Source organism: Erythrolamprus reginae, chromosome 7 (genome assembly GCF_031021105.1).
Source record: "Erythrolamprus reginae isolate rEryReg1 chromosome 7, rEryReg1.hap1, whole genome shotgun sequence".
Lineage (NCBI taxonomy): Eukaryota > Metazoa > Chordata > Lepidosauria > Squamata > Dipsadidae > Erythrolamprus > Erythrolamprus reginae.
Window position 1 is genome coordinate 84731531 of NC_091956.1, and position 72089 is coordinate 84803619.

At 42.5% G+C, this 72089-nt stretch overlaps 2 protein-coding genes across 4 annotated transcripts in view; both read left to right on the forward strand.

The window, feature by feature from the left end:
• Positions 1–23520: 23520 nt before the first annotated feature.
• Positions 23521–53845, forward strand: GPRIN3 (GPRIN family member 3). Its single transcript, XM_070758045.1, has 2 exons — positions 23521–23969; positions 45166–53845. The coding sequence occupies exon 2, from the start codon at positions 45260–45262 to the stop codon at positions 47573–47575; it is 2316 nt and encodes a 771-aa protein (XP_070614146.1). The 5' UTR covers positions 23521–23969; positions 45166–45259; the 3' UTR covers positions 47576–53845.
• An 8231-nt stretch (positions 53846–62076) lies between these two features.
• The window catches only part of FAM13A (family with sequence similarity 13 member A), a 127552-nt gene continuing 117539 nt past the window's right edge, over positions 62077–72089 (forward strand). Inside the window, exons 1-3 of one of the 3 annotated variants that reach the window (XM_070758049.1) lie at positions 62077–62270; positions 65981–66173; positions 70154–70363. In XM_070758049.1, coding sequence (XP_070614150.1) covers positions 62244–62270; positions 65981–66173; positions 70154–70363 — 430 coding nt within the window. In that variant the 5' untranslated portion in view covers positions 62077–62243. Of the gene's footprint in view, positions 62271–65651; positions 66174–70153; positions 70364–72089 lie in introns of all 3 variants that reach the window. The other 2 variants (XM_070758048.1, XM_070758047.1) reach the window with 2 other exon arrangements.

The window sequence follows — 72089 nt, forward strand, 5'->3', positions numbered from 1 at the left end:
CCACCCACCCCAGCTTTCAACACACATATTCCCCCTGGTGATGGTGATTGTGCTCTTATTAATAATAATAATAAATAATAATAGCAACAGAATTGGAAGGGACCTTGGAGGTCTTCTAGTCCAATCCTACACTACTTCAGACAGATGGTTATCCAACATCTTCTTAAAAGCTTCCAGTGTTGGAGCATTCACAACTTCTGGAGGCAACTTCTGTTCCACAGATTAATTGTTCTAACTGTCAGGAAATTTCTCCTTAGTTCTAAGTTACTTCTCTCCTTGTTTAGTTTCCACTCATTGCTTCTTGTTCTACCTTCAAGTGCTTTGGAGAATAGCCTGGCTCCTTCTTCTTTGTGGCAACCCTTGATATATTGGAACACTGCTATCATGTCGGGCGGTAGGAAAAGCAAGTAGGATGCTTGACTGCATAGCTAGAGGTATAGCATGCAGGAAGAGGGAGATTGTAATCCCCCTATATAGAGCGTTGGTGAGACCCCATTTGGAATCCTGTGTTCAGTTCTGGAGACCTCACCTACAAAAAGATATTGACAAAATTGAACGGGTCCAAAGACGGGCTACAAGAATGGTGGAAGGTCTTAAGCATAAAACGTATCAGGAAAGACTTAATGAACTCAATCTGTAGAGTCTGGAGGACAGAAGGAAAAGGGGGGACATGATCGAAACATTTAAATATGTCAAAGAGTTAAATAAGGTTCAGGAGGGAAGTGTTTTTAATAGGAAAGTGAACACAAGAACAAGGGGGCACAATGTGAAGTTAGTTGGGGGAAAGATCAAAAGCAACATGAGAAAATATTATTTGACTGAAAGAGTAGTAGATCCTTGGAACAAACTTCCAGCAGACGTGGTCGGTAAATCCACAGTCACTGAATTTAAACATGCCTGGGATAAACAAATAAGATAAAATACAGGAAATAGTATAAGGGCAGACTAGATGGACCAGGAGGTCTTTTTCTGCCGGCAATCTTCTATGTTCTCCCCTGGTCCGTCTCCTCATCAAACTAGCCAATTAGTCAGCCAGACGGTCAGCTGCTAAGTATCACTCCGAGATGAACTTCGGAAGGGTTGTTTTGTTAGGTGCTTTTAAAAGTTGCCAATGGTTTGTATGATTATACTCTCACATATTTTTCAAAGCACTTTTCCATAATTATTTCCAAATCGCTGCTCCACTGGAGAATATGGTTACATGCAGCCCGCTTTTGAATAGCTTTTAGCTTTCAATGACTGGGGAAAGGTAGTATTCTAATAAATCCTATTGCAAACAAACCAACAAACATATTGAAAAGAATTTTAAGGGGAAAGGCTCATGCTTTTTTTAAAACAGTGGAAGTGATGTGCCGGTGCCTGGAGGCTATTAGGGTCTGGATGGGTGTCAACAGACTCAAACTCAACACTGATAAGACGGAGTGCCTGTGGGTCTTGCCTCCCAAGGACAATTCCATCTGTCCGTCCATCACCCTGGGGGGGGAATTATTGACCCCCTCGGAGAGGGTCTGCAACTTGGGTGTCCTCCTCGATCCACAGCTCACATTAGAGAAACATTTTTCAGCTGTGGCGAGGGGGGCGTTTGCCCAGGTTCGCCTGGTGCACCAGTTGCGACCCTACTTGGACCGGGACTCACTGCTCACAGTCACTCATGCCCTCATTACCTTGAGGCTCGACTACTGTAATGCTCTATACATGGGGCTACCTTTGAAGAGTGTTCGGAAACTTCAGATCGTGCAGAATGCAGCTGCGAGAACAATCATGGGCTTCCCTAAGTATGCCCATGTTACACCAACACTCCGCAGTCTGCATTGGTTGCCGATCAGTTTCCGGTCACAATTCAAAGTGTTGGTTATGACCTATAAAGCCCTTCATGGCATCGGGCCAGAATATCTCCAAGACCGCCTTCTGCTACACGAATCCCAGCGGCCGGTTAGGTCCCACAGAGTTGGTCTTCTCCGGGTCCCGTCGACTAAATCATGTCGTTTGGCAGGACCCAGGGGCCCAGCAGCGCAAAAATGGTCGCTTTGTTGGCAACGGAAGTCCGGAGGTGGGGTTTCCCAGCGAGGGGAGCCTCAGCGAAATCGCAGCATCACAAAAACACGGAAGTCTGGAGATGGGTTTTCCCATGGAGGGGAGCCTCAGGGGAATCCCAGCAGCGCAAAAACGGGTGCTTCAGCTGGCAAAAGGGGTGAGATTTGGGCTTGCACGCATTAATCGCTTTTCCATTGATTCCTATGGGAAACATTGTTTCGTCTTACAAACTTTTCACCTTACAAACCTCGTCCCGGAACCAATTAAGTTCATAAGACGAGGTATCACTGTATGAATCACAACCACCCAGGTATTCCTTAATTTGGAAGTGGGAATAGAAAACAACTCCCAAGATTATCAGAATACTTTGCAGCTTTGAATGAGCAATGAGCAACCAACTGTTGGGTATAGCTTCCTCTTTCTCTGTCATGAAGGTTTTAATCTAGTCAAGCCAACAACTATAATCTATGTCATCCAAGTCGAACTGGAGAGTCAACCTAAATTGTAATCTGTCAAGAGGCCCACTTGGGAAAGCTTTGCAGAGATTTACAAGTGATAGTGCGTGGTTTCTGCTTAATTGTACGTGTTGTGTGTCTCTTTCGTAGTTCTGTCTATACGGAACCGCACTACCACACATACATGTTTTAATCTAATCTTGGAAATGAAAACTGGAATAATTTATGATGCTGTTGTTTAGATAGTGATGATTATAGAAATTAAGTTAATCTCAAAAGGGAGGAAAATGTGGTTATGCTGTTTCCACTTGTTCTCTTTTTTCGCTTAACCTTCGCTCCTTCTAAATTCAAGGGATGCATGAACAGCGTGTGTGGCTTATCAATGAAATAATCTAGTATTTTTCAGAGTATAAAACACACCTTTTTCCTCCCTTAAAAGAGGATGATAATTTGGGTGGATCTTACATTCTGAATGTAGCTTTTTTCCCCAGCTCTAACTATCTGCTAAAGATCTTCCCAGTTCTTACCTTGCAGGCTTTTTAATTGTTTCTCCCTGCAAAGAATGTTTTCCAAGCCCTAAGTCTTTGCAGGGTTTTTTCCATTGCTCTACTTGCTCCGAATAAGTTTCTTTCCAGCCCTAACCAGGTGCTAACAATGTTCCCAGCAATTACCTTGCAGGTTCTTTCATTGTTACTCTCTCCAAAGAATGTTTTCCAAGCCCTAAGTCTTTGCAGGGTTTTTTCCATTGCTCTACTTGCTCCGAATAAGTTTCTTTCCAGCCCTAACCAGGTGCTAACAATGTTCCCAGCTCTTACCGGCTTGCAAGCTCTTTCATTGTTACTCTCTGCAAAGAAGAATGTTTTCCAAGCCCTAAATCTTTGCAGGGGTTTTTTCCATTGCTCTACTTGCTCCGAATGTTTCTTTCCAGGTGCTAATAATGTCCCCAGCTCCTACTGGCTTGCAAGCTCTTTATTACTCCCTCCCAAAAAAGTTTTTTTAAGCCCTAACCAGGGAATAAAATAAGGTGTTGATGCTGACCAGACCAAGGACGCTAGCCAGATGAATACCTGTTAAGCGGATTCTTTTCCCTATTTTCCTCCCCAAAAACTAGGAGCGTCTCATATTTCGGTGCGTCTTATACTTTGAAAAATACAGTAGTTGTCTGTAAAATAGGATAGCTGCTTACTCAATTTTCAGGGCTATTCACACTTCATTTATTTAAAAAATCACAGCAATAGGGCGATTTTTTAAAAAAATGCAACTATCGTTTAAAAACTGTACTATGAAGTCAGCAAAAGGTATAACCAAAATATTGGGCCAATAGTGAACTACTGTTGTTACTTTAAGGATAATTGCAAGAATATGCTAAAATGGGTTTATCTCTTCCACTCTAAACAATAACAATATTGTTGGCTTTAGCCTTGAACTAAATAGCCTTTAGTTCAAGGCTAAAGGCAACAAGCAAACAACAGCAATTATTTCCCAGAATTTTCTCAGCCCAGATCATTTGAGCTGTGTAAGTACTGTATATATCACACCTCTTCTTTCCAGCTTCTATTTCTGTATATATAAGCAACCATGTGGCAATGTGAAAAGGGACATCTGGTGACAACCACAAGAGTGTCAGATACTTTTAAAAGAAAAATATAGTACAGAGGTGTCAAACTCAAGGCCCATGTATCCAGATCCAGCCCATTGAGTACTGAAGATTTGGGCCTGCAGGGCCATCCTGGAAACAGTAAAGGACCCACGGTGCCTCTGTTGGTGAAAACAGAGCTCAGGAGGGCTGTATGCACCACCCACAGGCTCCATTTTCACTGGCAGAGGGCTAGCAAAACAAACTAGAAAGAACAAAACAGGAGAAATGTTTCCCTACTTGCATTTGAGCAGCCAAGAAGGGACAGGGAAGGAGGAATGTTGGGGTCTGGAGGCTGTTGGGGTCTGGATGGGTGTCAAGAGACTCAAACTAAATTGTGACAAGACGGAGTGGCTATGGGTCTTGCCTCCCAAGGACAATTCCATCTGTCCGTTCATTACCCTGGGGAGGGAATTATTGACCCCCCCAGAGAGGGTCCGCAACTTGGGCGTCCTCCTCGATCCACAGCTCACATTAGAGAACCATCTTTCACCTTGGCGAGGGGGGGCGTTTGCCCAGGTTCGCCTGGTGCACCAGTTGCGGCCCTATTTGGACCGGGACTCACTGCTCACAGTCACTCATGCCCTCATCACCTTGAGTCTCGACTACTGTAACGCTCTCTACATGGGGCTACCTTTGAAAAGTGTTCGGAAACTCCAGATCGTGCAGAATGCAGCTGCGAGAGCAGTCATGGGCTTTCCCAGAAATGCCCATTTTTCATCAACACTCCACGGCCTGCACTGGTTGCCGATCAGTTTCCGGTCACAATTCAAAGTGTTGGTTATGACCTATAAAGCCCTTCATGGCATCGGACCAGAATATCTCCGGGACTGCCTTCTGCCCACAAATCCCAGCGACCGATTAGGTCCCACAGAGTGGGCCTTCTCTGGGTCCCGTCAACTAAACAATTCCATCTGGTGGGACCCAGAAGAGCCTTCTCTATGGCAGCCCTGGCCTTCTGGAATCAACTCCCCCCAGAGATTAGGACTTCCCCCCCTCCTTGCCTTTCGAAAGCTCCTGAAAACCCACCTATGTCGCCAGGTATGGGGAAACTGATATATATAATTGTTTTTATAATAAGGGTTTTAAATTGTTTTTTAATATTAGATTTGTACATTGTGAATTGTTGTTGTGAGCTGCTCTGAATCCTCAGAGAGGGGCGGCATACAAATCTAATAAATTATTATTATTATTATTATCATTATCATTATTAATTATTAAAGGGAAAGAGGTAAAATGAAGAAAAGGAACTGAAGATAGGGAGAAAGCAAGGAAGAAAAAAGAAGGGAGAATGAAAAGGGAAGGAAAAAGAAGAAAAGGAAGGAAGGAGGGAAGGAGGGAAGGAAATATTCGATAGTTAAGCAGCCCAACTGGACACTACTATTAGCGCTCTATTCAATCTTTTTATAGACTTTTTAATCTACTTATCTCTTTTAGCATCTTACCACTAAATCTGCTTGCCAGATTGCAAACTAGTTATTTACTCAGCTTCCTTTAAGCTTCTTTTAATAAATCTAATGCAAGGCCTTGGGACAGGTCTAAGGAATGGCACTTCCTTTTGACCTTCAGAGCCTCTCTTGACGGTGGGGTTTCCTGTGATCTTGGGGAGGGAAACCTAGCTGGTGCAATTCGAGTTACACCTTTCATTATCAAAACCAAATCAAGACAACTTCAGATACATATCCACGGAAGCCCACTTATTTCGATGCTCTCCCGCCCTTCTGAACTGTGGATCAGGAGCATCAAGTTTGATTTCATTAACATAGAAACAGAAACATAGAAGTCTGACGGCAGAAAAAGACCTCGTGGTCCATCTAGTCTGCCCTTACACTATTTCCTGTATTTTATCTTAGGGTGGATCTATGTTTATCCCATGCATGTTTAAATTCAGTTACTGTGGATTTACCAACCACGTCTGCTGGAAGTTTGTTCCAAGGATCTACTACTCTTTCAGTAAAATAATATTTTCTCATGTTGCTTTTGATCTTTCCCCCAACTAACTTCAGATTGTGTCCCCTTGTTCTTGTGTTCACTTTCCTATTAAAAACACTTCCCTCCTGGACCTTATTTAATCCTTTCACATATTTAAATGTTTCGATCATGTCCCCCCTTTTCCTTCTGTCCTCCAGACTATACAGATGAAGTCCATGAAGTCTTTCCTGATACGTTTTATGCTTAAGACCTTCCACCATTTTTGTAGCCCGTCTTTTTATCCGTTCAATTTTGTCAATATCTTTTTGTAGGTGATGTCTCCAGAACTGGACACAGTATTCCACAGCGCTCTATATAGCGGGATCACAATCTCCCTCTTCCTGCTTGTTATACCTCTAACTATGCAGCCAAGCATCCTACTTGCTTTTCCTACCGCCTGACTGCACTGCTCACCCATTTTGAGACTGTCAGAAATCACTACCCCTAAATCCTTCTCCTCTGAAGTTTTTGCTAACACAGAACTGCCAATACAATACTCAGATTGAGGATTCCTTTTCCCTAAGTGCATTATTTTACATTTGGAAACATTAAACTGCAGTTTCCATTGCTTTGACCATTTATCTAGTAAAGCTAAATCATTTACCATATTACAGACGCCTCCAGGAATATCAACCCTATTGCACACTTTAGAGTCATCGGCAACCCTATTGCAACCCTATTGCCCACTTTAGAGTCATCATCATTGAGAGCTGCATCAGGGTTGTGTTTGACCCTGGGGAGGGGCGCTGAAATGGGCGTGGCCAGCTCAATGTCATTCATCTCAGGGGTGCCTGTGGCAGCCTAAGCACTCTGCCAGCAAAAACGGAGCTTAGGAGGGTTGTGTGCAGCCTTCCTAAGCTCTGTTTTCAGCCGTGATGGCCTCCTGCAACCTCCCACCAGTGAAAATGGAGCTCACGAGGGCACCATGGGTCGGTCCTTTGCTGCCACCAGTACACCCGATCCAAGCCAAACTGGTAGCATTTCATCCCTGGGCTAACCTCGCCTTTCTTATTCAAGCTCTCTAGTGCTAACTTTACTAAATCGGCCTAGCACGCTCTCTCTTGTGACAGTAGACACTCTGGCTGTGGTTACAGGCATATGCTTTGTCTTTTTTAGGACAAACCATTTTTTAACCATTTTTTAACCATTGCATAGCTAGAGGTATAACAAGCAGGAAGAGGGAGATTGTGATCCCCTTATATAGAGCGCTGGTGAGACCACATTTGGAATAATACTGTGTCCAGTTCTGGAGACCTCACCTACAAAAAGATATTGACAAAATTGAATGGGTCCAAAGACGGGCTACAAGAATGGTGGAAGGTCTTAAGCATAAAACCTATCAGGAAAGACTTCATGAACTCAATCTGTATAGTCTGGAGGACAGAAGGGAAAGGGGGGACATGATTGAAACATTTAAATATGTTAAAGGGTTAAATAAGGTTCAGGAGGGAAGTGTTTTTAATAGGAAAGTGAACACAAGAACAAGGGGACACAATCTGGAGTTAGTTGGGGAAAAGATCAAAAGCAACATGAGGAAATATTATTTCACTGAAAGAGTAGTAGATCCTTGGAACAAACTTCCAGCAGACGTGGTTAGTAAATCCACAGTAACTGAATTTAAACATGCCTGGGATAAACATATATCCATCCTAAGATAAAATACAGGAAATAGTATAAGGGCAGACTAGATGGACCATGAGGTCTTTTTCTGCCGTCAGTCTTCTATGTTTCTATGTTTTTAATGAGCTGAAAAAAATCCGAAAAAAAGCTCCATCAAGGACATCTCCCCGTGATCACAACAGTTGCTCCCAAAGGCTCCTTCCTTTATCCCACCCCATTTGTATGCAGCACGCCACAAACGCAATCAAATCGGAATGAGACCCACACAACAAAGTGTGAGTGCGCACCCAATCGACACGCTACTCGGGGTGGGAAGCAGCCAATCGGAAGCCCGTGCTGGTGTTTCTAAAATAAGCTATGAAACAGGAGCACAGAACAGACGGGGGAGCTGAGCTCCATAAATCAAATTTCCCTGCAGTGATGGAACCACGATGCCATGGAATCGAGGCAAGCGACATTCCCTCATGAATCTGTTCACATGTCTTCAGCTCGGTGTTGCAACGTCTCAAGGCACAGACTTTCCCTAAAGCAGATGCTCCAGTGAGCAGGGTCTGTGAGAAGAAGACAGCAGATGGCGTATTAACTCCGGGCTCTCCTGGGCCGCTTTGGCCTCTTACTTTAACATTCACTGTAACTCAGGAAATATTTAGGGAACATTCCTGATCCTGGGGCTTCTTAGATCTTATCCAGGAATGAGCAATCTTGAGTAGCTGAAGACCTCGACTTGTTTATTCTTTGAGGGTGTGTTTGTGTTGGGTGGGGAGCAGCCAATAGCAGGAAAGTCAGTGGGGCTGCAAAATCTATGATTTTCACATTGTCTATCTATCTATCTATCTATCTATCTATCTATCTATCTATCTATCTATTTTCTTATCTTCCTACCTATCTTCCTATCTATATATCTATCTATCGATCGATCAATCGATCGATTTATCTATCTATCTACAGTAACTATCTATCTATCTATCTATCTACAATATCTATCTATCTATCTATTTTCCTATCTTCCTACCTATCTTCCTATCTATATATCTATCGATCGATCGATCAATTTATCTCTCTATCTACAGTAACTATCTATCTATCTATCTACAATATCTATCTATTTTCCTATCTTCCTACCTATCTTCCTATCTATATATCTATCGATTGATCGATCGATTTATCTATCTACAGTAACTATCTATCTATCTATCTATCTATCTTTCTATCTATCTACAATATCTATCTATCTATCTATCTTCCTATCTTCCTACCTATCTTCCTATCTATATATCGATCGATTGATCGATCGATTTATCTATCTATCTACAGTATCTACCTATCTATCTATCTATCTATCTATCTATCTATCTACAGTATCTAGCTATTTATCTATCTACAGTATCTACCTATCTATCTACCTATCTATCTATCTGATGAAAAATAAGTCGAACATTATCTAAAACTAAAACATTATCTAAAACTAAAACCCTATTTTAAAAAGTTATTTAAAAAGGCAGTCACAGTCATACACATCCACACCATTCATAGAGTTGGCCATCAAGGATGTAAATTTATAGCCCACAGGCCTGTCGGCAAAGCCAGGTCTTTGTGGCATTAAGAAAGGCCAGCAGATTGGGAGCAGTACGGACATCGGGCGGAGGTTGGTTCCATAGAGCCGAGGCAGCCACAAAGAAGGCCCTCACCCATGGTCCCGCCAACCTGCTTTGCTCAGTCGATGGGACCCAGAGGAGGCCAACTTTGTGAGCTCTTATTGGTCTCTGGGAGGTATGCGGCAGGAGGTGGCCCCATGGATAGTCTGGCCCTGAGCCATATAGAGCTCTATAGGTAATAACCAACACCTTGAATTATACTACAGTGGTACCTCTACTTAAGAACTTAAGTTCTGTGACCAGGTTCTTAAGTAGAACTATAGAACAAATGTAGAACAGTAGAAGCAATTTTCCCCATAGGAATCAATGTAAAAATAAATAATGCATGCAAACCCATTAGGAAAGAAATAAAAGCTTGGAATTTGGGTGGGAGGAGGAGGAAGAGGAGGAGGAGGAGGACAGTCGCTGCTGAAGGAAGAAGATGAGGGGAGGGCAATCAAAAAAATCCAAAACATTAAGGCTTTTTTTAAAAAGAGGGGCTCCGAGGCGGTGAGGAGGAGCACGTGCCTCCCATACAGCCAACGCGAGGCTGCCTCCCATACACTGCGCCAGAGAGAGAAACCCAGGTGGGTGAGAGGGGGGAACTGTTATTGTTATTTATTTTAGTTATTTATTAGATTTGTATGCCGCCCCTGTCTAGAGAGCCGCTCCGAGTCTCCAGAGAGGGGCAGCATACAAATCTAATAAATTATTATTATTATTATTATTGTTGTTGTTGTTGTTGTTGTTGTTGTTGTTGTTGTTATGGTTATGGTTATGATGATGATTATTATGGGGGATTTGAGACACTTTTCCCCCAGGCTTATTATAATTTATGTTTGGTATGTATGTGCTGTTTGGTTTTTAATTATGATAGGGTCTTTAGTTTTTTTTAATATTATATTTGTGCCAGTATAATATTGTTTTTATCGTTGTTGTGAACCACCCCGAGTCTTCGGAGAGGGGCGGCATACAAATCTAATAAATTATTATTATTAATTATTATTATTATTATTATTATTATTATCATCATCATCATTATTATTATCTACTATGTGTGCACCTTCATTTCACCACCCGTGTGATAAAAGGAAAAGCTAAGATTATTGGGAGCGCTTATATTAATGACGTGAAAGGCCAAAGGTGTAATGTGGCATGTGGAAGGAACATGTACTGAGCTCGAGGGACATGAGGGCAACGCATGATCATAGGGAGGGCAAATAAATATATTGTTTGCCATTTCAGCATGATTCAGCGGAGTGGCTGCTTACACAAGGATCAGCATCTTCTAAGATGTGATGGGAGAGGAATATTACGACATCTCCTGGAGATTTATTCTGTTTATTCGGCTGAGGCTTCGCTTTATTCGAGGATTGAATGGTGAGCTATGAATAGGATCATTCTAAAGGTGTTGTCTTTCTTTTGATATACATATCGTACTCATACAAGAGGCCTGTTGGTATAATGACTGCAATATTTCTTTTAGCAAAGTCACTGGTGAAATAGCAAAACAATGGATCTGAATTATTATTTTTTTAAATATACTGCTAAAAAAAAAATAAAGGGAACACTCAAAGAACACATCCTAGATCTGAATGAATGAAATATTCTCATTGAATACTCTGTTCTGTACAAAGTTCAATGTGACCAACAGCAGGTGAAATTGATTGTCAATCGGTGTTGCTTCCTAAGTGGACAGTTTGATTTCACAGAAGTTTGATTTACTTGGAGTTATATTGTGTGGTTTACGTGTTCCCTTTAATTTTGTTGAGCAGTGTGTTAGGGAAAAATTAACAAGAGTTCTGCCATTTTCCCATTCTATCCCAAACAGGAAAAATTTCTTCTCCTTCTTAGTCAAATTCAGGGGGGCTAAAGAAACAAAGAAACAGCCTGGGATAAATGAAAAAAACAGAACACCTTCCCTGCTGTTTTCATATTTGAGTTATATCATAGCATCAAATTCTCACAAGATTATTTTATTTTATTTATTCATTTGTCCAATACACAAATACATAGGAAGAAAGATAGACATGTGATAATATAAATGAGGGTGAAAGTGAACTTAGAGGAGAGGATATATGAAAGGAAGAGAATATATAAGATAGGTGAGAGAAAGGAAAGACAATTGGACAGGGGACGAAAGGCACACCAGTGCACTTATGTACGCCCCTTACTGGCCTCTTAGGAACCTGGAGAGGTCAATCGTGGAGAGTCTAAGGGAGAAATGTTGGGGGTTAGGGGTTGACACAATTGAGTCCGGCAATGAGTTCCACGCTTCGATAAATCGATTGTTGAAATCATATTTTTTACAGTCAAGTTTGGAGCGGTTCGTATTAAGTTTGAATCTGTTGCGTGCTCTTGTGTTCTTGCGGTTGAAGCTGAAGTAGTCATTGACCGGTAGGACGTTGCAGCATATAATCTTCTGGGCAATACTCGAATCGTGTTTTAGGCGCCGTAGTTCTAGGCTTTCTAGGCCCAGGATTGTTAGTCTAAAACTTGCCAAGCGAATACAGTATATGATATATTATCCCGCTATATAGAGCGCTGGTGAGACCCCATTGGGAATAATACTGTGTTCAGTTCTGGAGACCTCACCTACAAAAAGATATTGACAAAATTGAACGGGTCCAAAGTCGGGCTATTAAAATGATGGAAGGTCTTGAGCATCCAACTTATCAGGAAAGTCTTAATCAACCCAATCTCTGCGGCAGCCTTGTAATTCTTCACTTTTACGATCCCTCCAGATTTAACAGCTCAGAGTCTCTATTGCACTTCACTCATTACAGCTGACCTAGATTCTCAGATCCTGAATCTCAATTGGCGGCTTATTCTCCTTCTTAGCAGCCGTATCTCAGCACAATTTTAGATGCCCCCGAACGGTCTACTATACAGCCGCCTTCTTGCAGATTAATATGTAATTTGCTCATAGGTTTAATAATGTATAAAGTAATTGATATAATTGCAAGATAGAGCTCATCATGCTCATATTAAAAAAATGTGGCTCATCCTTCACCATCTAACAGTATTATTTTCGAGCGTTAGCCGCGTTTATTTTAACAGGATGAGGGTTATAACATGCATCTCTGTTTCCTTAGAAATCTGTCATTCGCAAAATCAGCTCTAATAGCAGAAAAGCGTTCCCAAATGTTTGACTGTAATCTCCCGGCCCAAAATTTCTCCTCCGGCCTTTCCCAGTCATTGAATTGTATTAAATTCTAACTGTCGGCATCCCAGCCGATACAAAGAGAAGGTCTGTCACCCCCACTCTGTTTAGGAAAACCCTGTTATTTGCTTTATTTATTTGTTTTGTTTTGTCAAGTAGGTATTGGTGGTATACATAAATGTTTTTAGTATGATTTTATTGAATGAATGTTAATGAACTCCATCTGTCTGTCCATTACCCTGGGGGGAGAATCAATGACCCCCTCAGAGAGGGTCTGCAACTTGGGCGTCCTCCTCGATCCACAGCTCATATTAGAGAAACATCTTTCGGCTGTGGTGAGGGGGGCGTTTGCCCAGGTTCGCCTGGTGCACCAGTTGCGACCCTATTTGGACCGGGAGTCACTGCTCACAGTCACTCATGCCCTCATCACCTCGAGGCTCGACTACTGAAACGCTCTCTACATGGGGCTTCCTTTGAAGAGTGTTCGGAAACTTCAGATCGTGCAGAATGCGGCCGCGAGAGCAGTCATGGGCTTTCCCAGAAATGCCCATGTCACACCAACACTCCGTGGCCTGCACTGCTCTCTACATGGGGCTACCTTTGAAAAGTGTTTGGAAACTTCAGACCACAACAGAAATTAAATGAATAGTTGTGTGTCATAGATCTGGAGGTCAACCAGGGTGAAAAAGGGGGTAGTTTACCTTGAAGCCTTTAATGCTGGCAGTGCCCAGGGAGTGAATATAATCCTGGCCACTCCGCATGCAAAGCATAACTTCTACCATTGAAACTGAAATCACGCCGTATTTCCCTATACATTTAAGTTGTGTTTGGACATGAAAATATTGCCCAAATGCTCTCAGTCGAGAACTCCGTGCTGCGTTCATGGAGCGTATGTAGACTTTGAGCGTGGCATGAAAATGAATTAATTTTATTTATTTATTTTAATTATTTATTTTGTCCAATACACAATGAGGGTTTTAGTGGGTATATATCTATATACACATAGTAAAATACATGATGAAGGTTATAGAGGAGATACTCATAGTAAAATATATCTATGAAAGAATAGAAGATATAGGAATAAAACATATCAATGAAAGAATAGAAGAAGAGATATAGGAATAGAAGAAAGGTATAGGAGATATAGGAGAGCAATAGGACAGGAGACGGAAGGCACTCTAGGGCACTTGTACTTGCCCCTTACTGACCTCTTAGGAATCTGGATAGGTCAACCGTAGATAATCTAAGGGTCAAGTGTTGGGGGTTTGGGGATGACACTATGGAGTCAGGCAATGAGTTCCACGCTTCGACAACTCGGTTACTGAAGTCATATTCTTTACAGTCACGTTTGGAGCGGTTAATATTAAGTTTAAATCTGTTGTGTGCTCTTGTGTTGTTGTGGTTGAAGCTGAAGTAGTCACCGACAGGCAGGATGTTGCAGCATATGATCTTGTGGGCAATACTTAGATCATGCTTAAGGCGTCTTAGTTCTAAACTTTCTAGGCCCAGGATTGAAAGTCTACTCTCATAGGGAATTCTGTTTCGAGTGGAGGAGTGAAGGGCTCTTCTGGTGAAGTATCTCTGGACATTTTTAGGGTGTTAATGTTTGAGATGCGATATGGGTTCCAAACAGATGAAGGGAAATAAAAGTTTGAATTGAAGCAGAGAAACACACCCAGGCAGACTGGAAATGCGAGACAGATTGTGAAGTAATATTTGAGCAGAGCACGAAGTGGCGATGTGTGGGCATCAATGAGAGTGGAATAAAGAACAGACTCTTCCAACTTCCTGCCTCTTTTGTGGGATTCGCAGGCTGATCATTTTCTTGTGTTTAATTGCATCCTTGGAATAAAAGAGAAAGAAGAGTTTGAAAGGGAGCTGAACGTACAGCTGTACTTACTAAAGGTCTTTGTTAGAATACGTTTGACATAACTCCCGATCGTTTTTCCTCGGGTGCTCAAGTGTCACCATCACGTGCGGACATGAATGCACAAAGACACATGAAATATTAGAGACTGGAAAGGCAACTGCATTCCAGCCAAAGGTCGTAATCTCATCTTGAAGAAAAATGAGTGAAAGTAGAGAGCCGCATTCTTCAAATATCTAAAAGGACGTCAGAAAGAAAACGATGAAGACACGTTCTTTGCAGTCTTGGAGAACTGGACACACACAAAAACGAAAGATTTCAGATGATTATTGATATTCCTCACTTACCGATTACCACTTTTGACAATGGTTTAACGTTACTATGGCACTAGAAAGTACCGTATTTTTCGGAGAATAAGATGCACCTTTTTCCTCCCTAAAAGAGACTGAAAATTCAGTTGAGTCTTATACTCTGAATGCAGCTTTTTTCGAAGCTTTTTTCCCCCAGCCCTAACTGGGTGCTAACAATCTTCCCAGCTCTTATCTTGCAGGTTCTTTCATTGTTACTGTCTGCAAAGAATGTTTTCCAAGCTCTAGGTCTTTGCTGACTTTTTTTCATTACTCTAACTTGCTCCAAGTAAGTTTCTTTCCAGCCCTAATCAAGTGCTAACAATGTTCCCAGCTTTTACCAGCTTGCAAGATCTTTCATTGTTACTCTCCGCTAAGAAGGTTTTCCAAGCTCTAAGTCTTTGCAGGTTTTTTTCATTGCTCTAACTTGTCCAAATGTTTCTTACCCAGCCTTAACCAGGTGTTAACAATGTTCCCAGCTCTTACCAGCTTGCAAGATCTTTCATTGTTACTCTCTGCTAAGGTTTTTCAAGCCCTAAGTCTTTGCAGGTTTTTTTCATTGCTCTAACTAGCTCCAAATGTTTCTTTCCAGCCCTAACCAGGTGCTAACAATGTTCCCAGCTATTACCAGCTTGCAAGGTCTTTCATTGTTATTCTCTGCAAAGAATTTTTTCCAAGCCCTAAGTCTTTGCAATTTTTTTTTCATTGCTCTACTTGCTCTTTGATTGTTTCTCTCTCTCTGAATAAGGTTTCTTTTTAAGCCCTAATCAGGGGATAAAATAATGTGCTGAAACTGACCAGACTAAGGACGTTAACCAGATGAATACCTGGTAAGCAGATTCTTTTCCCTGTTTTCCTCCTGAAAAACTAAGGTGCGTCTTATACTCCGAAAAAAACGATATAAGCGGTTCTTGGACTTGCATTGTTACAGTGATTGATTGCCATTTGTCACTTATTGACAAAGTCAATGAGGAATCCAGCAGGAAGTTGCAACTGAGTAATGATCACAGTCACGTGACATCATGTAAGCGGTTTACAGAGTCAGCATATTGCCCCCAACAATCTGGGTCCTCATTTTATCAATCTTGGAAGGATGGAAGGCTGAGCCAACCTTGATCCGGTGAGAATCGAACTGCAGAACTGTAGGCAGCTGGCAGTCAGCAAATACTGCATTCTAACCACTGCGCCATCATGGCTCATGATTGATGACTTGTGGCAATTAACAACCTCAGAAGAACTAATGTCGTCAGTCCAGCATGGCCATGTGATGTTTCACTTAGTGACCCTGTCGCTTCAGCAACTGCAGTTGGTAAGTGAGGACTACCTGTATTAGGAACAATTTCTTTAATGAAAGAAAATTGGACGATGGAAGCAAATATTGAACAAGATGATGAATTACCCTTGACTGGAAGTATTCAAGCAGAGGCTAGCCTTCTGTCCGAAATGCTTTGATCTGGACTCCTACACTGACCAGGGAATTGGGCTCGATGGTCTAATGATCCCTTCCAACACTAACTTTCTGTGGCTGATGTGAAAGTATTAATCTTAAAGTCAGGAAGTGATGAGAATCAGATAAGCGAGAATCAGTTGGGAAGCGATGAAAACCCAAGCGTCCGACTTCTGAACTGAAAAATGAAACAATAGTGAAAGTCAAAATTCCGGTCTGTGACTTGACAATAGTTTGCTCATTCAGCAACAAACGTTGGCAGCAGATCAAGGTCTCCGTGGTCTTTTATGTTTTGGCCTTATTGTTTGTGTGCATGTAAACATTGTTTACAACATTAACCATGTTTAATGGTTTTTAAACATTGATAAAGTTGCTTTCACATTATGTCTATTATCCCATGTGGAAAGGGTGTGCCTGAGAACAAATGGTTTACAACTGCTGCATAATGAATGGGGAGTTAGATCTGGGAAAGTGACTCACGTCCATCTCAAACTGAAGCAAAATTTTAGCTTGCGAGCTGGGTACTTTTGTGGTATTCAAAGAGCTTTAAGCCTGGCTCTGGAAAGAACCAGACTGCAATCTCAACCTATATTTGCAAGGAACAAAGTCCCTCCGAATTCATTGGTTTAATGGCCAAGAAAGTCGCTGAGAGATCAAACTGAGAGATCCTGAAACATGTTGAGTAAGAAAAGAGTTCTTCCAAATCGAGTGAGACGTTTTGGATTAAATCTGCTGAAAAATTACACGCTCGCTTGGCACATGCTATATGATATGTCAGCAGATGATGAGTCTCGGCGAAAAAAGAAGGAATGCCCAAAGGAGGAAGAAAACTTTATGCTGATGTGGTAGATGGAAAAGACGTGATTTTTCTCGCCTCTCTGCTTGCCATGATTCACACAGACTGCATTTGACCATGTAGAGATTGTCCCCTACAGTTGCTGCTGAACAAGCTAATACTGGCAGGCTTCGAACTTTTAAAACTCTTCTGTTTAGAAAGCACAACTAGTTAAGATAAAGGTCGCAGAAAAAAGGCCTGCCAGCTTTATAGGACTTTGGATATCATTCCTGTGAGTAATAATATTTCAGCTAGGATCATTTCAAATGCAAGAACTGAAAGCAGGATATAAAAATAAGTAGTAAACAAGTCCTTAGGGAAAATAAAAACGAGCAGAAATGGCAGAGGGCATCAGATCTATTGCAGTACCCTGAAAATATTGCACAATTGAGTGGTGGTATTCAGCAGGTTTTGCAGAACTGGTACCGGAAATTTTAAGTAGTTTGGAGAACCAGTAAATACCACTTCTGACTGGCCCCACCCCCATCTATTCTCTGCCTCCCAAGTCCCAGTTGATCAGGAGGGAATTGAGATTTTGCAGTATCCTTTCCCTGGAGTGGGGAGGGAATGGAGATTTTATTTTAATTTATTTATTTATTTATTTATTTATTATTTTATTTTATTTTATTTATTCATTTGTCCAATATACAAATACATAAGAAGAAAAATAGACATGTAGTACGGTAATATATATAAGGGTGAAAGTGAACTTAGAGGAGAGGATATATGAAAGAAAGAAAATATATATGATAAGTGAGAGAAAGGAAAGACAATTGGACAGGGGACGAAAGGCACACCAGTGCACTTATGTACGCCCCTTACTGGCCTCTTAGGAACCTGGAGAGGTCAATCGTGGAGAGTCTAAGGGAGAAATGTTGGGGTTAGGGGTTGACACAATTGAGTCCGGCAATGAGTTCCACGCTTCGATAACTCGATTGTTGAAATCATATTTTTTACAGTCAAGTTTGGAGCGGTTCGTATTAAGTTTGAATCTGTTGCGTGCTCTTGTGTTGTTGCAGTTGAAGCTGAAGTAGTCATTGACCGGTAGGACGTTGCAGCATATGATCTTGTGGGCAATACTCAAATCGTGTTTTAGGCGCCGTAGTTCTAGGCTTTCTAGGCCCAGGATTGTTAGTCTATTTTCGTAGGATATTCTGTTTCGAGTGGAGGAGTGAAGGGCTCTTCTGGTGAAGTATCTTTGGACATTTTCAAGGGTGTTGATGTCTGAGATGTGGTATGGGTTCCAGACAGATGAGCAGTAGTCTAGGATGGGTCTGGCAAAAGTTTTGTAGGCTCTTGTGAGTAGTGTGAGATTGCCTGAATAGAAGCTACGTAGGATCAGGTTAACAACTCTTCCTTCCCCTGCTACACCCACCAAGCCATGCAATGTCCATCAAGCCATGGCCACAGAACTGGTAGTAAAAAAAATTGAATCCCACCACTGGTACAAATCCCGCCCTTCTTTTGGCTTTATTAATTAAACCCAGAGTGACAATTTTTTAATGAGTTAGTTTAACCCCAATTATTTAACTTTTCCTATAGCTCTACCAACCCTACAAGGAACTGTAAGTCTCTACATATTTTTTCTTGCAGATAAAAACCAACATGGAGTCTAACTATGGTAATTTTCAAGAGGAACATTAGTTCTAATACAACATATTAAATATAGTGGGTTCTCTCAAGGCTACTTTTGGTATTTAAAAAATGTTAAGTAGGAGATATATATGATTATGTGTCTCATTTGGTTGGGGCATTAATTGGATTGCCAAATTTAAAACTGGTCTACAAGCTAGAACACATCTTTGCACTCTCATAAAGAAAAAGTAAATATACAGGTGTATTTGAGAAAAACAAGGGTAATTATGGTTTTGAATTTTACTTCATTAGATTCATCTCTGTTAACCAACTCCTAAACTAGACTGTACTGAGCAAAAGAAACTGACTTTTGGTTATTTTTTGGTTTGTCATCTTTAGAGTTGGATAACCAAAATCGCTTAATATGAAACCAAAATAAAGATATGTATAATTAAAAATCGGACCAAAACCAATACAATCCCTGTCTGAGTTCAATCCATCTGATAACTATTAGAAATCTACTAATATTACAACCTACGATTAACTTTCACTAACAAAAACAACAAATATAATTCACCTAAGCCGTTACAATCCAAACGCCTGCTTGCTTGCAGGTACTACTTCTCCTCTCTCTATCTCTCTTTTCTTTCTTTCTTCTCTCTTTCCTTCTCCCTTTTCTCCCTATCTACCCCTTCGCTTTTTACATTACTGTTGGATTATCAAATATTATAGCTATACGATTATTCAAATAAGAATTCTAAATATGAAATATTTACATATGGACAAATACTTGGAATGTGCACACAACAATATATATAAGCTGTGATATAACAATACTGTTTACCCCACTCCCCTCCCACTTTTCTTTTCTTTTTTTTTTTGAAAAAAGTTTTATTAAATATTTACAATAAAATTACACAACAAAAGACAACATACACATAGAACGAATATGGAAAAAGGAGAGAAGAAAGAAAAAAGGGAAGAGGAAAGGAGGATAGGAAAAAGGGAAAAAAATAAATACGATCAACTACTAGATGAAAATAACATATTAATTTCTAAACTGGATCTGCAGGAAAAAGGGATTAAAATTGATTGGACCCAATACTATCAAATTAGATCAAAATATAAAGAGGATAGAGAAAGACAGGGATTCCAAAAAATAGGTACGTTCGACAAAATTCTATTAGGCCCAGACGAGAAACAAATTTCTAAAATATATAAATATTTGCTCTACCAAGAGTTAGCGGGGGAGGAAGTAAAAGGAAGTATGATAGCCTGGGGGCAAAACTTTGGACATACAATAAATTTATCAGAATGGGAAAAAATATGGACAGTTAACTACAAAATAATGCCCTGCTCGTCTGTCTAAAATGTACCCTAAACTCTCCCCCACTTGCTGGAAGTGCCGGAAAAAACTGGGCACCTATTATCACATGTGGTGGACGTGCCCATCAGTCAAACAATTCTGGGGGGAAATTAGAAATATGATAGAAGTATTTTTAAGACCAGAATTGTTCTTACTTGGAATATTTAGGCAACATTTTTCAAAGAACGACAGACACGTAATACTGCATATTACAACGGCGGCCAGAATTACATATGCTCAATGCTGGAAAGAGGAACTCACACCAACCATATACAATGTGATAACTAAAATATACCAGATAGTTGAAATGACTAAATTACGAACTGCAAGATAAGGACATGGAGGACTTTCACAAAAGCTGGGACAGATGGTATATCTGGGTTGCAAAAAATAAATTAAAATAAAATAAAGTAAAATGAAAAGAAATTAGAAACCCCAAATCCAAATTTAGAAACAATAAATTTAAATACCATCAACAAACATTAACAAACTATAGCACCACTATACCATTGAAGAAAGAAGGATACATGATTGATACAATGATATGGAGACTATAAGACTGTACTTATGTATTAAATGTATAACAACTGTAAAAAGGAAGATTTTCCTTTGTAAATAAGAAGTAAGCTGCATATAATTCACACTACTCTTTGAGTAGTACCAATTGTAAATAATGATACCAAATACCCACTTTTCTTTTCTGTACTCCCATCCCCTTTTCCCCCTGTTTTACTCCTTTTTGTATAAACCAATAAAGTATATTTAAAAAGAAAGAAAGAAAAGAAACTGACTTTTATGGATACACTGTATTGCTGAGATATAAATAGATTTCCAATGGCAAACCAAACAATAAGCTTTTCACTGTTATAATTTTGAGACAATGTCCTTAAAACCTGGAAAAGAAACACAGAAGCAACTTGGGTCCTTTGTATAAACAATGTTGCTGGAAATGCACAGCTCAAGAAAAATCGAAGGCATAATAATAAAAATTGATGCCAGAAGGGCTGTAATTTAATGATATAGATAGAACATGCATTGCATGCAAAGAATCTCTGGTCAGTCCCCAGATTTCCAGACGGAGCCGACTGACATTCAAAAATCCGTTGCTAATTAGTGTAGAAGGTACTGGACTCCGTGGACCAAACGTGGCAACTTCAAGACTGGTGGACTTCAACTCCCAGAATTCTCCAGCCAGTATAGCTATTTATTTTATTTTTATTTATTTTTATTTTTTTATTTATTTTGTCCAATACACAATGAGGGTTTTAGTGGGTATATATATATCTATATAGACATAGTCAAATACATGATGAAGGTTATAGAGGAGATACTCATAGTAAAATATATCTATGAAAGAATGGAAGAGAAGATATAGGAATAAAACATATCAATGAAAGAATAGAAGAAGAGATAGAGGAATAGAAGAAAGGTATAGGAGATATAGGAGAGCAATAGGACAGGGGACGGAAGGCACTCTAGTGAACTTGTACTCGCCCCTTACTGACCTCTTAGGAATCTGGAGAGGTCAACCATGGATAATCCAAGGGTAAAGTGTTGGGGGTTTGTTGGGGATGACACTAATGAGTTCCACGCTTCGACAACTCGGTTACTGAAGTCATATTTTTTATAGTCAAGTTTGGAGCGGTTAATATTAAGTTTAAATCTGTTGTGTGCTCTTGTGTTGTTGTGGTTGAAGCTGAAGTAGTCGCCGACAGGCAGGACGTTGCAGCATATAATCTTGTGGGCAATACTTAGATCTTGTTTAAGGCATCTTAGTTCTAAGACGCGAGTTGGAGAATTCTGGGAGTTGAAGTCCACAAGTCTTAAAATTGCCAAGTTTGAAGATTTCTGCTATAGACTAATGATCTTGGAGGCAGTTTTTTATATTTCTATGTTTTTCAATTCCCATATATGGAAAAAGATAGGGGATATACACATATCTAATATAATTCAACAATCTGCTCATAAAACTGAACAACTAAGTTTTGAATGTGTCAATTTTTTCACACAACCATCGCAGCATTCCAAATACTCACGCTTGGCAACTGACCCATATTTACGACCTTTGCAGTGTCCAGGGCTTTTTTTTTTTTGCAACCTTCCTGCAAGAAATGTCAAGAGGGGAAGCTGGGATTATAATAACAGCCATTACTCTGAGTCTCCGGAGAGGGGCGGCATACAAATGTAATAAATAATAATAATAAATAATAATTACTAACCGCAGCAACCCGCTTAACAACCTCAGCAGGGAAGGTCGTTAATGGGGGGGCAATTCACTTAATAAAAGCTTCACTTAGCCACTTAGAAACGGGATCCCCCCTTTTTTGGCAACCTTCCTGCAAGCAAAGTGGGGGAGCGGAACTTGGATTATAGAAACCGTCACTTACGGGACGACCTGCTTAACAACTGTGGCAGGAAAGGTCGTTAACACGGGGGAGGGACGGCAAATTCGCTTAACAAACGCTTCGCTTAGCCACTTAGAAACGTTATCCCCCTTTTTTTGACGACCTTCCTGCAAGCCAAGCCAAAGGTGGGAAGCCTGGATTACAGTAACCACCGTTACTAACCGCGGCGACCCACTTAACAACCACGGCAGGAAAGGTCGTCAACACTCGCATTCTGGACACAAACTGTTTCAACTCCTACCCTCAAAACGTCCCTACAGAGCACTGCACACCAAGACAACTAGACACAAGAACAGTTTTTTCACTCTACTAAACTAATAATTCCCTCAACACTGTCAGACTTTTTACTAAATCTGCACTTCTATTTCTACTAGTTTTTTTCTCATCATTCCTATCATCCTTTTCCTCCCACTTAGGACTGTGTGACTGTAACTTGTTGCTTGTATCCTAAGATTTGTATTAATATTGATTGTTTCCTGATTGCTTATTTGACCCCTATGACAATCATTAAGTGTTTTTTACCTCATGATTCTTGACAAATGTATATTTTCTTTTATGTAAGCTGAGAGCATCTGCAGCAAGAGAAATTCCTTATGTGTCCAATCACACTTGGCCAATAAAATTCTATTCTATTCCATTCTATTCCATTCTTATGATTTATGTTAATATTGATTGCTTCCTGGTTGCTTATTTGACCCCTATGACAATCATTAAGTGTTTTTTACATCATGATTCTTGACAAATGTCTTTTTCTTTTATGTAGGCTGAGAGCATCTGCACCAAGACCAATTCCTTGTGTGTCCAGTCACACTTGGCCAATAAAATTCTATTCTATTCTATTCTATTAATGTTTCCTGGTTGCTTATTTGTACCCATTGACAATCATTAAGTGTTTTTTACCTCATGATTCTTGACAAATGTCTCTTTTTCTTTTATGTACGTTGAGAACATCTGCACCAAAGACCAATTCCTTGTGTGTCCAGTCACACTTGGCCAATAAAATTCTATTCTATTCTATTTTATTCTATTCTTTTCTTCGCTTAGAAACGTCGGGCTCGCTTTGTGGCTGACTAAGGCGAGGACTACCTGCATTTTAAGGCGCCAAAAAAGGACGAACAACCGAGCCGGAGTTGTTTAGCCCCCCCCCCCCCCCCCCCCCACACACACACACCGACGAGGAGGGAAGGCTTGGCGGGGCCCGGCGTCAGCTCCACCTCTCTGGCGCGGCGGCTGAGGGGCCGTTCCGCCGCCTCCTCCGGTGCCTCCCCGACCTCCTCACAAACACGGCGCTGCCTCTGAGGCGCCGGTCCCTCCAAAGGAAGGCCGGGCGGGCGCGAAGCAGCAAGCCGGTTGCAGGGAAGCGCCGCCTCCCTCTGCCCGACGCGAGGAGGAGACCCAGCGTGGCTCCCGACGAGCCCTTTCCCGCCCGTCCTTCCCGCCTTCGGAAGCCCCTGCACTCCGGAGCGCCGTCCGGGTGGCTGCGGGGCAAGGGGCTAGTCTGAGCGGATCCTTCGCTTTCTCCGCAAGGTCAACCCGCCTGGACGTCTGCGCTGCTGCGGCGGCGGCTGAGGAAAAAAGAGGCTGCAGCCGGTTCTTTCCCTCCCGCTATAAAAGGTGAGGAAGGACGCGGCTTGCAAAAGCGGAGCGAGGCTGCTTGTTCCGCCGGCCGAGATTTGGGCGCCTCGCCCTCCTCTCAAAGGGAGAAGCCGGTTTCCCGCCATAAGACGGGGTGGGTGGGTGTCTGAGGCGGTTCCCCCCCCCCTTCGCTCTCCCTTCTTGGGAATTCCTGGCTTTTTTACTCCGGGGAATTTCCCAGAAAAGGTGTTTTATTTTCCCCCGTGGAGTCTATCCCGGGCCAGGTGGGGTGGGGTGGGGTGGGCTAGTCAGTGTTTCCCAAGCTTGGCCACTTGAAGATATCTGGACTTCAACTCCCAGAATTCCCCAGCCAGCGAATGCCCTGTCTCCATAGCGAATGCTGGCTGGGGAATTTTGGGAGTTGAAGTCCAAATACCTTCAAGTGGCCAAGGTTGGGAGACACTGGGCTAGCTGACCTCTGCGGTCCCCTTCCCCACGCGTGAGAGAGAAGCCCTTGGGGCCGCCATGCCTCTGAGGTCCTTTTGGGTCGGCGGGAGGAGAAAAGCTACAGGTCGGAGAGGCGAGCGAAATTTGTTTGGTTTTGGCCGTTTTTTTTCCGCTCAGTGGGTACAACGACCCTTCATTGAGTAAATAAATCCTTGGCGGGCTTAGATCAAAGGAAACACATTTCCTCCCAGGGTGCATTTTGCAAGGAAATTCTGGGTTGGGTTCTCTCCAGCAGTGTTTCCCAACCTTGGCCACTTGAAGGTATTTGGACTTCAACTCCCAGAATTCCCCAGCCAGCGAATGCCCTGTCTTCATAGCGAATGCTGGCTGGGGAATTCTGGGAGTTGAAGTCCAGATATCTTGAAGTGGCCAAAGTTGGGAAACACTGCTCTACAGGTTTCACACCTTGGTTTAAGCCTGGGGTTTCCATGGCATGTGGGATGGTGGAGAAAGTAAGTGTCTGTGTATGTCTGTTTGTGTATATGTATACACATATACATAACATATGGCTAGCTGATGAAACAACCTTGAAATAGATCTAAACACACACATACATACACACACACACGCCTCTCCGACCCTCCAAGGGCCATATCCAAGGCAGTTAAATTTTTATAGCCAACAAACTATATTCTGTAGCTGCAACATATTTTTGCTGATAATAAAAAGGTTTAAATCCCAGTAAGGGTATGGCTAGCTGATGAGAGCAAAATAGCTTGAAATAGATCTATACTAGTTTCCTTTCCTTTTCATTATCAGAAAAAATATGTTTGTATATCATAAGTGTGTGTGTGTATGTGTATATAATGTTTTTAGCTGAAATTTTAAAATTAAGGGAGACTAGGATGGTACCATTTCGGCCTTGTTCTGGCCTCATCAGCTAGCCACACCCTTTCCTTACCTCCCCTTACGTGTGTATATGTATGTATGTGTGTGTGTGTGTGTGTGTGTGTGTGTGTGTGTATTTTATTTATTTATTTATTTATTACTTAGATTTGTATGCCGCCCCTCTCCGAAGACTCGGGGCGGCTCACAACATGTAGAAACAAATCATAAATATATACTGTATATATGTAGATTGTTCTGAGTTCGGGTTTTGCCCTGTGTAATGTAACGAAAACAAATATATATATATATAAACACACACATATATATATATTTACTTTCTCCACCATCCCGTATATATGTGTGTGTGTGTATATATGCATGTATGTATATAAAAATACATACATATATATATATATATATATGTATGTATGCATATATATATATATATATATATATATATATATATATATATATGTCACATTTTTGCTTAATTTGAATTTTGCTGAATTTGAAAATTAAATTTGATAAATATATATTTGTGTGTGTGTATGTGTGAATAGGGTTTCCTTCATCTTTCCTCTCTCAGTTTATACAGGGATCCAATCCCAAATAACATTCTCCTGTTGTCCTAGTTAAAAATTGGCTTCCAACCCTATCCTTACCTCTCCTCCCCCCAATATGTGATGCCTTTTGGAATTATTCCCCCTCCCCTCCCCATACACAAACACACACTTCTCCAGAGCAGGAATTTAATTTATTTGTCTTACATGCTTCCCAATCCAATGGGACTCAATTGAAGGACATTAACGATGCTAAGATTTCTTGTGGGGTGGGGGGCAAGAAAAGAAGGAATAGAACTGAAGCTGGGGGGTGCAGGGCACATGGGCAAACTCTTATTTGTTTACTTGCAATGACCAGATGAATTATCCCGAAAGTGTAAAACCTCTGGTATTTTGTATTTTGCCCCTCGTGCAAGTTCAGCAGCACATCGCCCATCATCCCCAGCCCCAGTGGCCCAACCCATGGAGGGTGTCTTCAAGACAGCAGCCTGAACTTGCATCGCTAGCCTAAAACAGCAGGAGAGAAAGGAGGCAGGTGCAGATTTATAGACTGTTCTGAAAGGACGGAAATTGAGGCTTGTGGCCGGGCGTTGATTTTTTGCCCATTCATAAATGCAATTCGCACAAGAACAGATGTGGTTACTCCCAATGATGCTTTTGCAAGGGGAATGACTCAGGCTTCGTTGTGAGAATGCAGCCTTTCCTCGTAGGTCCTTTGCTGAAATGGTTCCCAGCTTCCCCAGCCGTCCAAACTCCAGACAAACCCTCCTCCTGTAACTCTGTTTGGGAGAACCGTGCATTTTATTTCCCCCTTTTATCTCTGCCACATCTCCCTCCCTGTTTTTTAAAATAGGGTTTAAACATAATCGACTTCCCTCTTCCTGTTTCTAAGGAGCGGTTTGTCTATAGATAACAGCAATCCGCGCACGATCGCGGTGTAAAGGTACTCTGAGAAAACAGGGAAGCCTTGAGGTTTTGTTTTATTTTTATTTTATTCTTTGTCCAATATACAATACATATGGAAGAGAATAGCCATTAAGTAATATATATAAAGATAGAAAGTAAAAAAGAAGAGGAGTAGATGGGAGGGAGAGAATATATATGATATAAGAGATAGGGAGAGAATATATAGGATATATTTCTTTAATAGGGGAGGGAAGTTAAAAGAACAAGAAAAAATCCAACCCAAAGGCACCAATTACCAATATTTTCTGAAAGAATAATAGCAGATCCGGTCGGAGCTTTTGACCAATTGAAAATGCTTCATAATCCACTAGGAAATTTTCCCTTATTAAAAACACCCATTTGACATGAATGGAATTAGGTGTAAATGATGGAGCCCTTCTCGTATTTTTGCTGCAGTGTGATTAGCTTTCGGGTGTGTGGGGGGGGGTTGTTGCCCCCCCCCATTCTCGTTTTATTTTTTGCCATCCGGTAGAGAAGAGTCATCACCATGGCAACACAACTGTCACAGCTTCCAAAGGCTGCCCCAGCACAGGTGATCGGAACACAAGCAACAGCCACAGAAAAACAAAACACAGGCTTGTGGCTTCCTTCGTTCACTCTCACATTGATGTTTCGGGTCCCTGGTTGACTGGCTGGGGAACAGACAGGAAAAGGCCGAGCAAGAAATATTTGCATTTTTTAAGAACAAAAATTACTATCCTATGTATTGTCCGTGTTGACTCATATATCATTTTTATTTTATTTTGTTTATTTATTGGATTTGTATGCCGCCCCTCTCCGAAGACTAGGGGCGGCTAACAGCAATAATAAGACAGCGTATAACAATAATCCAATACTAAAAACAATTTAAAACCCATTATAATAAAAAAAACAATCATACATACAGACATACCATGCATAAAATTGTAACGGCCTAGGGGGAAAGGGTATCTAATTTCCCCCATGCCTGGTGGCAGAGGTGGGTTTTAAGTAGCTTACGAAAGGCAAGGAGGGTGGGAGCAATTCTAATCTCTGGGGGGAGTTGGTTCCAGAGGGCCGGGGCCGCCACAGAGAAGGCTCTGGTTGATCGCTTTCACCGGCAGAAAGTTCCTCCTTATTTCCAAAATTTCTCCTTGGTCAGCTTCCAACCGTTGCTCCTTGTCTGGTTCTCTGGAAAATAATGTCACCCCCTCCTCCCTGTGGCAGCCTCTCAAATATTTGAAGACTGCTATCATGTCCCCCCTGGAGCTTCTCTTTGCTAAACTATCCATGCCCAGTTCCTGCAACCTTTCCTCATATGCTTTAGTTTCTAGTCCCTTTATCATTCTGGTTGCTCCATTCTGCACTTTTTCCTAGAGTTTCAATGTCTCTTTTGTAGAGTGGTCACCAAAACTGAATGCAGTAATCTAGGTGTGGTCTAAACTCAGGAACCTTTGAAGAGTGTTCGGAAACTTCAGATTGTGCAGAATGCGGCTGTGAGAGCAATCATGGGCTTTCCCAAATATGCCCATGTTACTCCAACACTCCGCTGTCTGCATTGGTTGCCGATCAGTTTCCGGTCACAATTCAAAGTGTTGGTCATCACCTATAAAGCCCTTCATGGCATCGGACAAGAATATCTCAGGGACCGCCTTCTGCTGCACGAATCCCAGCGACCAGTTAGGTCCCACAGAGTTGGCCTCCTCCGGGTCACGTCGACTAAACAATGTCGCTTGGTGGGACCCAGGGGAAGAGCCTTCTCTGTGGCGGCCCCAACCCTCTGGAACCAGCTCCCCCCGGAGATTAGGATTGCCCCCCTTGCCTTTCGTAAACTCCTTAAAACCCACCTCTGCCGTCCCCCGTATCAGGAAAGACTTCATGAACTCCATCTGTATAGTCTGGAGGACAGAAGGAAAAGGGGGGACATGATGGAAACATTTAAATATGTTAAAGGGTTAAATAAGGTCTAGGAGGGAAGTGTTTTTAATAGGAAAGTGAACACAAGAACAAGGGGACACAATCTGAAGTTAGTTGGGGGAAAGGTCAAAAGCAACATGAGAAAATATTATTTGACTGAAAGAGTAGTAGATGCTTGGAACAAACTTCCAGCAGACGTGTTTGATAAATCCACAGGAACTGAATGTAAACATGCCTGGGATAAACATAGATCCATCCTAAAATAAAATACAGGAAATAGTATAAGGGCAGGCTAGATGGACCATGAGGTCTTTTTCTGCCATCAATCTTCTATGTTTCTATACAACACTTAGCGATAGCCATAGGATACTAAATAAGCAAACAAATCATAATAGGAAAGTAAATATAACAATATAAATCATAAAAGATACAAGCATATAGGGTTAGTAACAGGATGAAAGAGGAAATCTTTCTATGCAGAGAAAGATTTGAGTCTCTGCGAAGCATTGAAGCCAGGAGGTGATGTTATGTTGATCCAATTGCTGGATTGCTCACCGTCCTCTAAGCTAAAGGGTGTTAAGATGGTAACATTGGATATTTAGTTTTCTTAATCTGTTTATGCCCCAGTTAGATTGCTTCACCCTCTAGCCTAATCTTGTCTGCTTTCAAGGCTGCTCACAAGTAAGAAAATTTTTTTCCTATTGATTGCTATAACTTTTCAACCCTCTGACCATCTTGATGCGCTGGTTATACAACTCCCAGAAGTCCTAACCAGCAAGCAGGAAGGTTCTAAAACAGTGTTTTTCCTTGGCAACTTTAAGATATGTCGACTTCAACTCCCAGAATTCCCCAACCAGCTATTCCAAAAAAAAGGCAGGATAGCAATAGCAATAGAATAGGCCATTAAAACGCTCTGCTAGCTCCATTCAGTTGCCCAGACTTCATCCCGCAAGGCATTATGGGGTTGTTAAAAGATGATGATGGTGGTGGGTATAGTCATAAATCAAGGACTATTTGAACAAGGCCTAAATGGCACATGTAATGATGCCCCTATACTTTTGAGCAGCCTAGCTATCCCCTCACAGAAGAGCTCAACGAAACAGGGAGGACTTGATGAACTATTGTTTCTCAGAATCTTGTTCTTCTTGTGTTAATACCACTTTATAATTGATTGGATTGGATTTGTATGCCGCCCCTCTCTGTAGACTCGGGGCGGCTAACAACAGTAGTAAACAGCATAGGACAATCCAATATAAACAGTTAAAAACCCTTATTGTAAAACCAGTCATACATACAAACATACCATGCATAAATTGTAGAAGCCTAGGGGGAAAGAATATCTCAATTCCCCCATGCCTGATGGCAGAGGTGGGTTTTGCGGAGTTTACGAAAGGCAATGAGGGTGGGGGCTATTCTAATCTCTGGGGGGAGTTGGTTCCAGAGGGTCGGGGCCGCCACAGAGAAGGCTCTTCCCCTGGGTCCCGCCAAGCGACATTGTTTAGTTGATGGGACCCGGAGAAGACCCACTCTGTGGGACCTAACTGGTCGCTGGGATTCGTGCAGCAGAAGGCGGTCCCTGAGATAGTCTGGTCCGGTGCCATGAAGGGCTTTATAAGTCATAACCAACACTTTGAATAATGCCTTGGTAAGGCCACACATGGAACACTGCATTCAGTTTTGGTCACCATGATGCAAAAAGGATGTTGAGACTCTAGAAAGAGTGCGGAGAAGAAGAGCAACCAAGATGATTAGGGGACTGGAGGCTAAAACATATGAAGACTGGTTGCAGGAACTGGGCAGGGATAGTTTAATGGAAAAAAGGACCAGGGGAGACATGATAGCAATGTTCCAATATCTCAGGGGTTGCCAGAAAGAAGAGGAAGTCAAGCTATTCTCCAAAGCACCTGAAGGTAGAACAAGAAGCAATGGGTGGAAACTAAACAAGGAGTGACGTAACTTAGAACTAAGGAGAAATTTCCTGACAGTCAGAACAATTAATCAGTGGAACAGCCTGCCTCCAGAAGTTGCGACTTCTTCCTTCGGCAGCGACTGTCCTCCTCCCACCCAAATTCCAAACTTTTATTTCTTTCCCAATGGGTTTGCATGCATTATTTGCTTTTACATTGATAAAATTGCTTCTACTTAAGAACATTTCTACTTAAGAACCTGGTCACGGAACAAATTAAGTTCTTAAGTAGAGGGACCACTGTATCTGAATTTTAATCTCATGATCATGGGGAAGCTGCAAAGGTCATAGCTGTGAAAAACGGTCATATTAAGCCACTTTTTCACTGCTGTTGCAACTTTGCAGTCACTAAGCCAGCTGTTGTAAGTTGAGGACTGTATATGTTGGTACCTGTATATATGTTGGTGCCATAGATGGAGATTTTGAGTCTTCTGCTGAAGTTGGCCATGGATAAGTTAATAAGCAACGTTTTATAACAGCAGCTTACCTAAATAGGTTATGTGTGAAACTGCCTGATGATGACAATAAGGCTGGATGTTTATCTATCCCATTAGATAAGACTCCAGGCATTCCCAATCTGAAAGTCCTGGAGAGGGGCTGAACTTAAATTCTCCTGAGGAATGTGTGCAAATGCCGTATTTTGCACTTCTTTCTAAATTAGTGACAGTGTGCTAATCAATGCTTCGGTTTTTTGTACTTCAAAGCCACAATGCAGAGGGCCGGTATAAAAACAGACCACAACCACAAGGGTGAAAACATCCCAAAGTCTTTTTAAAAACACAACCTTAGCAGTTTGTTTCTTTATTACTCAATTTCCATACCCAAATGACTCTGAACAGCTCACAATGAATCAAAGCAATACATAGAGACAAAGGAAGAATAAATCAGATTCAGAAAAACAAAAAAGAGCAAAAAATTTTTAAAAAAAATTGAGTCTAGCAATCCCAAAACACCCCACCATCAACCGACCTCTAATGAAAGGGGTCTCAATCATCCAAGGAAGGTTTGGGGGGGGTATTCAGGATGCCAATTTTAATTTCATTTCATTGGATTTGTATGCCGCCCCTCTCCGTAGACTCAGGGCGGCTAACAACAGCGGTAAAAACAACATGCGACAATCCAATACTAATGTAGCTAAAAACCCTTATTTTAAAACCAATCATACATACAGACATACCATACATAAATTGTAGAAGCCTAGGGGGAAAGAATATCTCAGTTCCCCCATGCCTGACGACAGAGGTGGGTTTTAAGGAGCTTACAAAAGGCAAGGAGGGTGGGGGCTATTCTAATCTCTGGGGGGAGTTGGTTCCAGAGGGCCGGGGCCGCCACAGAGAAGGCTCCTCCCCTGGGTCCCGCCAAATGACATTGTTTAGTTGACGGGACCCGGAGAAGGCCCACTTGAGGGCAGGCACTGTAACCATGAAGACACATTTCCTGGCTCCTTATGGATGCCATTCTTTAACCAAAAGGATGCAAAGAATGCCAAACCTGTCAGTTAAAATCAATTGGGCAGACACCTTGGAAGACAGACAGAACTCAAGTATCTAGGTCTTTGATTTCTGCATCTAACTAGACTTACAATCCTAGGCTTTGGAAGCTTAGATCTATATCTCTTTAAACATGACCTAAGCACAGCCCATAAAATCATCTGCTACAACGTCCTTCCTGTTTCCTCCCAGGAGATTCCTAGAGAAGTCCCACGGAGGCTTCTCCCCACCTTTTCCAGCCCTGTTTCCTCCCAGGAGATTCCTCGAGAGGCCCCACGGAGGCTTCTCCCCGCCTTTTCCAGCCCTGTTTCCTCCCAGGAGATTCCTCGAGAGGCCCCACGGAGGCTTCTCCCCGCCTTTCCGGCCCTGTTTCCTCCCAGGAGATTCCTAGAGAAGTCCCACGGAGGCTTCTCCCCACCTTTTCCAGCCCTGTTTCCTCCCAGGAGATTTCTCGAGAGGCCCCACGGAGGCTTCTCCCCGCCTTTTCCAGCCCTGTTTCCTCCCAGGAGATTCCTCGAGAGGCCCCACGGAGGCTTCTCCCCGCCTTTCCGGCCCTGTTTCCTCCCAGGAGATTCCTAGAGAAGTCCCACGGAGGCTTCTCCCCACCTTTTCCAGCCCTGTTTCCTCCCAGGAGATTCCTCGAGAGGCCCCACGGAGGCTTCTCCCCGCCTTTTCCAGCCCTGTTTCCTCCCAGGAGATTCCTCGAGAGGCCCCACGGAGGCTTCTCCCCGCCTTTCCGGCCCTGTTTCCTCCCAGGAGATTCCTCGAGAGGCCCCACGGAGGCTTCTCCCCGCCTTTTCCAGCTTGAGTTTGTAAGTGGAAAATGGTTCTTGAGAAGAGGCAAAAAAATCTTGAACACCCGGTTCTTATCTAGAAAAGTTCATAAGTAGAGGCGTTCTTAGGTAGAGATACCATTGTGCGTAAAAAGACGTCAAACATTGCATGTTTGAAAGCGACATTATATTTAAATCTTGCCATTGTTGTTGTTGTTATTATTATTATTTGCAATTCAAAATAGCATATCAAATGTTCCTATTTTTCTCACACCAACAACCTTGTGAGGGGATGGGACTTGGAGAGAGTAACCAACGCACAGTCTCCAACTGGTTTTCATCCCTAGGGAAGGATTAGAATTCATGGCCTCCCAGTTTTTAATCAGTACCTTAAGCGCCAATCTTGCCTTCCAGTTGTTATACCGTGCAATAAATGAAGATGTGTGTATTAACCCCCACTGCCTGGAAATTGGTGCTACGAAGGGCACTAAAGTTAGGGAGAAGTCTGTTTCGAGTAGTTTATCAACCGATTAAACAATGGGCAGTCAGATGAAATCATAGTAAGTGTGAATAGATTGATATATTTCCAATCTATTTTTGTGGACTTTGAACTCTGCTGGTATTTTGCTGAAACAAAGATGTGTGAAGGCTGGTATTGTAACTGTGGATATTGAGTTACTTATTAGATCTGTAAAAAGCCTTACATTAACGTTAGTAGCTTTGGGAAAGTAAGCAAAAAAAGCTGAGTGGGTGTGTTCACACACATGCACACCGCAGTTTCTTTCCTTTTTTTTGCATTTTTATTATTTTTTTCTCCACAATAAAAACATGCTTATAACATCATATACAGTGTTCCCTCGATTTTCGCGGGTTCAAACTTTGCGGAAACTCTATACCACGGTTTTTCAAAAATATCAATTAAAAAATACTTCATGGGTTTTTCCCCTATACCACGGTTTTTCCCGCCTGATGATGTCATATGTTATTGCCAAACTTTTGTTTGCCTTTAATAAATATTTTTTTAAATAAACTTTAATAAATAAACATGGTGAGTAATAATCTAAATGGTTGCTAAGGGAATGGGAAATTGCAATTCAGGGGTTTAAAGTGTTAAGGGAAGGCTTGTGATACTGTTCATAGCCAAAAATAGCGTATTTACTTCCGCATCTCTACTTCGCGGAAATTCGACTTTCGCGGCCGGTCTCGGAACGCATCCCCCGCGAAAATCGAGGGAACTCTGTACCTTTAATACAGCTCAAACATATATCTTCCTTTCAAATACAATTTCATAAACAACTCACATATCCATAATTTGATCTTTGGTATATATTGCTTAACTTATTTTACCTCCTTTTCTAATTTCGTCATCCAGATAATCAAATTATCTTCCAATTGACTTTACCGCTAATGTTCCCTTCACCTATTAAGTAATATATCTCTAGCTTCTTAAATCCAAGCCGCAGTGGTGCCTCCTATTTATCTTTATTTATTTTTCTAATAACTAAAAACCCTTGTCTCTTAAAAAATAATTTACTTATACATAATATTCAGCAACAAATATAAGTTCTGTATATTTAATTTTCTAATTAATGATATAACTAATAAGTTTCTAAAATATCAGGCATTTACAGGAGGGGGGGTCTCCCTCTGACCTTCCTGCCAATCAGCTTAAAGCTCTGTTGGGAAAATTGGCGCTAGAATTATGGTTGGGGGTCACCACAACATGAGGAACTGTATTAAGGGGTTGTGGCATTAGAAAGGTTGAGAACAGCATTTTGTAAGCAATTTACAAAATCAGCATATTGCCCCCGACAATCTGGTTCCTCATTTCACTGACCTCAGAAGGATGGAAGGCTGAGCCAACCTTCTGCCAGTCAGGATCGAACTAATGGCAGTGAGTAGAGTCAGCCTGCAATACCGCATTCTAACCACTGCACCACCATGGCTCTACTGTTTCTCAGCTGAAACAAAGTCAGCCAGGTATGTCAACATGTTCCTTTAAAAAGTAGCTTTCCAGCTCAGAAATACACTTCAATATAGTTCCAATTTATTTTTCCATCTAGGTACAGTAGTATTTACAGTAGCCTTCTCTGTGGCGGCCCCCGCCCTCTGGAATCAACTCCACCCAGAGATTAGAATTGCCCCCACCCTCCTTGCCTTTCGTAAGCTCCTTAAAACCCACCTCTGCCGTCAGGCATGGGGGAATTGAGACATTCTTTCCCCCTAGGCCTTTACAATTTATGCATGGTATGTTTGTTTGTATGGATGTTTAGCTTTATAATAAGGGTTTTTTAGTTGTTTTTAGTATTGGATTTATATGATGTTTTTTATTACTGTTGTTAGCCGCCCCGAGTCTACAGAAAGGGGCGGCATACAAATCCAATAACTAACTAACTGAATGAATGAATGAATGAATGAATAAATAAATAAATAAATAAATCTGTGATCTAGAATACTTTGGCCAAGGTGCTCCACTTCTCAAGGGCATATATAAATTGCAGAATTCCGTATTTTAATTACTAAGGTTGGGTGATTTGGGAGTAGAAAGTTAATTAGTGTAGCATTGCCTCAATCTAAGATAGGAAGCATTAAGAAGTACTGTATAATAATAAGATGGAATGGAAATATTGCAGTTTGGGTCTTTGGAGGACACTATGTTTTTTCCATGCAATACTTCTATGCTGGTTGAACAAACCAAGTTTTTAAATGAATTATAAAGCAGATGTCACTGAACCAGCTCCTCCCTCACTCTGCCTTTGGCAACAGGTGGTTAATACTCAATTTTGCAGTGCTGTTAAACGTATAGTATACCTGAAGCTAAATATGTTGTTGATCTCTCCAAATCTCTCGTGTTTATATTAACCTGGATTATAACCTATCCTTTTAAATTAAGACAGGAAGAATTAAGAATGCTACCTTGATATTATTCAATTTATATTGCTTCTGCCTATCACAGATCTCAAAAATCAAAACACATTTGGCTTCTCCAATACATCTGTATTTGATTTCTTTTCTGCAAAGTTATCCAGAGAAGAATCAACTTCAAGTATCAGCAATTAGCCATTTGTCTTAGCATAAAATCAGGGACTGCAGTAAACCTGGTTTCTAAATTAATAGTTTTTAAAGAAGGTGCTATTTGTGTGTTATCATATTGTATTATTTTAAAAAAACAAAACCCAGAAACCCCCCTAATCATTTTGGTTATTTCTCCCTCTCTCCCATTTCGTTTTATTAGCAAGGGTAATAAAGTGGGTTGAGGTTCCGCTGGAAGAAGTTGTTCCATTCAATCATAGCTGAACGGCTTTCTTTTCAGGTGGAGAATATATTGGTGTTTTTCTTAGCAAAGGTAAAAAACAGACTCCAGAAACTAGTTGACCAGAACTAAGAAATGGACAAGGCCAAGACAAAAGCCTAATTGGATTGAATTCACAGTTCAGCTCTCTTTAATTAAGTATAATTTAATTAAATGCAATTAGTTCTCATTTACTTAATTGCTATGCACATCTCTCAGGACTTAAAAATGATAAGTTGGGATCAATCTCTGGAGTGGCCCCAGGAGCTGTACCTGAGGCGCTAGGATGCTATTTACACCTTGAGTAATTGGGGGTTTCCCCTTGTATTAAATGCTGGCTAATTGTATCAATTATACATACCTTATTATAGAGCTTATCTGTAAAACTCCATATACTTATACTGTATAGGCTTATTTACTTGTAGACACACAATCCCTAATATTTTTAATTTCAGAGGCACCAACAGGGTGAAAACAAGGCTGTATATTTACCATGTAACCTAAATATATATTTATCTGGGACTTCACCTTTGCTGTGCAACACACACACACCTTTCTGCCCCCAAAGCACACCTTCTTTAAGAGGAGACCCACAGGTGTGCTGAGGGCACCAAAACTTCCTCCGAAGCATCCTTTTAAAAAAAAAATTCAAATATGAGCAGCTGCAAAACCCCTACTAGTGGGTGAGACCAGGACAAAAAACAAAATCTGATTTAATTTCACTTGACTCTATAATTAAAGTACTTATTCTCTAAAATATTCTCTCCTTCTGTCTTGTTGAAAATGACTATTTAATGATAACAGTGGGAGATCTCTGGAGCCACACACAAGATTGCTGACTTCTATATGTGCAGGTCTTATTTTAAATAGGGCAGCAGAAAATGTGATGTAGGAAAACATAAGGAGACAACAGATGAGACATAGAAACATAGAAGACTGACGGCAGAGAAAGACCTCATGGTCCATCTAGTCTGCCCTTATACTATTTTCTGTATTTTATCTTAGGATGGATCTATGTTTATCCCAGGCAGGTTTAAATTCAGTTACTGTAGATTTATCTACCACGTCTGCTGGAAGTTTGTTCCAAGGATCTACGACTCTTTCAGTAAAATAATGTTTTCTCATGTTGCTTCTGATCTTTCCCCCAACTAACTTCAGATTGTGTCCCCTTGATCTTGTACATGATTTTGCTTTGAATACAGATAGCCATCGACTTAATTGAACCGGGAATTACAGCGGTCCCTCTACTTATGAATTTAATTCGTTCCGTGACCGGGTTCTTAAGTAGAAAAGTTTGTAAGAAGAAGCAATTTTTTCCCATAGGAATCAATGTAAAAGCAAATAATGTGTGTGATTGGGGAAACCACAGGGAGAGTGGAGGCCCTGTTTCCTCCCAGGAGATTCCTAGAGAGGCCCCACGGAGGCTTCTCCCCGCCTTTTCCAGCCCTGTTTCCTCCCAGGAGATTCCTAGAGAGGCCCCACGGAGACTTCTCTCTGCCTTTTCCAGCCCTGTTTCCTCCCAGGAGATTCCTAGAGAGGCCCCACAGAGGCTTCTCCCCGCCTTTCCAGCCCTGTTTCCTCCCAGGAGATTCCTACAGAGGCCCCACAGAGGCTTCCCCCCGCCTTTTCCAGCCCTGTTTCCTCCCAGGAGATTCCTAGAGAGGCCCCACGGAGGCTTCTCCCTGCCTTTTCCAGCCCTGTTTCCTCCCAGGAGATTCCTACAGAGGCCCCACAGAGGCTTCCCCCCGCCTTTTCCAGCCCTGTTTCCTCCCAGGAGATTCCTAGAGAGGCCCCACGGAGGCTTCTCCCTGCCTTTTCCAGCCCTGTTTCCTCCCAGGAGATTCCTACAGAGGCCCCACAGAGGCTTCCCCCCGCCTTTTCCAGCCCTGTTTCCTCCCAGGAGATTCCTAGAGAGGCCCCACGGAGGCTTCTCCCTGCCTTTTCCAGTTACAGTTTCAGAGCTCAGGTTTGTGAGTGGAAAATGGTTCTTGAGAAGAGGCAAAAAACCCTTGAACAACCAGTTCTTATCTAGAAAAATGACATTGAGCTGGCCACACCCATGCCCCCCCCAGATCCACTCCGAGGTCAAACACATCCCTGATGCGGCCCTCAATGAAATCGATATTGACACCACTGAAATAAAGTGTTAAACACGTTCATAGAAACATAGAAGTCTGACGGCAGAAAAAGACCTCCTGGTCCATCTAGTCTGCCCTTATGCTATTTCCTGTATTTTATCTTACAATGGATATACGTTTATCCCAGGCATGCTTCAATTCAGTTACTGTGGATTTATCTACCACGTCTGCTGGAAGTTTGTTCCAAGGATCTACTACTCTTTCAGTAAAATAATATTTTCTCATGTTGCTTTTGATCTTTCCCCCAACTAACCTCAGATTGTGCCCCCTTGTTCTTGTGTTCACTTTCCTATTAAAAACACTTCTCTCCTGGACCTTATTTAACCCTTTAACATAATTAAATGCTTCAATCATGTCCCCCCTTTTCCTTCTGTCCTCCAGATTATACAGATGGAGTCCATGACGTCTTTCCTGATGAGTTTTATGCTTAAGACCTTCCACCATTCTTGTAGCCCGTCTTTGGACCCGTTCAATTTTGTCAATATCTTTTTGTAGGTGAGGTCTCCAGAACTGAACACAGTATTATTCCAAATGGGGTCTCACTATTCTTCACTATGGATGCTGAAGAAAATTAACATACACGAAAATAGATTAATTTCTCAGCCATTCAGCCTCAAACAAGCTGGATGGTTGATGTTCCTGCCACAATTTGGAGATAATCGTTCAGTGATGATACTACAAGCTAATAACGATTAGAAATGCGTTTTCATATTCACGGCAGCTGTTACAAAGCAGTTTTTATTTTTACTGTTGTTGCAGTAAAAGATTAGAGATTAGAACTGCCCCCACCCTCCTTGCCTTTCATAAAACTCCTTAAAACCCACCTCTGCCGTCAGGCATGGGGGAATTGAGACATCTCCCCTGGGCCTATACAGTTTATCCATGGTATGATTGTGTGTATGTTTTTGCTTTTAATAATGGGGTTTTTAGTGTTTTTTTAAATTATTAGATTTGTTTTTACATTGTCTTTATTATTGCTGTGAGCTGCCCCGAGTCTACGGAGAGGGGAGGCATAAAAATCTAATAAATAAATAAAATAAATTTCTTTTTATGGGGAAAATAAAAGAGGGAAAAACCCAGAAGCTGTTTCCTTCCTCCCCTTTGCCCCATGCTCATTTTGCTTCCTCTGTTGTAAAACATTCAGGCATGGACACAGCACCTCATGCTGCTTATTAAGAGCTGCAGCTTTACAGACTGGAAAAACTGGATTTGAAATGGGGAATGTGAAACACTCTGCGATTTCATTGGACTCGTTTGCAGAACCTATCCATGCAAGGGCAGGGTTGCTCTAAAACAGGGGTGTAAAACTCAAGATCTGCCCCATGGGATGCCCCTAATTTCCTCCCGGGAGATTCCTAGAAAGGCCCCATGGAGGCTTCTCCCTGCCTTTTCTGGCCCTGTTTCCTCCCGGGAGATTCCTAGAGAGGCCTCACGGAGGCTTCTCCCTGCCTTTTCCGGCCCTGTTTCCTCCCAGGAGATTCCTAGAGAGGCCCCACGGAGGCTTCTCCCTGCCTTTTCCGGCCCTGTTTCCTCCCGGGAGATTCCTAGAGAGGCCCCATGGAGGCTTCTCCCTGCCTTTTCCGGCCCTGTTTCCTCCCAGGAGATTCCTAGAGAGGCCCCACGGAGGCTTCTCCCTGCCTTTTCCGGCCCTGTTTCCTCCCGGGAGATTCCTAGAGAGGCCCCACAGAGGCTTCTCCCTGCCTTTTCTGGCCCTGTTTCCTCCCGGGAGATTCCTAGAGAGGCCCTTCGGAGGCTTCTCCCTGCCTTTTCCAGCCCTGTTTCCTCCCGGGAGATTCCTAGAGAGGCCCCACGGAGGCTTCTCCCTGCCTTTTCCGGCACTGTTTCCTCCCAGGAGATTCTTAGAGAGGCCCCATGGAGGCTCCTCCCTGCCTTTTCCTGCCCAGTTTCGTCCCGGGAGATTCCTAGAGAGGCCCCACAGAGGCTTCTCCCTGCCTTTCCCGGTTACAGCTTCAGAGGCTCGGGTTTGTAAGTGGAAAATGGTTCTTGAGAAGAGGCAAAAAAAATCTTGAACACCCGGTTCTTATCTATAAACGTCCGTAAGTAGAGGCGTTCTTAGGTAGAGGTACCACTGTACTACGTATTTATCTACTCAACTTTTAGTTGCTTTCGAACTGCTAGGCTGGCAGGAGTTGAGGCACAACATTTTAACTATTGAGCCATTTTGCCACCCCTGTGATACTGAATATTAAGTCCAAAACAAATAAACTACACTTTATATTAAATATGAATAAGTCTCGTGCATTCAGAACTTGTAGTAAACAACCAAGCCTCTTAAATCAATGTCAAAAAGTGAATTAATTGTGTATCACTTTTGCCAGCTGTAAGCATAAGATTTATTATAAAGATATTTACTCAAGACCGCACGATACAGCTATGAGTATCTAATACACAGCTAAGTTGGAACAAATAATTAGGGGTTTGAGACTTAACGTGGAATACAGAATTTCTCCAACTGTTAAATGTTATGGATGGTGAAACTGATATGGATTTTTTCCCGTGTCCTTCAATTTCAAACACCCACAATCTCCTTCAAATACAGTTCACAAGAAAACCAAGAGCCAGGGTGGTGCAGTGGTTAGAGTGCAGCCCTGCAGGCTACTTCAGCAAACTGTTAACCGTAGTTCAGCAGTTCAAATCTCACCACCGACTCAAAGTTGACTCAGCCTTCCATCCTTCCGAGGTGGGTAAAATGTAGACCCAGATTGTGGGGGCAATATAAGAGCATAAGAACATAAGAAGAGCCCTGCTGAATTAGGCCAAAGCCCATCGAGTCCAGCATTCTGTGGCCCACCAATTGTTCATGGAGATCTTGAACAGAAAGAGAAGGCAAGACCCTCCCTTTCCCTTGACCCACAAACGGAATTATGCCTGCCTCAACCAATATAGAGGCGGCACATGGACATCCGTTTCAATAACCACCGATACACTTGGCATCCATGAATCTGTCTAATCCTGCCTTGAAGCTATCCAGGCTGACAGCCGTCTCAACCTCTTCTGGAAGTGAATTCCATCAACCAAGGACCCTCTGGCTGAAGAAATATTTCCCTTGATTTGTCCTCACTTTCTTACCTATGAGCTTTAGGGAGGGTCCCCTCGTCCTGGTATTGTGTGATAGAGAAAATAATTTTTCTCTATCCACCTTTTCTATCCCATGCAGGATTTTATACCATTCGATCAAGTCGCCCCTTAAACGCCGTCTTTCAAGGCTGAAGAGACCAAGTCGTTGCAACCTGGTATCATAAGGAAGGGGTTCCATTCCCTTGATCATTCTTGTTGCCCTTTTTTGCACCTTTTCCAGTTCCATTATATCCATTACTTTATATCCATTATAGAATCAATATGCTGATTCTGTAAACCGCTTAGAGAGGGCTGTAAAAGCACTATGAAGCGGTATATAATTCTAAATGCCATTGCTATATGATAATGTTACTAAAAAAGAATCCAGGAATCAAACTGAAATTAAGGAAGGTTTTTATAAGTAACCTGCTATAATTGTCCAAAAAATATATTTTATATTTTTCCTCTTTTTTTGATAATTGAACAATGCAATTTTGTATGCAACAAGGGCTGCCTTTGCATTCATCTTCTACATTTGTATAATTTTAAAAATGGTGCAGATTAACTGATGGGTAACCATAGCTGAGTTTTTATGCAAACAATAAATTTCATAGTTTGACCAGCAAATAGAGGCTGTCCTGGGATGGCTGGAATTATAGTAGATATGAGAACAAGTCTTTGCCTATAATTCTATTAGTTGCTTTGTACAGGTGTGGTTTGATTTAATTTCTCTGTTTACTTACTTGCAAGCTGTATCCCTTCTCCTTTTACCACAAAAAGAAAAATAAATCTGTTGGTGGTGTTGGATGACAGGGTTGAATTTTGGCAAGAAACATGATGTGTCTCACAGAAGAAATACTTGTACTTTGAACACAACCCAAAGATGAACAAATACAATGAACAATCATTTTTTTCAAACCTGGAGTCCAGGCTGCGTACGCATTGTCTATTGAGGCTTGATAAAATAAGAGTTAATGGGTTTTGGTAATGCTGTTTATCTTGATTATTACTTTCTGGTCAGGTGCCAGAACTGGATCAAAACAGGATTTTAAAATTCCAGCTGAATTACATTTGCTATTTCAGAGTGAATACACTTAGGATCTTGTTAAGTGGAGGCCTACCTCCGGACTTCCGTATCTTTGTGATGCTGCGATTTCGCTGAGGCTCCACTCACTGGGAAACCCCACCTCCCGACTTCCGTTGCCAGCGACGCGTCCGTTTTTGCACTGCTGGGATTCCCCTGCAGCATCGCAAAAACACGGAGGTCCGGAGGTGATGGGAGCCTCAGGGGAATCCCAGCAGTGCAAAAACAGGAGCTTCACTGGCAACAGAAGTCCAGAAGTCGACTAAGCAATGCCTTCTCTGTGGCAGCCCCGGCCCTCTGAAACCAGCTCCCCCCAGATATCAGAGTTGCCCCCACCCTCCTTGCCTTTCGCAAGCTCCTTAAAACCGACCTCTGTCGTCCGGCATGGGGGAATTGAAATTTCCCTTCCCCCTAAGCTTATAGAATTTATACATGGTATGCTTGTATGTATGAGTGGTTCTTTAAATTGCGGCTTTTTAGATTATTTTTAATATTAGATTTGTTTACATTGTCTTTTTATACTGTTGTTAGCCGCCCCGAGTCTTCGGAGAGGGGCGGCATACAAATCTAATACATAAATAAATAAATAATGCAGACATTTCCATTACTTAGGCAAGAACCTTCTTGAGATGCTATCATTCAATGTATACACCTTTATTGTACTTGTATTATGCTTTTAAGCTTAATAAACTTAAAAGCAAACCCCTGACTTCATTTCAGCCAAACTATGGTGTTTTAAACATTCCTTTCATATCTCCTGCTCTTAGAATGCCAGTATACAATTTCACCCCACAACTGTTTTTAATCAATAGCTGCTTTTATGTAATGAGAAAATTAAGGATTGCATATTGGGTATACTATTGATTGGCCTGCTTTCGAATCTGGCTCCCAAACCCATAGAATATTCTGCTTTATTACTGTGAGAGCTACCAAATTGATGAATGAAGTCTTCGAGGGAATTTAATTTTTTTGTTTGTATCTTTCAACATGACATAGCTCTACATACCAGTTTTAATAACACCATGTGTGGTCCTCGAGCTCCAGCTGTTTATATATTTAAGACCAGCTGAGTCTTGGGAAGTAAATAATTACAGTAATCCCTTTCTTCAGCCCTAAGGGGCTAGTCATTAGAAGGAACAGAAATTGCCCAAGATTGCAGGTAATGTTTTTGAAACATGTCAAATGTCTATGAAAAATTCCCCCTTTCCCCCCCTCTAATTGCTGCTTTGAAAAGGTGGGCAAGATATAGAAGTTCCATGAAAGGAAGCTGGAAAACCTTAGTTATCAGGCATGTCCACAGAGTCAAAATAGGTCAAGATGACAGTCACATTGATGTGATTGATTGAAACAAACATTCATAAAAACAGAGCTTTAATCTCATCACTGTGGGGCCATTCTCCTCATGGAGTCAGGGCAGCTTACAAGAATAACGCCTAAAACATGATTTATATATTGCCCACAAGATCATATGCTGCAATGTCCTGCCTGTCAAAGACTACTTCAGCTTCAACCAAAACAACACAAGAGCACGCAACAGATTCAAACTTAATATTAACCGCTCCAAACTTGACTGTAAAAAATATGACTTTAGCAATCGAGTTATTGAAGCGTGGAACTCATTACCGGACTCAGTAGTGTCAACCCCTAACCCCCAACATTTCTCCCTTAGACTATCCACGATTGACCTCTCCAGGTTCCTAAGAGGTCAGTAAGGGGCCTACATAAGTGCACCAGTGTGCCTTTCGTCCCCTGTCCAATTGTCTCTCCTTATCTCATATATCATATATCTTTTCTTCCTTTAAATATATCTTCTCTATCTTTTCTTCTATCCTTTTCTTTATATATAATACTACATGTCTATTCTCTTCTATATGTATTGTGTATTGGACAAAATAAAATTTAAAAAATATAACAAAGATAAAATAGTACAACAATACTATTTTATTTTACTATTTTATCTTTGTTATATTTTTCAGGGAAGACTTTTTAGACTTTATTTGGACTTTTAAGAATGGACAGGGTTGTATAAAATCAATATAAATTTTTAGATGAGAATAAGAGCCTCCATTGAGTGAGTAATAAGAAAAGAAAAATGAATATATGATTGATTCTAAGCACTGTTGTTGTGTTTATGACTATATATTGTTTTATGGTGGAGAAAATTTTGACGGCAGAGGTGGGTTTTAAGCAGCTTACGGAAGGCAAGGAAGGTGGGGGCAATGCTAATCTTTGGGGGGAGTTGGTTCCAGAGGGCCAGGGCCGCCACAGAGAAGGCTCTTTCCCTGGGTCCCGGTCCCACCAAGCAACATTCTTTAGTTGACGGGACCCGGAGAAGGCCCACTCTGTGGGAACTAACTGGTCGCTGGGATTCGTGCGGCAGAAGGCGGTCCCTGAGGTAATCTGGTCCGGTGCCATGAAGGGCTTTATAGGTCATAACCAACACTTTGAATTGTGACCAGAAACTGATCGGCAACCAGTGCAGACTGCGGAGTGTTGGTGTAACATGGGCATATTTGGGAAAGCCCATGATTGCTCTCGCAGCTGCATTCTGCATTATATATTGTTTTTATCATTGCTGTAAGCCGCCCCGAGTCTACGGAGAGGGGCGGCAAACAAATCTAATAAATAAATAAATAAATAATGTGCTTTATGTCTTTTTTCTTTCTTTCTTTCAACAGATCGATGCATCTTTCCAGGCCGAGCGTATCTTAGAAAGTATTTGTAACTGCCGCCGCACGCATTCGCCTTGAATTTGCACCGTGTCACATTTCCATGGGGACCGTACAAGATCCACTGAGATCTACTAAGCTTTCGCTGGTCACCGCTGAGGAATCTCCTAAACGCCTATGCAAGCAAGCGAGCAGAGAAAGCAACGGTAATGGGTTTCCTTTTGCTGCCAAGGAGAAGCCCTCCGGGGGATGCGTGTTGGAAGTGAACTCTGGCAGAGAAGCCAGCGTTCCCAAGAGGGACCGGAACTGTGAGTATGACACCAAGCATCCAAACACACTTTCTCCTGGGTCCTTCAACTCTACCAACGAAAGCAGCATGGCAGAATCAGTAAGCTACGCTAAGCAGGAGGGCTCCAGAGCCAAGGTCCAAACCCCAGCACCTGAAGACCACGTTTCACCACGTGGTGAAGTTACCCAAGAGGCAAACGAAAACATTCCCAGTGGCAGTGGACAACAGTGTAACGTGATTGATAAAGCAACCATGCTTCCCGGAAGAGACCGTGACGTTGTGGAGAGCAAACCCAAGGATTGTTCCATTCTTCCTTCCCCTCCTTCTTATTCCGATACCCAGCAAGCAGCTCCCGCAGGGAAGGACGATGTGTGTGAAGTTGTCCTCTCTGAAAACAGTCAAGTCTTGGTTTCCTCTGATGAGACAGGTGTCAATCTGAAAGCTCCAGAATCAGAGGATACAAAGAACGAAGCTTTCTGTCCCAAGACTGCGTCCGAAGGCGACCTTGGGAGCCCTCCAGAGACATCGTGTAGCGCTAATGAGGAGCCTACGGTGAAAGTGGTACCAAGCCTGTCCAAATTCAGAGACACAGGTACGATGACAGTGCAGACTGAGAACAGATCTGTGGAGGCAGAGATGATAAGCAGGACGCATCAAGACGCCGAGGTTCAGGCTGTGGCTAGTGTGAAAAGCACGTCAGCTTCCACCAGCCCAAGCATCTTGACCGCATTCTTAAGAGAGAACGTGTCTGCTAACGCAAAACAGGACCAAGATGAGTTGCATGTTATTTATATGGGAGCCAGAGGGAAAGAGCAGTCGGAAATAATTGGGGACCTTGCGGCCACTGTCCAAACACCTCCGTCGGTTGGCATCACGCACCAGGGACCTGTTCAGGTGCCACCTACAACCGAAAGGCCTCTGGGAAGTCCTAATGTCAGAGTTCAGGAGAATCGCCCATCAAACATGCGCGGTCCAGTTTGCGCAGCTGTGTCGGATAAGGCAGGAAGGGTGTGTTCCCTGGCACCTGGTAATTCTCAAGAAACTTTGGCGAAGAGGACAGAGGGACAAATGACAGATGTGGCTAAAATTTTCGATGCTCCACAGCAGTTGTCAGACAATATGGTTTTGCAGAAAACAAGACCCGTTTACCAGATCATTGTCAGTTCTAGTAATCCGCCTATGTCTAAGCAAGACCCTGCAAACTTTGAAACCAAACTACCTCCATGTTCTTCAACCCCAGCCATCAACGGTAACTCTGATCCTTCCTCGTTCCAAAAAACCCCTCCCCAGTTGTGTCCCAGAACCTCGGAACAAGCCGAGGCTATAGATACTGAGAGGACGGAACAAGCCGAGGCTATAGATACTGAGAGGACGGAACAAGCCAAGGCTATAGATACTGAGAGGACCCATCGGGAGAAACAGCTGCAGATCAAGACTCTGGATCACCTTGAGACAGCTCTGCCCAGTTTCCCCATTGCTGTGACTCCAAAGAGAGAAGGAAAGGTCCACCTCATATCTGAGGAACAAAAGATCAATAGGACAAGGTCTCTTATTGGGTCCCAAACAACGATTGTCCCATCTATAGCAGAAAGCAAGCAAGATATGGATCGTGAGGACACCAAGGCAGGAACTTCGCTCAGTCAGAACCCAATATCTAAGTTGAGTAGAAGTTTGGCCTCTGCAGTAGGACTCCAGAATGATAAAATCCAGAAAGGTCCCGTGCTGGGAGTACCATCTGCTCCTGCTTCTTCAAGTCCTAGGCCTCGTTTCGGTGAAAAGAAAAAAGGGTCCAAGGCTTTTGCTCCCGAGGCGAAAGTCCCTCTGAAGCAATCCAAGCACGTGAGGGAGGTGGTTTGGGACGAGCAGGGTATGACCTGGGAGGTTTACGGAGCGTCTCTGGACCCAGAATCGTTGGGGATTGCCATCCAGAACCACTTGCAGAGGCAGATCAGAGAGCACGAGAAACTGATCATGGCTCAAAGCCCCCAAGCCCGTAAATCGATATCTTCAGATACGTCTTCAAACAAAAAATTGAAAGGGAGGCAACACAACGTTTTCCATTCCATGCTGCAGAATTTTCGACGCCCAAATTGTTGCGTTCGCCCTGCCGCTTCTTCTGTGCTGGACTGAGGAACGAAACGAATCCAGAGGCGAGGATGGGAATGTAACACGTCCGTTTGCGCGCACTTGTCGAAGGAACTCTGTGGATAGTTGAGATTCCAAGGCACTGATAACAGGGTTGATGGGAGAGGAGATTATGACCGTATATTCCATTCCCGCTGGCTAACATGCCTTCATCTGTCTAATTTCTGCAAATGACACATGAAACATTCATATTCACGCCAGAACTTCCCAGTCACTTGCCAAATAAAATAGAAGTAGCGTGTGAAGCACAATTCAGAATTGTCAGGTTACTTAAGTAACCCTCGGTAGCTTTAGATAAAAAGAGAGGGGTGACTAAATCTGAAATAGATTTAGTTTTATTTATTTTATTTTCATGAGATAATGTAGCAAAACATTCCCAAACTGAGGAGTGGGGAATAGGAAGGTTGGGTTCAAGTAGAAAGGTTAGAAGGAACGGTGCTTTCTTAACTGTATCAACCTTTCAAAGTTGAGACTCTAACACATTAAATACACCTGGTGTCTACACATTAAATACACCTGGTGCCCAAACCCTTCCAGCTGAATTTTGCCCATTGAAGGTGCTTAGTCTCAAAAGGAAAAGTACATAAATTTCCAACCGTCCTGATACTTCAAGGCCAGATTTTGTCTTAAGCATTTGGGACTTTTGTGTACTCATTGACATGCTGATTTTTGTGGGTTTGTTGTTTCGTTTTGTGCATTGTTTTCTCCAATGATTCTCAGAGAATAGATAAATAGCTATACACACACACACATAGGTTGTGCTCCCATGAATCATTAGCACAACAGTTTTATATGGTAATGAAATTATTCTAATCATATAGTAACTATGGTTGGTATGGTAATATAATAATAATAATAATAATTTATTGGATTTGTATGCCGCCCCTCTCCGCAGACTCGGGGCCGCTAACAACAATAATAAACACAATATGTACAATCCAATAATAAAAACAACTAAAAACCCCTATTATAAAACCAAACATACACACAAACATACCATGCATAACTTGTAATGGCCTAGGGGGAAGAGCTATCTCAACTCCCCCATGGAAAAGAACGTGACTGTGGGCTGCTATCCATAACAGTTGTGCTGTATATTACCTCTAGCATTGAAGACAATTCCCCAGGGGGGTTTTGGGGATTGTTTCTTCATAGAAGGCCAGGGAGAAAACACAAGGATTAGATAAGTTGCTCGTGTTACCAGCAGAGCTCAGATTCTTAAAGCTATAATCCTGTCACTTCTGTTCACTCATTCCACTTAAATTTGACTGTTTTTATGTGCGTCACAACTAAAGAGGTTTTTGAAAAATCGAGCCATTTTAATAAACTTCATGTAAATCAAGGTTATTCTTCAGGTGAACCAGGTGGGGTTTTTTTTTTTAGGATTCCTTTGTCAAGAAGCAATTGTCTGGAAGGGTTCTTGAAAGCAGCGGAGGGAAATTATACACCCAGGAGCTAAAAATCTGGCTTGTTGTATTCTAATTTGAAAATTATGCACTGGCAAATTTATTGAAACCATTGAAGTTGGCCCATAAACTGAGATAAGGATTCCTAATCCCACTGTCCCCCACCCTTTTTTTGATCCTAATTCAGTTTAATAGCAGACATGCAATGGGACCCTTCAGGTATAAAAGGTAAAGGTTTCCCTGTCAGTCATCTATTTCTTGGCCGAGGGAACCAGCATTCCCGAAAACAATTTCCATGGTTGTAGCCAGCATGGCTATACAGTGTTCCCTCGATTTCCACGGGGGATGCGTTCCGAGACCACCCGCGAAAGTTGAATTTCCGCGAAGTAGAGATGCGGAAGTAAATACACCATTTTTGGCTATGGACAGTATCACAAGCCTTCCCTTAACACTTTAAACCCCGAAATTACCATTTCCCATTCCCTTAGCAACCATTGACTCACCATTATTACTGGTACTCACCATTGAATAAGGCACTTAGTGATCCTGATATTTATAAACATAATTATTTATTAACAATAATTATTTTTTTTGTTATTTATTTGCAAAAATTATTAGTTTGGCGATGACGTATGACGTCATTGGATGGGAAAAACCATGGTATAGGGGGGGGAACGGCGAAGTATTTTTTAATTAATATTTTTTGAAAAACCGTAGTATAGGCTATTCGCGAAGTTCGAACCCGCGAAAATCGAGGGAACACTGTATATCAAAGGTGCACATGTGTTACCTCCCCACCAAAGTGGTACCTATTTATCTATTCGTATTTGCATGCTTTCGAGCTGCTAAAATCACTGGTTCTCAACTTTTCTAATGCAGCCACCCCTTAATACAACTTCTCATATTGTGGTGACCCCCAACCATAAGTCTAGCACCAATTTTCCCAACAGAGCTTTACGCTGATTGGCAGGCAGGTCAGAGGGCCATTCCCACCGGCGCCAGAATAGAAGCTTTAGTTCCTAACGCCATGAGAAATTTGTCTTTCCCCACGGTCTTGGGCGACCCCTGCGAAACGTTCGTTCGGACCCAAAAGGGTCCCGATCCCCAGGTTGAGAACCACGGTGCTAGATGAACAGGAGCTGGAGCAAGTGGGTGCCCACCCCATGGTAGGGAACTTGGATCTTGAACCTGAGCTGTCAGCTCAGCCACTGCGCCCCTCATTTAGGTAGGTCATAAATGGTGAACTTTCTGCCTGGAAAAAGAAACCTTTACTAATTATGAAGGATAATTATGTTCTATTCGAATCTCAGCATGTCCAGTTAGTGGCTACTTGGGCAAAATGGCCACAGGGCCTCTTACATTCTACTAACACTGCCAGTCTCTGTTCCATTCTGTCCCTAATTTTCTTCCCCCAATTATTTCTTTTTTTAAAACTTGTAAGTATATTTTTCTGTAGAACAATACCCGTAACCAGATTCTTCATTTCTCCAGGAAATATCTGCGAAAGAATAGCTTCTTAAAAGAAAGATGCTTGGGTCTGACTGCATTTGGGACTCCTTAAATTATTTAATATACAATTGCTATAAGCAATCTCTTCCTAGCTAGCCTTACCGATCTGAAGAAAGTTGCAGAAATGTATAGCTTTCACCAACTGTTTCTTAAATCCTCCTGTTTTCTTTCTGCAATAAAGCAATACATCTCTGTGGCGGTTTAGCTGCTGTCAGCCATACATTACCTGAAACATTTATGGAGTCCAGTTTGGGGAAAAAAATGTCGCCCATCACCGAACACTGAATTCGGTTTATATTTTGCTCTTTTCTCAAATTGCCCATATTTATTATCCAGTTCCATCCTGGATAAGTGTTTGATTATTGAATGTCCATGTTTGGGGTTTGTCCTGTTGATGAAGTTTGTGATATTGACACACTCCTGTTGTCCAAAATGTGAACTTTATGTGGATCATTTGAATAATAGTAAATGTTGGTGATGTTAGGTAAGAGTTGTTGATGCTTACTGCCTCTTACGCTGTTGGCACCAAACTGTCATTGCGGCTCTTTCACACTCCAAAGGGCCTGGTGTTGCTTCTTGCTTCTTCTTGTGTCTTCAGACGCACTGTTTTCACCCATGGGTTGTGATGTGGCATCCATAAAAGAATCTTCGGACATTTTTTCCCCGCGCTTTCTTTTCAGGATAAGGTTATGAATTTTGGGCACTTTGAAGAGACAATGATTACGAATCGCTTATTATGGGCCTGAACAATAGAAGAAACAAACAGAAGACACCTTTCCAAATGTAGATGGCCTTGAAGATGCTTGACAAAAACCCAGACCTCTTATTTTCACCTCCAGCTCTTTTCATTTACAATGAATGTTGCCTTTTCAGTAATGGGTGAAACCAAGTATGGATTTAAACAGGAAAGAAACAAAAAGAATGAACTTCTTTGACTTTGAGGAAAAAGAGGGACATTTGTCTTAAAGGTTCTCAATTCAACCCAAACACCTCTAATTATAGTGTTTCCAATACATAAAGAAATACCTAAGTATTTTCAGAACTGACAATAATGGAAAAAAGAAAAAAGCTTCCAGAAACTGCACTTAAACAGGCAGAGCAATTGACAGGAGTACATCCAGAGTATATATATGTGTGTTGTTGTTTTTTAAGGGGGGGGGAAACTTGGGATTCAACAGTGACAATACAATGGTACATAAACCTGCTGAAATGCATTTGCTGTAAAGCAATAATGTACCCTTGATGTTCCCCCTCAAAAGCCCATAACACCAGCACATTTCATGTTGCAAGATTTGATTCTTGAGGACTTTGCTGTGCAAATTCAGAATATAAGCAGCTTTAGTAGCCTTTATTAATCATTATTAATAATAACGGTCAACGCTTCTGGGATGTCTGTGGGATGCGTGTTTAACACATGTAAAAAAGGGACAACACATTAGATTTAGTATTTAGACTTACATACCGCTTCACAGTCCTTTACAGCCTCTCTAAGCGGTTTACAGAGAGTCAGCCTCTTGCCCCCAACAATCTGGGTCCTCATTTTACCCACCTTGGAAGGACGGAAGGCTGAGTCAACCTTGAGCCTACTGAGATTCGATCTGCCAAACTGCTGGCAGCTGGTGGTCAGCAGAACTGGTTTGCAGTACTCTAACCACTGCACCATGGAGGTATATTAGGTGGCACCTGCTGCCAAATTATTATTTCGCCCACTTACCGTGCTTGGCCCCGAGATATTTCTGTGTCGTCGTCCCCGTTACCAAAACTAAAGGATTATAAAAAGAATCCCAATTTCATGTCAACCACCCATTTCCACCACGACAAGAACATTCAAGCAGTCTTAGACAATACTATTTGATTCATTCAACTATTGCCTTATTAGAGACTATCAAATTATATTTATATGTAAAATAATGCACTTGGGGAAAAGGAATCCTCAATCTGAGTATTGTATTGGCAGTTCCGTGCTAGCAAAAACTTCAGAAGAGAAGGATTTAGGGGTAGTGATTTCTGACAGTCTCAAAATGGGTGAACAGTGTGGTCGGGCGGTAGGGAAAGCAAGTAGGATGCTTGGCTGCATAGCTAGAGGTATAACAAGCAGGAAGAGGGAGATTGTGATCCCGCTATATAGAGTGTTGGTGAGATCCCATTTGGAATACTGTGTTCAGTTCTGGAGACCTCACCTACAAAAAGATATTGACAAAATTGAACGGGTCCAAAGAGGGGCTACAAGAATGGTGGAAGGTCTTAAGCATAAAACATATCAGGAAAGACTATACTCCATCTGTATAGTCTGGAGGACAGAAGGGAAAGGGGGGACAGGATCAAAACAATTAAATAGGTTCAAGGGTTAAATAAGGTCCAGGAGGGAAGTGTTTTTAATAGGAAAGTGAACACAAGAGCAAGGAGACACAATCTGAAGTTAGTTGGGGGAAAGATCAAAGGCAACATGAGAAAATATTATTTGACTGAAAGAGTAGTAGATCCTTGGAACAAACTTCCAGCAGACATGGTAGATAAATCCACAGTAACTGAATTGAAACATGCCTTGGATAAACATATATCCATCCTAAGACTAAATACAGCAAATAGTATAAGGGCAGACTAGATGGACCATGGGGTCTTTTTCTGCCGTCAGTCTTCTATGTTTCTATGTTTCTAACTCATGAAATTGTGTTTTGCTGTTGTGAGCCGTTCCAAGTCCTCAGAGAGGGGCGGCATACAAATCTAATAAATTATTATTAATAATCATTATTAAATATAATTTAAATAAATAATTTGCAGAGTTCATCTGCAAATATGTGCAGGTGAATGGATTGAGGTTTCAAGTTTTTTTCAATGGTCAATCCCAATTTGAAGTTTCTTAAGTGAAGAGATTCCAATGTACAGACATGAAGGTTGTGGGTACACATACATGCAAAAACAAACCTTTAGCCTAACAATACATTAAAGTATGAGTAGTGGGCAATCCCAACATCTGGTTTATAGCTGGGATTTTCCTGGCCTGCTTTGCCAAGAATCCAATACGTCTTTTGAAATGAGGTTTTTAGGCTGCTAAAGCTGCCTTATGTTCCTGTAGCTGTGATTTTATATTTATATATATATATATTAACGGGGAAAATTACTGACTGGTGTGCTATACCAAATAGCTAATTTTAGCTTGAAGCTGTACCGTAGCGTTTATTTTGGATATTTAAAACGTGCATGTGAAAACCGGTTCTATAATAATATGCCAGAACTACATTATTGGTTTGGGCAACTCCCAACAGGAAGCTCCACATTTTTCTGTTTTACATCTTGGATTTCCACAGTAATAAATATAATAAAAGTATGTCTTTATTAACTCTGGTTTGTTGATTTTGTAGCTCAAATGCAAGTCCAAATTTGCAGGAAGATTCTGGACTCTGGAAACAAGGAAACGGATTTTGTATCTCTGTTCTGCTAGTGAAAATATGACAAGACAGTGAATGCGTTTTATATATTCGTCCTGTTGGCTAGATCCTGCCTTTCCCTAAAAGCTCTTTTGAAATCTTTCCGTGTTCCATATAAACGTTCCATTGCCCACAAAATCCTATGCTGCAACGTCCTGCCTGTCAATGACTACTTCAGCTTCAACCGCAACAACACAAGAGCATGCAACGAATTCAAACTTAATATTAATCGCTCCAAGCTCGACTGTAAAAAATATGACTTTAGCAATCGAGTTGTCGAAGCGTGGAACTCATTGCCTGACTCCATAGTGTCAACCTCTAACCTCCAACATTTCTCCCTTAGACTCTCCACGATTGACCTCTCCAGGTTCCTAAGAGGTCAGTAAGGGGCGTACATAAGTGCACCAGTGTGCCTTTCGTCCCTTGTCCAATTTGTCTCTCCTTATCCCATATGTCATATATCCTTCCTCCCTTTCATATATCTTCTCCATTTTCATATCTTTTCCTTATATGTAATACTTCATGCCCATTCCCCTCAATATGTATTCTGTATTGGACAAATATATAAATACATACATACATACATACATACATACATACATACATACATACATACATACATACAAATGCAACCTTCCCCTTGAAATATGTGTGCCAGGGATTTGGGGAATTGAAGCCTCAGCATTATCTTTTGTTATAGTATCTTTATTGTTTTCCAAAAAGAAAAGAGTAAAAGAAAATTAAAAAAAAATAAGGAGTAAAAAGATATTTCTCACATATTTTGTTCTAGTTTAACAGATCTAATCCATTTCTATTACCATTATCTTAAGGCCCTCACTTCTGGGAGGAGGCTAAAAGTATCGGAGATGCTGCTTTCCAAAACCAGTAAATTTCAAAACGTAAACAAGAAAACTAATGAGCCCATTAAAGACTGTACGACATTTATTGCCGCATTCTGTTTTTCTTTTTCTTTTAAAATTGTTCTTGCCATCATAGCGAATCCCTGAATCTCTTGCCTTCTATGATTTTCTTGCATTTTGGCTTATTTGATGGGACTTCCCGAACCCAGCCAAGCTTGTTGAAACGCCTTCAAAAATCCAACTCTGTTCCATTCCAATAGACCTCATTTGTTTAATCGTGTTAAGAGACATAGAAAAAGTCTCAGCCTTGTCTTTACAATGGAATGTAGCATGCTTGACAAGTGGGGTTTTTTTCTTTGGCCTAATTGGACTTTCTAACTAAAATAAATAAATAAAAAGTGGCCCTTGTGTTTTATAGAATCTACAGCTATCTTCCGCAGAGGATAAGAAGTCAAATCTAGACATTATATCACATAATTGGTTTTACAATAAGGGTTTTTTTAGTTGTTTTAATATTGGATTTATATGATGTTTTTTATTACTGTTGTTAGCCGCCCCGAGTCTACGGAGAGGGGCGGCATACAAATCCAATAAATAAATAAACAAACAAATAATATGATATTGAAGGGTCCCATCAACTAGACCATGTCGCTTGGCGGGACCTCGAGAGAGAGCCTTCTCTGTGGGGGCCCCGGCCCTCTGTAACCAGCTCCCCCCATAGATTCGCACTGCCCCCACCCTCTTCGCCTTTCGCAAGAACCTGAAGACCCATTTGTGCTGATAGATAATAGCCCCTGGCCAATGAATGGAATGAATGGAACATATTTTTACAATCCGACCAATCAGGCGTTTACAGTGGGGGTTGTCCCTCTGACCTTCCTGCCAATCAGCTTAAAGCTCTGGTGGGAGAATTGGCACTAGACTTATGGTTGGGGGTCACCACAACAGGAAGCACTATATTAAGGGGCCGCGGCATTGTTTGAGAACCACTGTGTTAAGGGCTCGCTCCCTGATGTAGAACATTATCTCTAAGGTGATAAGATTGGGGGTGGGTACTTACTATTGCTTTTACATTGGGCTTTTAACCGAGAGTGAGTAGGACCGTGGTGTGGCCCGCCAGCAGCCTCTGCAGCTGTTAGCGCAGTGTTTCCCAACCTTTTTGGAGCCGCGGCACATTTTTCATATTTTCAAAATCCTGGGGAACATGGGGGGGGGGGGCGCTAAAAAAAGTTTGGACAAAAAAAATCTCTCTTCCTCCCTTTCGCTCTATTTCTCTCTCCCTCCCTCTTTCTCTCTCTTCCTTCCTTTCTCTCTCCATCCCTCTTTCTTTCTCTTCCTTCCTTCCTCTCTCATCTCTCTTTCCTTCCTCTCCCTCCCTTTCTCTCTTTCCTTTCTCTCCCTTTCTGTCTATCCTTTCTATCTCTCACCCCTTCTCCCTCTTTCATTCCCTTTCTCTCCCTCCCTTTCTCTCTCATTCCTTTCTCTCCCTCTTTCCTTTCTATCTCTCTTTCTTTTTCTCCCTCCTTCATATCTTCTTTCTCTCCCCCCTTCCTCCCTCTTTCCTTTCTCCCCCTCCCTTTCTCTTCCTTTTTCTCTATCCTTTCTACTTCTTACTCTTTCTTTCTCTCCCTCCTTCATTCAATTTTCTCTCCCTCCCTTTCTCTCTCTTTCCTTTCTCTCCCTCCCTTGTTCTCCCCTGGGGCTGCCTGTGCCTGCCCTGCACCACCGAACACGGACGGACAACCCCCGGTCGTCAGTTCGTCGCCCCCCCCACACACACACACACGGAGGGAGATCAGCCACTGGAGGGAAATCGGGCTGGCGGGGGCGGTGGATCCACCTCCCCACCCGGGTGGAGGGAGATCGGGCTGGCGAGGGCGGTGGATCCGCGTCCCCAGCCGCACGGAGGGAAATCGGGCAGGCGGGCGGGTGGCCGCGGCTCCCTGCGCGCCCCTGGAAAAGGGTGCGCAGGGGGGCATTTTGGGGTGCGTTGGCGTGCGCAGCCTACAGGGAACGGTGCCCGGGGCCGCTGCAGCCGGCAGCCTGTTTCCGCTGCCAGTGCCCTCCCGCCGGGCCCCAAAGGACACTTGCCGCCGACGCCAGGGAAGGCGGGGAAAAGGCACGAAGAATGAATCTCTCCTTCTTCCTGCCTTCCTTCTTTGGGGCGCAGCAGGAGAGCGCCAGAAACCGCGGCATCGGGCAGGAGCCGGGAGGTCAGAGGCACCGCAGCGCCCCGCCCAGCTGGAGCTGTCGCGGCACACCTGGCCATGTCTCACGGCACACTAGTGTGCCGCGGCACACCGGTTGGGAAACGCTGTGTTAGCGGATTCCGACAGCAAAGAGGCAGGTGTGGTAAAGCACCAGCTGGCACCTGAGTCGGATAGTGAAAAGGCTAGAGGGGACTTGGTAGCCCGGGCTCCAGAAGCTCCCACCAGTGATGAGGAAGAAGGAGAGGAGCCTATTCTCAATGTACGGGCACGCAGAGCTGCCAAAAGGCAGGAATGGCTCTTCAGAAGGAAGCCTCCTTGGCAAAGTGGTTGTGCCAGAATTTCAATATATTTCCTTGTTCCATCAAACTGAGGCAACAGCTTAAGTCAGGGGTCCCCAAACATAGCAAGACTTTAAGACTTCTGGACTTCAACTCCCAGAATTCTCCAGGCAGCTACGTTGGGGTCAGTCAGGGGTCCCCCAAATGTGGCAACTTTAAGACTTGTGAACTTCAACTCCCAGAATTCTCCAGGCAGCTATGTTGGCTGAAGAATTCTGGGAGTTGAAGTCTTAAAGTTGCCAAGTTTGAAAACCTCTGGCTTAAGTTTCGGCCACCGCTTTAACGTTGCTTATAAAAGGAGAAACTGGGTTGTGTCAATCAATGCACACTTCGCTTGACAAGAGTGTTTTCATTTCATTAGCTGCTCATCTTTTTCTTCTGCATATTTTATCAAGACAGTTTTATCCTTAGACCATCTCTGCTTAATTGTCTTCCTGGGGCATTTGGCATATGGTCTCAGAATTTTTAAGCAACCTCCAAGGATATCTCACTTCATTCGACCGGATTAAGTATTTAGAAGAACAAAGTTTAAAAAGTTATAATAAACTCTGCTTAGACAATAATTACATAAAAGGGATAGAATCACCCGGTCTTAGGCTGAATTATTTTGGCTTCCTCCATAGCCTGATGAGACTCGATAAGGAGAGAAAAATTTGAAATTTAACAAATTTCTCATTTAACAACACAAATTTAGGGTTCAATTCTGGTTGCAAGTTGAGGACTACCTGCATTTTTGCTGGATGCATTGTTTCATTCACCTTTGTGGGTCACCCTGCTGTTGTGGTCAGCTCTGGCCCAGCTCCTGCCCCAAGGACTGTGGATGTGGGGGAGACATCCACATGCTGCAGGCCTCTTTTGCCCCCGGTGGAATCTGATGATGAAGGCTCCTCTGACCAAGAAGACATGAGTGACAGGGAGGAGGAGAGTGGGGCAGACAGCTCAGAAGGAGATCAATTCTCTAGCTCCTCCTTGGATTCAGAACAAGAGTTAATGATCCAGCCACGCATGCGGAGAGCGATGCATAGGCAGCAACAACTGAGAGATTATTATCAAAGAAAATGAGGCCACCTGTGGTTGGGTGGGGCTGTGGTCATTAGTGAGGCTGCTATAAATAGCAGCCTGTGGGTTTGGCCATTGTGGAGGATTATTTGATTGTTGTATTTCGTGACTGCTTTGCTGACTTTGACCTTTTGTGTGCTGATTTTTCCCCGCTTTGAAACTAAACCAAAGCAAAGTGTGTTTCACTTTGTGAAAGAAGAAGGACTGTGAATTACCTCACAGCTGCAAGCTAAGTATCACAGAACTGATAAGGGACTTGTACAGATTACCAGTTTGTTTGGAGATGAGTGCTCTTTGCTATACCAAAAGAGGGCTTGGTTTATTTGCATTTTCGGTATAAAGAACATTGTTTTGAATTTTCAAACATGTGTGTGTCTGAAATTTGTACCTGTGAATTTTTGGGAGGAGTCTACCAGAGAGCCCGACAGAACACCCTGCTAACTGCTTGAAAGGCAAAGTAGAAAATCTTTCAGAATATCAAGTCAGAAGTCAATGAATCGATAACTGTGGCTCAGTACCACTACCAGGTAGATATCTTGTTTGACCCTGCAGTGTGGCAATGCAAGATTATCTAGATACAAATTTGTTCAGTAGCTGGACACAATCCCATCAAAGTACTGTACACATTCCCTTTTATAGTCCTGAATCCCAGATTGTTGTCTAAGTGGGAGAAAGAGTCATTAAAACTGGTAGTATTTTATTCTCTGAGACAGAAAATAGAAGTCGCTTAACCACTCTAATGATGCTAGAACAATAATATGGAGGCGAATAGGACATTTTGGTTTTCCTCAATATGTCAACATTTTTGCCTATTCAACAACATATCCATGCTTAAGAGGTTAACATTTTCTTTTAATTTTTTTTTTAAATTTAGTTTATTTTTTATTTTTTTAAAGACACTTTCTCAATCATTACATCGTTACATTTGATCATTATCTGCGGAGAGGGGCGGCATACAAATCCAATAAATAAATAAATAAATATTCTGTCTACATTTAAGGACAGACACAAGAACCAAAGGAAAAAGAGAACAGAAAAGCGAGAAAAAAAGCAATAAAGGAAAATATAGACATAACAAAAACAAACTATACTTAACCCCCTCCCCTCTATCTCACAAAAACCAAGTCACGAGTCTGCGGAGAGGGGTGGCATACAAATCTAAATAATAATAATAATAATAATAATAAATGATAAAGTACTGTATTTCAGCTTTGTCTTACATATCAAGATGCTGTCATAATAAACCAAATAACTATGAGCAAAGTGTAAACTTTCGGGTTCTAGAATTTTTGTAGGCAGCTCTTTGCATACAAAATTTGCAAAGAGCATTACACTGTTTGCCACATCTCTCTTCCCAATAACAACACTTATGACAGAGAAACACTGCAGTTTGTGGCTGCAACAGATAATTTCAGCAGCTAAAACCTCCCTCCTCCTTTTCCCTCCCTCCCCCCTCTTTTTAATATGCTAAATAAATGTGTTAAGAAATCTCTCCTTTTTTTGAGAGGGGTTGGAGGATTTTATACAGCAGCCAATGGTCACCTTTTGGGGGAGCAGGTACCAGTGGGACTTTTGCTTTTTTTAAATTTTTATTTATTAAAATTTCTTTGCAAATGAGAGTCTTATGGGTATACAAACCAAGGGGAAGGAATTACAGAGTACCTTTTTTTCCACAGCCTCCTACCTTACTTTTAAGTCAGAAGTTGCGTTATTGTAATTCTAGCACTCTCGCAAAAGAAGGAGGCACGTGTTGCCCACCTATATTTTTTTAAGGGAGAATTTCACTGTCTTGAAGGCAGAAAAGGAATGATGGCGAGGTTTGAACTAAATGGCATACATTACCAAGGAAAGCCTTCTGCAATGTCACTCCCATCACTTGGAATTTGACCAGGGAGAAAGGCTTCAATTTCTTCTCCCGACAAAAGAAAAATGTCACTTGGAAGCAGGGCCACTCTTTTCTTTTTTGACAGAAATGCAGAAAAGATTCAAATAAATAAATAAATGCTGCCACCTGCTGTAAACTTTGAGAGCTAAAACTAAAATACTGAATATTCTCTTTCAATTTCACACAAAAATCAAAGGCAGCTATTGCAGGATTGGGGAAAGAGGGCAAACACACACACACCCTCTATCTATTCCTTCTCAAGAGTGTGACTTTTGTCTCTTTAAGGCAGTGTTTCCCAATCTGCAGCAGCTTTAAGATACATTGGTACCTCTACCTAAGAACGCCTCTACTTACAAACTTTTCTAGATAAGAACCGGGTGTTCAAGATTTTTTTGCCTCTTCTCAAGAATCATTTTCCACTTACAAACCCCAGCCTCCGAAACTGTAACCGGAAAAGGCAGGGAGAAGCCTCCGTGGGGCCTCTCTAGGAATCTCCTGGGAGGAAACAGGGCCGGAAAAGGCAGGGAGAAACCTCCATGGGGCCTCTCTAGGAATCTCCTGGGAGGAAACAGGGCCTCCACCCTCCCTGTGGTTTCCCCAATCGCACGCATTATTTGCTTTTACATAGATCCCTATGGGGAAAACAGCTCTTCTAAAATTATACACATTCAACCTCATTTACTGCGATAGGAAAAACATACCCAGAGCCCAGAAGGGAAGAAATTTTTCTACCGGTACTATGTACCTGACTGTTCCCATAGGAGCCCATCACTGGTCATATTGTTTATCGCTGTTGTGAGCCGCTCTGAGTCTACGGAGAGGGGCGGCATACAAATCTAATTAATAATAATAATAATAATAATAATAATAATAATAATAATAATAATAATAATAATAATATTCAGGACCTTCTCTGGGTCCCGTCGACGAAACAATGCTGTCTGGCGGGGCCCAGGGGAAGAGCCTTCTCTGTGGCGGCCCCAACCCTCTGGAACCAACTCCCCCCAGAGATTAGAATTACCCCTACCCTCCTCGCCTTTCGTAAGCTCCTTAAAACCCACCTCTGTTGTCAGGCATGGGGGAATTGAGATACTCTTTCCCCCCAGGCTTCTACAATTTACACATGGTATGTTTGTATGTGTGTTTGGTTTTATAATAGAATAGAATTTTTTAATATAATTTTTATTGGCCAAGTGTGATTGGACACACAAGGAATTTGTCTTGGTGCAGATGCTCTCAGCGTACATAAAATAAAATATACATTTGTCAAGAATCATGTGGTACAACACTTAATGATGGTCATAGGGGTCAAATAAGCAATGAAGAAGCAATATTAATAAAAATCTTAGGATACAAGCAACAAGTTACAGGGTTTTTTTCAGGTTTTTTTTTAGTTGTTTTAATATTTGATTGTTACATGCTGTTTTTTATCACTGTTGTTAGCCGCCCCGAGTCTACGGAGAGGGGCGGCATACAAATCCAATAAATAAATAAACAAACAAACAAACATACAAACAAACAAACATCCCAGAGGCCAAAAGTGAGTTGAAAACAAGCCACAGATTTAAGACAACGATGCCTGTTCCATAATAAGAATACTACTTCATGGACCGTCTGAAGACGCTCGAGGGCCGGGGCGACCGACTTCCAGCAGCAGGGCAGCCCTCGCCGGCCTCCCGTGGAAATCCCTGGAGTTTCCGCCGGGAAAACCTACCTAGGCCTCGGCTGGGCCGTCGCCGTTCCCCCCTCCACCCCCGGGTCACGTGACTCCCAGGGCCGCCTTCCCGAGTTCCCCTCACGGCTTCTCTCGGGCGTCCCGCGTTGTGAAGGGAAACTCCACAAACACTTCGCGGGGCCGCTTTTTTTTTTTTTCTTTTTTTAAGCCTGGAGAGAAAAGCCCCGCGCCGAAGGGATCGACCCCGCCTTGCAAGCCTCTGCCGGCCCCTTCTTGTGAAAGGATGGGGGCGGGCGCCTTGGCCGTCTGTGTGAGTTACGGGCTGGCGGTCGAGTTGTTGGGGGGGGGGGCAGAGAAGAGGGCCGTGGTTTTGCACGCGGGCGAGCAAGCGAGCGAGTGTCCAAAGCAAAGGGGAGGCGGCCGAAAGCGCGCAGGCGGGAGGGGGGGGGGTTGAAAAGCCTCCACTGCGCTAAACTCGGTGAATTGCGCGATACAGAGGTCCCCAAACTTGGCAAGTTTTAAGACTTTGTGGACTCCAACTCCCAGAATTCTCCAGCCAGCTATGCTATGCTGCTATGCTGGCTGGAGAATTCTGGGAGTTGAAGTCCACAAGTCTTAAAGTTGCCAAGTTTGAGGACCTCTGCGGGATTGTTATCCGCTGTGGCGGCCCTGTTGGGGCTACAGGCCGTCTGTTCTACATTATTGTTGGGATGTTTGTTTGTGTGTGTGTGTGTGCGTGTTTGTTTGTTTATTCATTCATTCCATTTTTTATGCCGCCCTCAGACTCAGGGCGGCTTACAACTTGTTAACAAAAGCACTTTTGAACAAGAGCCAGCCTATTGCCCCCACAATCCGGCTCCTCATATATACAGGGGGGTGGACAGAAAAATGGAAACACTTGACTTTTTGGCATCATAATGTTTCAACATGTTCAAATCAATCAAAACTTGACATATTTTAATGGGTTTTTTAACATTTTGTTATTTGATACTTATGCACACACACACAAACAATATACAAACATACATACATACATACATACATACATACAGTATGTATGTATGTATGTATGAAAAAATGAAATCTGAATGAATGAAATATTCTCCTTGAATACTTTGTTCTGTACAAAGTTGAAGGTGCTGACAACAAAATGAAATTGATTGTCAATCAGTGTTGTTTCCTAAGTGGACCGTTTGATTTCACAGAAGTTTGCTTTACTTATATTATATTGTGTTGTTTAAGTGTTCCCTTTATTTTTTTGAGCAGTGTATATATATTTGTATTCTATTCTATTTTCTAGTCTATTCCATTCTATTCTATTCTATATTCTATTCTATATTCTATTCCATTCTATTCTATTCCATAATGATATGGATAACTGAGAATCTCCATAGACCTTATGCATTGATGACGTTACCTAGTCTGGCTAATGAAACGCCTGCAATGAACCAACCAAAGGACCCTCATAGCCTTCTGGGACAGATGTTGCCTCCCATCAACATCAGGAGAAGGGGTTAGTTGCTTTGTTTGGGAGGATGGTTTTTAGCTCGAATGCCTTCACTTGTTCAGTGGCGTTGGTGCCCATGCCTGGAAAACTACCGTAAAGTGAGATTTCGTCTGGTCTGTGTTGTTGTTTTACAAACCCTGTTGGATTTTATTACTGTTTTGAAAAGTTATTTCCGTGCTCGCCTGCGGTTCAGGAATTCGCAGCTTTCGATTTCACAATAATTTAACAGTTGCACAAGTGGCGGGCTGCATGTTTTAAAAGAAGAGGCGCGAGGGAAAATAGGATTTCGCCTGACAGTGAGGACTCCTTGATTTGGGGACGTTTTCTGTCCTTTTTGCTGAACCTTTGCCAGTAAAAGTGATAGAAATTGTCCGGCCGTTCACCTGTAAAGCAAGTGCTTGCACACCTACCTGTGGGATGAAGATGCTCGAAGTAGTGATTGTAAACGGGCCACTTGTTGCCTGTTTGCAGAAGCATTTTTTTAAACAATCAGAAGCAGGCAAGATCTAACACAACTGGAAACACGGGCTTGTTCAATGCTGATTGTTCAGGAAGGCCTAGGAAGATCTCCCAGAGAGGGCAAACCCTTTTCCCCTCGGGTACTAGGCTCGTGTTTATTATTATTATTAATGGATTGATTTGATTTGCACATTAAAAACCCATTATTAAAACCATACAACTCAGACAAACCATACACAATTCTACCACAGCCGTAGCATAGCCTAGGGGCAACTCAGTTCCCCCATGCCTGGCGACATAGGTGGGTTTTCAGTAGCTTACGAAAGGCAAGGAGGGTTGGGGGGCCCCTCTAATCTCCAGGGGGAATTTATTCCAGCATTCTTTCTTTCTTTCTTCCTTCCTTCCTTCCATTTCACTCATTCATTCTCCTTTCCTTACCCTTCCTTCCTTCTTTCCTTTTTCTTTCTTCCTTTCTCTTTCTCTTTCTTTCCTTTCCCTTTCATTCATTCATTCTCCTTTACTTCCCCTTCCTTCCCTCACCCTCTCTTTTCCTTCTTTCCTTCCTTCCTCTTTCTTTTTTCCTTCCTTCCCTCCCTCTTCCTTCCTTCCTTCCTTCCTTCCATTTTTCCCTTTTCATTCATTCTCTTTTCCTTCCCCTCCCTTCCCTCCCTTCCCTCCCTCCCTTTCTTTCTTTCTTTCTTTCTTACTTTCTTACTTTCTTACTTTCTTACTTCCTTTTTTCCTTTTCATTCATTCTCTTTTCCTTCCCCTTCCTTCCCTCCCTCCCTTCCTTCCCTCACCCTCTCCTTTCTTTCTTTCTTTCTTTCTTTCCTTCCTTCCTCTTCCTTCCTTCCTTCCTTCCTTTTTTTCCTTTTCATTCATTCTCTTTTCCTTCCCCTTCCTTCCCTCCCTCCCTTCCTTCCCTCACCCTCTCCTTTCTTTCTTTCTTTCTTTCTTTCCTTCCTTCCTTCCTCTTTCTTTCTTCCTTCCTTCCTTCCTTTTTTTCCTTTTCATTCATTCTCTTTTCCTTCCCCTTCCTTCCTTCCCTCCCTCTTCCTTCCTTCCTTCCTTTTTTCCCTTTTCATTCATTCTCTTTTCCTTCCCCTTCCTTCCCTCCCTTTCTTTCTTTCTTTCTTTCTTACTTCCTTTTTTCCTTTTCCTTCATTCTCTTTTCCTTCCCTCCTTCCCTCCCTCCCTCTTTCTTTCTTCCTTCCTTCCTTCCTTTTTTCCTTTTCATTCATTCTCTTTTCCTTCCCCTTCCTTCCTTCCATCCCTCTTTCTTTCTTTCTTTCTTTCTTTCTTTCTTCTTTTTTCCTTTTCATTCATTCTCCTTCCTTCCCTCCTTCCCTCCCTCCCTCTTTCTTTCTTTTTTCTTTCTTTCTTTCTTCCTTTTCATTCATTCTCTTTTCCTTCCTTCCTTCCTTCCCTCTTTCCTTCTTTCTTTCCTTCCTTCCTTCCTTCCTTCCTTCTTTCTTTCTTTCTTTCTTTCTTTCTTTCTTTCTTTCTTTCTTTCATTCTTCACTCCTCATACCAGAACTAGACCTTCAGCCTGGGCAACCCTTCCTTAATGAGACACAAAGATAATTTTTTACAACTGCCTACCAGGATGGAAAACGCCACGCCTCTCTGCGCATGGCTGCGGTACAAATCCACATTCCAGTGTTGTGTTACCAATATTATTGCCGTTGCGTAACATTACATCTATGTTTACCCTCGTTTTTTCAGGGAAACTGGGGCCCATTCATCAAATTACATTTAATTTCTGCTCCGCCCAGAGTTTCCTCTGGTTCTGCAGCTTGGACATTTCTAAGTTATCCACCCCGTTGCTTGGCTACGGATTCGGGCCGCTCCTGTTGACTGTGTTTTTCCTGTTCAACGCCAGGGTGTTTGCATCTGTGCAGGATCTATCCCAGACCTTCTTTAGAATCTGGACCCCAGGGAAGCTTGTGGAGCGGGTCCCTCCAGATCCCTTTCGGAGAGGAGTGATCTGTGAAGCCATGCCGCCTCCCATCGTCACTCTGACCGGCTGCTCTCCCTTTCTGTGTCCTTTCAAGCAAAGCAACTCGGCCGTCAGGCTTAAAGAAGATGTGAAAAAGGTGGCCGTCCAGCCCCCCAGCAGACAGAAGGGATCCTGCCCCCACCGGAGGCTTTTCGGCACCAGTCTTCGAGAAATGGAGCAAGAAGGGCTGAGCAAGGGTGGCGTCCCAACGGTGGTGCGGGATGTTGTAGAATATCTGTCTTGGCACGGTAAGATGATGGCAAGTCCTCTGAACAAAAAGGAAAGGAAAACTTGTGTATTCCGAAGCTAAGATTTCCCAGCATGGTCACTTTAAGAGGTGTGGACTTCAACTCCCAGAATTCTCCAGCCAGCTATTCATTTTGTTTAGTTTCTATTTTGATTTATATATTTGTTTGTTTGTTTATTCATTCATTCATTTGAATTCATTTATTTGTCTGTCTGTTTGTTTGTTTATCCGTCCGTCCATCCATCCATCCATCCATCCATCCATCCATCTATCTATCTATCAATTTATTTATGTATTTATCCATATCTACCTACCTACCTACCTACCTATCTATTTATACATCTATCCATCTACCTATCTCAATTTATTTATGCATTTATACATTTATGCATGCATCCATCCATCCATCCATCTTTATTTATCCATCTATCTATCTATCTATCTATCTATCTATCTATCTATCTATCTATCTATCCATCTATCTACATATCTACCTACCTATCTATCTATTTATGTATTTATCCATCTATCTATCCATCTATCTACATATCTACCTATCTATCTATCTATCTATCTATCTATCTATCTATCTATCTATTTATACATCTATCCATCTATCTATCTCAATTTATTTATGCATTTATCCATCACTCCATCTTTATTTATCTATCTATCCATCTATCCACCCACCCACCCACCCACCCACCCACCCACCTATCTATCTATCTATCTATCTATCTATCTATTTATACATCTATACATCTATCTATCTCAATTTATTTATGCATTTATCCATCCATCCATCTTTATTTATCCATCTATCTATTTATCCATCTATCTATTTATCCATCTATCTATCTATCATCCATCCATCCATCCACCCACCCGCCCGCATGCCTGGGATAAACATAGATCCATCCTAAGATAAAATACAGGAAATAGTATAAGGGCAGACTAGATGGACCACGAGGTCTTTTTCTGCCGTCAATCTTCTAACACTCACACAGCGCAGCCTCAATTGCGTTTAAGAACTGGGGAAGGGAGATGTTGAAACCAGGGGCAACCAAATTACTGATTTTATGCCCAAATGTGCTGGACTGCAATTCCAAACATTTCCCATGCAGCTTTTCAGACATATTTCAAATCCTGCCAGGTTTATTAAAGAAGACTTAAAAATCAAACTTATTTGACTAGGTGAACCCCCAAGGCCCCTCCCTTCTCTTTTATTCTAAGATTCTGTCAGGGTCTCTCGCCTGAGGAGGAGGCTGGACTAGATGAACCCGCAAGGCCCCTCCCTTCTTTTTTATGCTGCAACGTTCTACCTGTCAATGACTATTTCAGCTTCAATCGCAACAACACAAGAGCACGCAACAGATTCAAACTTAATATTAACCGCTCCAAACTTGACTGTAAAAAATATGACTTCAGCAACCGAGTTGTCGAAACGTGGAACTCATTACCAGACTCAGTAGTGTCAACCCCTAGCCCCCAACACTTCTCCCTGAGACTCTCCACGATTGACCTCTCCAGGTTCCTGAGAGGTCAGTAAGGGGCGTGCATAAGTGCACCAGTGTGCCTTCCGTCCCCTGTCCAATTGTCTCTCCTTATCTCATTTATCTTTTCTTCCTTTCAAATTTGTTCACCTATACTTTTATATCTTTTCTTCTATTCTTTTCTTTATTTATATTATTACATATCTATTCTCTTCAATGTGTATTGTATATTGGACAAAATAAATAAATACAGTGGAACCTCAACATACGAGCAGCTCTACTTGCGAGCAACTCGAGATAAGAGCTTGGGAGGGAGCGTCATTTCCGTTCACCTCCCGAGCTCACATCCGGGATACGAGCCACGCCTCCCTGACTCTTTCGGCGAAGGAAGGAAGGCAAGGAAGCGCCCGGCTCCTCTCTGCTCGTAGTATCCCACTTGGTAAGCATTCGCTTGGCTTCTGCTTGGGGGTGGGGGGGTCCTTGGCTTCTGCTTGGGGGTGGGGGGGGGCCGTCCCCGCTTTAGGAGCAGCAAAGAAGCCACGCGCCGGTTTTGAAAGATCGGAGCCAGCATGGAAAGCTTCCCCAGGCCGGCTCCGATCTTTTAGAACACACGCGCGGCTTTTCCGCTGACTCCTAAAGCGGGGAAGTTCGCCAGGAGTCAGCAAAGAAGCCGCGCGTGTGTTTTAAAACATCGGAGCCGGCATGGGGAGGCTTTCAATCAACCCCCGAGTCCAGGTTGGGGGCTCGGGGGCTGATTGAAAGCCTCCCCATGCCGGCTCCGATGTTTTAAAACACACGCGCGGCTTCTTTGCTGACTCCTGGCGAACTTCCCCGCTTCAGCCGACGTCTTTTCCCCTCAGCCCTCGGGCTTGCACGCATTAATCGCTTTTACATTGTTTCCTATGGGAAACAATGTTTCGACATACGAGCTTTTCGACGTGCGAGCCTCCTTCCGGAACCAATTAAACTCGTAAGTCGGGGTTCCACTGTAAAATAAATACATAAATAAACATTCTCATCTTCTCCAGCAGGGGGCAGACCAGGATTTCTGTTCATTCTGAGTATTTGAGGTTTAGTGGTTTAGCACATTGACAGCTTCTTACATTAACCTTGTTAGATGGGGCATTGCAATCCTACCCAAATCACTGATGACATGGAATGGAGAGATTGCAGCTCACTTAACGTGTACGTCAAGTGGGATTTGAACACTGGTTTTCGCACCTTGGAAACTGTTCTTCACTGTGACCTCTGCTCCACTGTGTTATTTAATAAATATATTTACAGAAGTTTCAAGCAACTTTTCTAGGGGCTCTGAATAGCAGTGGCTTTGTGGACATTCCTTTTTCCTTAGCAGTACAATTAGTCCTCAATTTACAATCCCATCTGTCCGTCCATCACCCTGGGGGGGGGGGGAATTATTGACCCCCTCAGAGAGGGTCTGCAACTTGGGCGTCCTCCTCGATCCACAGCTCACATTAGAGAAACATCTTTCAGCTGTGGCGAGGGGGGCGTTTGCCCAGGTTCGCCTGGTGCACCAGTTGCGGCCCTATTTGGACCAGGAGTCACTGCTCACAGTCACTCCTGCCCTCATCACCTCAAGGCTCGACTACTGTAACGTTCTCTACATGGGGCGACCTTTGAAAAGTGTTCGGAAACTTCAGATGGTGCAGAATGCAGCTACAAGAGCAGTCATGGGCTTTCCAAGATATGCCCATGTTACACCAACACTCCGCAGTCTGCACTGGTTGCCGATCAGTTTCCGGTCACAATTCAAAGTGTTGGTTATGACCTATAAAGCCCTTCATGGCATCGGACCAGAATATCTCCGGGACCGCCTTCCGCCGCACGAAGCCCAGCGACCAGTTAGGTACTACAGAGTTGGCCTTCTCTGGGTCCCGTCGACTAAACAATGTCGTCTGGCGGGACCCAGGGGAAGAGCCTTCTCTGTGGCGGCCCCGACCCTCTGGAACCAGCTCCCTCCAGAGATTAGAATTGCCCCCACCCTCCTTGTCTTTCGCAAACCTCTTAAAACCCACCTCTGCCGCCAGGCATGGGGGAACTGAGACATCTCCCCTGGGCCTATACAGTTTATGCATGGTATCTTTGTATGTATGTTTCTTTTAATAAGGGTTTTTTAATGACTTTTAATTATTAGATTAGTTATATACTGTGTTATTACTTTTGTGAGCCGCCCCGAGTCCACAGAGAGGGGCGGCATACAAATCTAATAAATTGAATTGAATTGAATTGAATTACTGGGCCCACCAAAAGTTGGGGAACAGGCCATTTCCGACCTCCGGGGGGCCTCCAAGCAGTTTTCACCCTCCCCAGGCATTGAATTATGGGCATGGGCACTCGTGCATGGGCAACAGTGCGCACACATGCTATTTCGGCACCTCATTTGTTCTCTCCATGTTTTTTATCCACATTTATTATGTTTCTAACACAAGCCAGGAAGTCTTATCTCCTTTTATGTATGTCATTACAGGCCTCACGCAGGAAGGTCTTTTCAGGGTGAACGGTAACCTGAAAACAGTGGAACAGCTGCGGACAAAGTTCGAGGCTGGAGATCAAATAGATCTCGCCGCAGAGGCTGATGTAAGCTCGGCTGCCAGTTTGCTGAAATTATTTCTGCGCGAGCTGCCCGATCGAGTCATCCCTTCTGCGCTCTACCCCAAATTCATCCAACTTTATCAAGGTGATGGTTTCCGTGTAAAAAGCATTAAACTAATCTTTATTTTTCTATCCCTGGGTAATTATTTTCTAGGAAAGAGGCTGCGGTCCAATTTAAAATTGTATGTTTGAACACAGATCCTTCATCCACATTTTAATAGAACAAAACATGTCACTGATCAATGAATTATCTTTCAATCTTTTTCAATCTTTCTTTCAATCTCCCTCCCTTCTTTCCTTCCTTCCTTCCTTCTTTCCTTCCTCCCTTCCTTCTTTCCTTCCTTCCTTCTTTCCTTCCTTCCTTCCTTCCTTCCTCCCTCCCTTCTTTCCTTTCTTTCTTTCCTTCCTTCTTTCCTTCCTCCCTTCCTTCTTTCCTCCCTTCCTTCTTTCCTTCCTTCTTTCCTTCCTTCCTTCTTTCCTTCCTCCCTCCCTTCTTTCCTTCCTTCCTTCCTTCCTTCTTTCCTTCCTCCCTTTCTCCCTTCTTTCCTTCCTCCCTTCTTTCCTTCTTTCCTTCCTCCCTCCCTCCCTCCCTTCCTTCCTTCCTTCCTTCCTTCCTGTATTTAACAAAATTTCAAAGTTGAAAGAGATCTTGCAGGTCGTCTGTCTAGTCTAAACCCATGCTCAACACCCTACATCAGGGGTGTCAAACTCAAGGCTTGGGGACCTCATCGGGCCCACGAGGTGCTTAGATCTGGTCCATGGGGCCCACCTGAAACTATCAAAAGACCGGCCCGCAGTACCTCTGTTGTCCAAAATAAAGGGGGGCTCTGCCACCCCCCGTGTCCTGTTTTTGGTTGGCAGAGGGCTTCGGAGGACCATGGAGGCTGAAATTGAGCCATCTGAGGGCTGCGCCCACAGCAGTTCAGCCCAGTTTTGTGAACCGGTAACGGCAACGGTGGGATACACTGCCCACCTGCCTGGGATGCTTTGTCCACTTATGCACATGTGCAGATCCATCATGCACTCATGAACTGGTATCAACAGGTTTTAGAAGCCACTACTGTCCGCACAGCACCCTTGTGACCCATTTTGGCTGGCACGGTGCTACAGGAGACGTCCGTCCCGTCTCTCCTCTCCCTGCCACCCCCACCCCCCAGCTGCCCCACAGAGGAAACTACAATGCTGATCTGGCCCTCGAAGAAATCCAGTTTGACCCCCCACCCCTGTCCTAAGCCATTTCAGACAAGTGTCTGTCCAGTTTCATTTGCAAAATATCAAACACTTTACATCGAAGCTGCAAAAGGCTGCTCTCTCAGAATCCAGAACAACCTTGCAGCTAAAAAATAATAATAATCACCCTCTTTAAATGCTATTCTGGGCTTTCTCGTGTTTCAACTTTGAGTCCTGTTTGTCCCTTCTTCCCAGGTATGTTTTTTGATAAAATCAGGGTCTAACTGGACACAGGCTTTGTTTCCATAAACACATATCACTCAACAAGAGCTGGTTATGCATTGCACTACCCAAGTAATAACACTTGAAGGAACTCTTTGCCTCTGTAGTGTTTACAGAAAGCAGCAATTCAGGAAGTGGGTTAGAGGACTTTTCCTGCATGGATTTAAAGGTCACAGTGAAGAAATGCACAAGTTGGGGAAAACCAAATTTTGTCTGTTTGTTTGTTTATTGTATTTACATTCCGCTCATTCCAAAATGGACTCAGAGAGGCTAACAAGTGACATAAATACAACAATAGTAAAATACAATAAGAATACACAATAAAATTGTGGAACGAACTTCCAGCAGAAGTGGTTGGT

Excerpts from the sequence above, each read along its gene's own strand:
- GPRIN3 (XM_070758045.1), top strand. The coding sequence starts at position 45,260 with ATGGGGACCGTACAAGATCCACTGAGATCTACTAAGCTTTCGCTGGTC.